Genomic DNA, 67,887 nt, shown 5'->3' with positions numbered 1-67,887 from the left:
CGAGAGGTGTAAGTGAAACTGAAACTCAATGTTTGTACTAAAGGCCCGGTAGTTCTGGTTTTATTCTCTTCAGTTGTTAGTTTCTCTGGTAGTCTTTTAGAGTTGCCAGTAGAGGATACCTCACCGCTTTGTATGCCAGAGACAATGGGCAGGGAGGAACGTGGGCATGGCACCTGAGCTTTTCTGCTTAGTTTATTTCCAACCTGTGTTTATGTTGATGTACTCTTGAGTTGTTGATGTGAACATCTTAGTAATTGAGGATTTTCTTTCTGTTCCTTTCAGAGACCACACCCACATACCTAAACCTGTACACTATGCTAACTAGAAGTTTTTCATTATTAAGTGGACTGAATATTTAAAAGAACACAAAGCAAACAAGAGAGAAGAGAAAACCAAAGAGGAGCCGATTCCCTGTTTGATTCAGCTGGCTGTATCAAACTAGTATTAAAATGTAACCGATTCCTCTGCTGATGAAATAACATTGATGATTTTTGTCAGGAAGCACTCACAGCAGGTTATTAGCTTACAAACAGAACCTCTCCCCCACAGTTATTTCATAAAGAACAATGAGCACATGCAGTATAAAAACAGGCGAACTCCATCTGAAGTCATTTTCTGGTCCCACTTTCAGGCCTCTTTTTGACATCAAACCCTGAGGCGATGCTTGAACATGAATATCTAAAAAAAAGATAAAAGCCTGAAATTTTCACAGGTCTTTTTTTTTTTTAACCATCAAATGAATTTGTAATTTGGAAAAGCTGCATCTAAAAACGTCTGAGTAATGGCAACAACAAAAAAATTGTTGCTGTCCTGTAAAGTCGCATATTTGAGCACACACTAATAAAAAACTTTGCAAAACAAATCGTGACAATTGCTGAATGATTTATAATATTTAAAATAAAACAGAAAAATGTTTTCTCAGTTTTCATGCTGGATTGAACAAATATGACAGTTTTGACATATTTTGTCAAATATGTGCACAGGTATCATTTTTGAGACCTACTATACCTAATGTTTTGACAACTATTGGCCAATGTGATAATTCAGGTGAAGTGTAAAATCTCTGATGCATCCATTGGAGTTTAGAGGTTTAGAAGCACCGAGAGCTCAAAAAAGTCTGTAGCATGATAGAAGAAGACTTTAGGGAAGTGAAGCAGTTTCAAACATATGAAGGATTTTCTCTGATGCTCTGTTTTCAGCTTTTTTTCTGTTTTCTAAATGTGAATCTTGAAGTGTTCAGAGTCAGCAGGTGAAGTCAGGTTTCTCTAATCCTAATGTGGATCATGTCACCTGGTTCCTAGGTTTCATGACAGGTCAGAGGTCAGCGACTGTAACTCAGTTCTGTTAATGTGAACTCACTGAGTGTTTGTGCTTCACCTCTCAGACTGACTGAGGGTGATGATGGAGGACAGAGCAGAGTTTGCAGCATCCAGCTGTGTGCCTATGAGGAGCGAGCTGTCGAAAGGAAAAATCTAGACTTCAGTAATGAACCTGGACCCACAGGCACAAAGTAACAGTTTCTGCTGTAAGACTGACGATGATGATGATCTGGTTTACTATGGAGCAGGTTCATTGGCTAATAACTTGAGACTGACAGGTGGTTATCCAATCAGCGTGCGGCCTCACGGACATAAAACTCTTAAAGTTTGTTTTTGAAGGGATTTTCAGATCAGACCTGATGTTTCTGCCTACAGCCTGTTTACCGATATAATCAATATCAGACATCAGAGCAACAGAAACCTCGGTGATCAGGACGCCGGGACTGAGAACAGGAAGTGGCTCAAACGTCGCACTTTCATAAAGTCAGCCTGAACTCCACTCACAGAGTTTCTGTCGCCATTTTAGTTTTAAAAGACGTCGTGATAAGGGCGGGTCTTACTGTGAACCTGCGCTCATTGGCTAATAACTTGAGATGGACAAGTCGTTATCCAATCAGCGCGCGGCCTCTTCCGACATAAAGTAGTTTCCTTTGAAAAACCAAAGTCTGATTATTTTTGCCTCCACTGACGGAGCCTGTTGTTCCCGCCACAGAGACACAGTAATGTCAGAGCGGTGTTAACACTCAGCTGCCTCAGCACAGCTCTCACTCTCCTCCTGCTCTCTCAGCTAAACTCACTTCCTCTCTACTTACAGGAAACCAGCGCTCAGAGGAGCCGACCGGCCTCACGTTTCACCCACAGACACGAATTATTTTATGTCATAAGAAGAAACATATTCATGTTAAAACTCACCCGCCTCAGCTCCACCTTCCTCCTCCTGCTGCTCTGAACGGAGGATCAACACTTTCACTTTCACTGCTCCTCCCTAAACACAGAGGATGCTGGGACTTGTAGTTTTTAAACTTCGTTCAGCCGTCTTTAGTCCATCCAGGACTGCATTTTGGGACAGTTACTGACCCCACATCTGGGGCTCTTCTCAGCTCTTTCCGGGGGTGAGGTGCCCTTGTACCTCGGGCCTCTGGGACTGGGGCTTGGTCTGCTCTGGTGCGACTGGCTGCCGGCAGGGCCTGCGGGCTTGTCGTTGCAGCCCCCTGCGCCCTCTGTACCTTGGCTACTGGGTGGCACCAAATGACTCCTTCAAATTACAAACATATATATTGTTTATTAATAAGCAAATATTATGCAAAAAAAAACTACAAGAGAGGAACAGGCAGACCAGAAAATAACAGACATGAAACATAACTGAGACAAGGAGACAAGGACACAGGGAAAGCGTCGTAACAAAAATTTTAACACTTTTGCATGTCTTCATTTTTCTGACTTCAGTTGGCTTCAGTCTGACTTTAACTGACTGAAAACTTTATTTGAACAAAGTTAACTGACTTGCATTCTCTGTATGTTGATAAATGTATGAAAACATATAACATTTAATCAGCGTCAGTTTTTAATTTGGATAGAGGATCATCCAGTGTCTTAACAGACAGCCAGTTGGATCTTGACTTTTTTGATCAATAACCCTCATTTTAGAAATTCCAAATGACTGTCTTACTGGGTCCCACCTCAGCAGCGATGGCGCGCTGCGAGAGACCCTGCTTATGCAGTTCAACAACCCGACCGCGTTCAAGAAAGGAAAGTTGTTTTGCCTTTGCCATCAGAACGTAATGACAGTGTGACTACCTGACAGTAAATGACAATGAATCCACATTTTTGCACAGATTTGGCCTTTTAAAGGCATGTGGTCCTAAACTTTTGAGCAGCTGTAAAACCGCCTGTTTCAGTTTAAGCACTGTTTTCAATAAATTGACCAGCTCATAAAAAAGTTTTGTCTCACTCCCATTTCTTCTTGTTGCATGTTGAAGCTCTACTTGGAACCTTGTTAAGATCCAACTATGCAAAATATGATGTTTTGTTTTTACAATTTTTCAAGTGGTCTTAAATTTTTGATTGGGACTGTATAAATATTTGCTTTCAGTTATTCACAGTGAGATAATGTCAAAATAAATGGAATAAGTGAAATATTACTTGATTGCTCCACATATTTCTGTTGAATGGTGTTCTAAAACATCCGTTCTTCAGTATTTTTAACTTGCATATATTTAAATTTATATTTCAATAATGCTGACATATCTCCTTTTTCAGTGTAATGGTTTAAGCTCAGAAACATCTGCAGTATCTATACATGAAGTTTATGTGAGTAATTGTCAAATCCAGAAATATGGATATTTATTTCAGAACTTTATTGCATAACTTACATATTTTCACACACACACACACACACACACACACACACACACACACACACACACACACACACACACACACACAGGGATCTCTTTATTAAGTTGTGGGCTCATGTGTCCAGCATCACGTTGTTGAGTGCACAGTTCTGTAGCTCAAAGTTCATTGCTCTAAACATGTGAAGACCACAAAACCCAAAGAGTCACTTTTAGCATTATGACTCATTCTATATGAATCTTGCCAGCCATACAAATGAACCGTTTGAAACCTGTGTGAATGCTTTATGCTACAGTGATACACTGAATATGCCACTAAAGCTTCTCTTCTTTCTGAAACTACTTGAAATGTGTCTTTATCACAAACAGTAAAAAGTTACGGTCATATAAAGAGCATTCATGAAACTGCCAGGCCGGTGGTAAAGAAAAGCTTGATACAAGTAAAGCACAGTTTGGTCTTACCGGCTGACACATAAAGTGTGGCACTGTTTTTCATTTCATTTTTCTTTACCTTTTATTATTACACTCACTGACATGAAAATGAGCAAATGAGTATGTTTTATGTTTGTATGTGAGTCTGCTCAGCGTTTCACTGTAAGAGTGTTTTAATACAAAGGAACAGGCAGTCATGTACATGCACTTCCTTTACAGAAATACCCTCACCAGCATGTACCTCTGTGAGTGATGCTACTTTAAGGTCTATATAACTCTTTTCAGTACATCATCTGTACTGTCAGCAGCAGTTACACTGTTACTCTGACACCTGGACAAATGTGGATGCACTGAAGTTGTACTTAATTCTTCTTCTACCACTAACTGCAAGCTCAGAAGATTAAGGGGGAGGTAATGTATATATCTGATTAATAAAGTAACATTGATTTTTTCAATGATACTCCAGCCTCTGTTTTTTTTTATTGTAGAAACTGTTGTGAAAACAATTGGGAAACAACCAGATGTCACTCAAATATGCACCAATGAAACACAGAGAATCATCACACTGATAGTTTGTACGATCAGAACTCAGAGAAGTGGAGGCGAAAATTGTAGACTGCTGTATTATTATGGACGGTGTGATTTGCACTTCAGGGCCACCGTACAAATGTGACTCCAGGTTCACACTGATGAAGGAAAATCAGACTGAGTTTCTCCACCTGATCAATTTAACATCAGAGGACAGTGGGAGCTACACCTGTCAGTGTTCAGCTCCTGAAAAAACAAATATTCTCCATCTTACAGTTCTTTACAGACGCTAGGACACATTTCTCAATACTTAGGTCACTTTTGCAAAACTCCTCACACAGTGAGCACAACAGAAGTCTATGTGGGCTAAACTGAGGATCATTTATCATTGTTTTGGCACAAAATGCATTCAATGACTACATCTCTCAAATTTCATGAATTATTTTCTAACTCAGACGCAACAACTGCCAAAAATCTTTGTACGTACAGGACATTTTGCATGTGCTTACATACTGTTTTCAAAACTGTTAAACTTATGGTCAAAACAATAACATAATGCAAAACTGAATAAGACAGCAAAATTCAACAGCAATATTTTACTGAAACATATTTTAAATCTAAAAATGCAGTTTAACCAGCCACAGCTGATTCTCATTGTAGATGAACATCTACACAGGTGTTACTCCTTCAATTTCATTACAAAAGGAGACGACTGCTGAATAGGTTTGTTTTGTGATGTAAACATGGACCCAGCCAGAAATGGAGAAGTGGCTGAAAGAGGAAGAAGAGTGGCTGGGAGGGGGCGAGGAATACGTATGCGTGGTGGAAGAAGAATAAGAGGAAGATCAGCGCTACTGTAATTGATCATGTAGTAAATCATGGTCACTGTTGTGTCTTCACTGCTTATGAAGAAATCGCCTCGGAGCCGTCATACTGGTTCTTTATTATTCCGTAGATAAAGGAAACGTATCCACACACTGTAAACTGCTAAGCTAGCACATGAACACACAACTAGCTACTTCCGGCGATTTTCACAATAAAAGTTCGAACATTACAGTCACTCAATGAGAGAGGCTGGTCAGTAGTGATGGCCAAATGAAGCTTTCTGAAGCACTGAAGCTTGTATTGAAAAACGGTTCATTACTCGAAGCTTTTCAACACAGTCCTCTCTGGTGACATCTGGTGGCCAGAAATATGAAGAGCAGCTTGAATCCACAAAATAAAACCAACTGCTTCATTATGATTGCCCACTCTACAGAGTGGAATCCTGTCTGATATTGGGCCGCTGTTGTGTTGCTTTGAACGTGTATTTTTTTGGTGGTTAAGAAAATGTGTTTTATTTGTTTAATAAATAGTTTTGACCAGTAAACTCCCCTTGCTTAAACATGCGCCATGGTGTGGTCTTTCTTTGCTTGTGACTTCTTGATGTTGGTAAATACAATAATTGAAAAATACCACGTTACATATATATACATATAATAATGTACAGCACATTATGGAGTAGGCTTCTGCTGTGAGGTCTTGCCTCCATGCAGGTATGCAATTAATCGCCGGAGGGTATATTTATAAATAATATTATATTAAGGAAATTTTCCCAGACATATTTTTGACCTGGGGGTAGAATTGATTGTGAAATGGAAAAGGAAAATGCTTATGAACTTGCAAATTAAAAACATGATGCATTGACGGTAACCCTTTTTCATTTTTATTTAAAAAGAGAATTTGTTCTAGTGTGCGATGGCCGAACCTGTTCTTTTTCGTGGAGATAATTTATCGTGCCTTAAGGAAAATCCCTTCACATGGCACAGAGGAGGCTGGAGTGCAGAGAAACTGGTAGAGATGCAGTTATACAGTCTAACTGGGCCCCACAAACTATCAGATAAAGAGAATAAAGAAATTCAATTGCTGCACATTTGGCAGACTAACATTTTCAGATTAATTAAACAATAAAATATATATTTTTACAACATTACAAGTAAAGAGTCAAGTGGAAGTTTTTCTAAAGTTATTTAATGATATTTATATTATGGAAGCAGATTTTTGACATTTTACCTTTTTCCCGTTTTCAGATATAATAAACACGCACAAAACAAAAGCAAACGGCCAGAACACAAAGCTGGAAAACTCACCCGATTGACAAAAATCAACTCAAAATTCTCCCACACAACAGAACCTCCTCTATTCCTCGCTGGCTCCAAATCTCTCAGTAGAATGATCAGTGGTTCGCTATCTGTCACCATCAAAACACTCCAAAAATCCCGCAAATGATTCGCTTCCTTATAAACCATTGAATCAGACACCGAAGCAGTTAGGTTCTAAATGAAGCTTCGGACGTCACTGATCACGTGACTCTGGCCAAACGAATCAAGCTTCGACACAGTGCTTCTGAAGCAGTGTGTTGATTTTTTTGACACACGCACCGGAGCTTCAGCTTCAAGCGGACCATCACTAACTGGTCAGAGAGTGTAGCCAAATCTGCAACGCTCTACAGTGGCATCTATTGTTAGAGTTTTCCGGCAAACCAACAGGTAACTTGTATTCTGCAGGGCATTTGCACATTTCAGAAGTAAATAAGCTTTTGTGTAATTGTTGTTGCATTTCTGCTTAGGACTCAACGGTTACCTCACACAGGAGGGAGAGGACGGATGTTCACTGATGTGCAGGAAACTGCCATTGTTGATATGGTCACCAGAAACAATGGGATAAAACTCACTGAAATTAGACACAGTCTTGGCAGACAACGTTACTTTGGCAAATATTCACAGTGTAAGCATAACAACAATTTCTAGAGTCCTGAAAAAACATCAGGTCAGGATGAAGCAGTTGTACACTGTGCCTTTTGAGATGAACTCTGAACATGTCAAGCAACTCAGGAACCAGTATGTCCAGGTAAGATCACAATAAAATACAGATCTGTTTTTGAACAAAACCAAACACACACAAAGACATTTTTTACAAATTTACTACTGTAACAGCTTATGTTGCACTGTGGATTTATGTTAGAGAGTCATGGAGATCGAAGGCAGGCAAACACACCACATTTTCATCTTTGTGGATGAGGCAGGTTTCAACTTGGCCAAAGCACGGCGACGAGGGAGGAATGTGATTGGGAAGAGAGCCACAGTGAATGTCCCGGGGCAGAGGGGTGCCAACATCACAATGTGCGCAGCAATATCCACTGATGGACTGCTGTTACACAGACCACTAATTGGGCCATACAACACTGAACGGCTCCTTGTGTTCCTGCATGATCTCTATGGAAGGGTTGTGCTAGGTGAGGAAAGGGATGCGGAGAGAAGGAATCAGCCAACATTTATAACTGTATGGGACAATGTGGCATTTCATCACTCCCGTGCAGTCACCGAGTGGTTTGCAGCCCATCCCAGAATGGAGTCTCTTTTCCTCCCACCTTACTCTCCATTCCTCAACCCCATAGAGGAATTCTTTTCCTCATGGTGGTGGAAGGTTTACAACTGAATGCTGGATGCCTGGAGATATCAGCAGAAGATTGCCAGGGATGGATCAGGCATGCCAGAAGATTCTTTCCTAGGTGTATTGCCCTAGATTACATTAGATGTGATGTGGATGAGAACCTGTGGCCAAATGGAGAAGACCGAGTAGATTAGCATTACTATTGTATGTATCAGTGGATGGTGTGAATACAAATTCTTGTATTTTGGGATTACTTAGTGCAAAAAAATAAAAATACATAAACAAATATTAACGAATTCTGCATGATGTCTGATTCATTCCAGTAACATATATTGAAATTATAAACAGAGATGTGTCCTTGTTTTACACAAGAAAACACTGTGTAATGCTACATGTTGTTAGTGTTTTTTAGGTCATTGTTTTGTGGGTGACAAAGTGAGTTTATCAGCTGTCAACCTTTGCTAGTGTTCTGGAAGAATGAGTTTATTTGAGACCTGAATAAAGTGTTTTGGTAGTTGTAGTGCATTTTAAATGTGAAATAAACTGCTTTGCCAAGCTGAAGGTCAGTTAGGAGAATTGTGTGAATAGTTTTGCAAAAGTGACCTAAGTATTGAGAAATGTGTCCTAGCGGCTGTAAAAAAAACTGTAATGTCACTGTGGAAGGTAAACAAGGTAAACAACCTATTTTCTTATTTTAACCATTAATTATTTAGCAATATAAAGTCTGTACTGATATTAGAAGGTGACCTTCAGGATTTGTTAACTTCACAAGGCAATAGTCATACATCACACTTAAAACCTTTGTTCACTAGTAATGCCAATACTCCTTTCATGTTTCTGACAACTGCTTTTCTCCTCATACAGAATTAAGCAGCAGGTCTGGAACAGAAACACTTCCTCTTACACTGATTTGTGTAACCGTGTTCATCATTGTGAGTTCAGTTATCTTTGGATTTATTTACGCACGACTGCGCTGCAGGTGAGAAACTACTGTCAGAGCTGTGTTTCACATGTTTCATGATTTACCTTTCAACACGCTTCATAACTTTAAAATGTGATTCTCTTTGCTGTTTTCATTTGGTTAATCCACTTTAGCTGAAGGTCATTTTGATGTAACGTCCTCTTCAGCAAGACTCTGCACTACTGTTCTTATGTTTAGGTGAATTAAAGTCAATTAGCTGCCTGATAATAATTTATCAGATATATTGATCATAAAAAAGTAAAAAGTAATGCTAACATAATTTGTTATCCAAAGTCGCTGTTCAAGGTCAGAAACATCTGGACTGTCAATGAAGGAGACTCACGGCTCTTTGGTGAGTAATTTCCTTGTAAAGACAAAGCAGCAGGTTTAAAGTTTGTTTTATATCCAGTTCTATTTCAAAATGTTGGCTGAGGCTGTTTTTGTGAAGTTACTTTGAATCAACATACCTTTGGTCACCTTGAGTTTTTTTTATCAGACTTTTAATTTTAGCTTACAGGATGAAAATGTGCAAAATGACCTTTACACAAACCTTCAGTATCCAACAAACGATCTCTACCAAACTGTCACCTCAGATCACCCAAAACACAATGCAACTACAAATTACGCACAATAGGTGTTGTTGTGATTAGTGTTGGCCTTTATAATCAAACTCTTTAATCTATGTAAATTTTAACAGTTATATATAATATATTTATATATAATATGTGAAATAAATAACTGTAAGTGGCACATGAGCATTAGTGGTCTAAAAGAAATTGTTTTGGATGATCATTACATGCCTTTACTTTCACTGTTTTGTAGTACTGAGACCATTCAGTCACGCCACTCCAGCTCTTTGAAACAGGTTCACAGATTTATACGTGTATACTCTGCATAAGCGTGTTAACAGAATACAAATGCAATAAACTGTGTCAAATATGACTCCTCCTGTAGCATTTTTAATGCACATTCCTTTTACTGTCATTGTGTTTAGTCACTAACAGATGTTCTTGATTGTGATGTGTCATTACTTCAGACTTTTCAGATTCCAACAATAATTGTAATCACCATCCAGATACACAGAGACATCAGTCTGGATGTCTTAGTCGTGGCTTAAAAAGTGTTGGTGATGAATGAAAAATTACATCAAAATTTAAAATGTTTTTCTTTTGTATTTAAGTGTTTGTGCTGTTTGACTTTGAGACTAACAAGAAACAACAGCTTACACTTGCATTTCTATTACAGATATTTAAGTTTAAGCATTTCTGCTTTCAAAATGCTCTACCACACACTGCCAGCCGCAGTTACTTCCTCACCCATATGACTGTGTGGAAACTCTGCTCTTTGTCCTAAAAAGTTTATTCTGGTATCTTGGTTTCAGTAGGAGAAAGGTGAGGATTTCCTTACCTGGATAATTGAGCATACACCAAGACATCTTCTCTTTGTCCTGCTTCTGCTTTATTATAATAATAATAATAATAATAATAATGGATTGGATTTATATAGCGCTTTTCAAGGCACCCAAAGCGCTTTACAATGCCACTATTCATTCACTCTCACATTAACACACTGGTGGAGGCAAGCTACGGTTGTAGCCACAGCTGCCCTGGGGCAGACTGACAGAAGCGAGGCTGCCATATCGCGCCATCGGCCCCTCTGGCCAACACCAGTAGGCAAGTAGGGTAAAGTGTCTGGCCCAAGGACACAACGACCAGGACAGAGAGCCCAGGGATCGAACTGGCGACCTTCCGGTTACAGATGCGATTCCCAAACCCCTGAGCCACGGTCGCCCCATAATATAATACATGTTTATAATCATAATTACTTAAAAAAGCAACCTATCCCTGTGTTTTAAAGATGAATGCTAAGCATTTTATTCCAGTGATATTAAATTTAAATATATATGTGATTAATATATTGTTATGGCCCGTCTAGGCGCGGCCAGACCACAACATAAAGTGATCCATCCCCGTCCAACCCCAAGCAGCACGTCACACGCTTAATATTTTGTGACAGTGATTTATTTACAATAAGTGCAGTTAAACAAAGGAAGGGAGCATACCATAACTTCAGGGTGAACCCAAGGCCAAAACAACAAATAAAAAGTAACCTATCTCAGGAAATAAACACGACAATCACTTTCCTCCCTGCCTAACAAAAACAGGAGAAAACTGATCAAACAAAAAGGCGGTCCACCCCTACATGCTCTTACATTAACATAATATTTTGACACAGTGAATGGTCTGCCGGTTGGGTTGGGCCGAGGATGAATCCCTTGACAGTCCCTGGTGGTCTCTTCTTATCCGCTGCCTCCCAGTCCTCAGCCAATCGGTGTGAGCCATCCACCCTGGGTGCACCAACCCCGGAGGAGCACCTGGACACTCAAATTCACACACATGATTACGGTCACAGTCGTAACACCCCCTTTCCCAAGAATCAACATTACCCCCAAAATGTTTAATTCAAGGAGAAAGTGCTCTAGACAGGGTATCAGCCAACACGTTATCTTTCCCTTTCTTGTAACTGATCTCCAAGTTAAAATCTTGCAATAACAAGGACCAGCGCATAAGTCTTTGATTGGAGTTGCGCATTTGGGAAAGAAACACCAGTGGGTTGTGATCGGTAAACACCTGCACAGGCAGCACACTTGACCCAACATAGACCTCAAAATGTTGTAACGCAAGGAGTAAGGCAAAAGCCTCTTTCTCAATGGTGCTATAATGGGTCTGGTGTCTGTTAAACTTTTTTGAAAAGTAGCAGACGGGATGATCCACGCCGTGACCATCTTCCTGCAACAGAACAGCGCCTGCGCCACACGAGCTGGCATGAACCTCTAGTTTAAAAGGGCGCTCAAAATTCGGCGCAGCTAGCACTGGTGCACTGCACAACAATGCTTTGGCAGATTCAAGTGCCACCTGACATGTTGGAGACCAAATAAAAGGCTTTAAGGGGCTAACAAGATCAGTTAGGGGACTAACCACATCAGAAAAATTTCTGCAAAAACCTCGATAAAAACCGGCCATTCCCAAAAAACGACGCAGAGCTCTTTTTGTCTGCGGGACAGGAAAATCAACAATGGCCTGTACTTTCGCAGCAACAGGGCGCACCTGCCCCTGTCCGACCTGTTTCCCTAAATAAGTAATGGTGGCTTTGCCAAACTCACACTTAGAGAGGTTTAATGTGAGGGAAGATTCACAAAAACGTCTGAACACCCCAGAGAGCGTTTCCAGATGTTCTGACCATGTTGGAGAATAAATGACAATGTCATCCAAGTATGCCTCACAGTTTCTCACTCCAAACAATACTTTCTGCATCAGACGTTGAAATATGCACACATATATCTGCCTAGATATATGTGTGCATATATTGGTGGCATATATATGTGCCACCTCAGTGTCGCTGTCTGTCAAAGTACACCAAGAATGTCAACTCGAGGGGCAGGACTCAGTGACAAAGTTAAACAAGGTTGATTTTCAAAGTTTAAGACAGAATGAAGCCTTAAAAATATTTTTGTTTTTTTCCTTTCATGACCTTTTATTTTCTCTCATGTTTTCTCTCGTATGTCCTGCAATAGCCTTAAGAAATCTTTCAGTTTCAATATGAACATCGTTTTTTCCTCTCTCATTTCTTCCTCTTCGGCACATTATGTGAGTCTCTGTGTCACACAGTGGAAATTTGTATTTATCTTTTATATTGGTTTTATTCTGATTTTTATTGTTTACTTGTGAGTGCAGTTTTTATTGGCATGATTTTATTCTGTTTGTATTGCATGTTTTTAATGTGTTGTTTGATATTGTTTTAATCCACTGTGGATTAGGTGAGCATGGGACAAATTAAATTATAGTGATCACCTCCTGAGGCGTGGGTGTGTCCAGAGGTGGCCTATCAGCTGTTTAAAGGACCTATTAAAAGGAAGCTAGCGGAGCACTGGAGGGAGCGAGGCTCCATATATGAAGAGAAATGCATGAAGGCCAGGTGCAAAAGAGGGACCTGCTGCCTGATCGTGGGGGAGCAACGGCTCATCTAGAGACAGACCGGTCAGCGTGACGTGCCGACCCAGTCAGTAGGAGACAGCGTGTGTGATTGAGAGCAGGGCACCTCTGCCTGGATTTGTGAGTAGTGTCTCCTCTGTTGTTCACGGGGTGAAGCCGTGTTGGGAGAGGGTCACCATGGCTGTAAGCCAGGGCGGCTTCTGGGACGGTGGTTATGGCCCCTATCTGTTTATTTACACGGTGATGATGCAACGGGATCCGCGATGGCATCGAGCGACGGACTCTAGTGAAGAATGAAAGCTGGGCTGGGATGTGATGTGATGGGCCCAGTGAAGGAACGAGAGGGGGATAGGTGCTCCTCCTCGTCTGCCTGGGACGAGGCTGGCATGAACCCCGCTCTGGAGAAGGAATTTCTGGACTGCTTGTAAACCCATAACAAACATTCATCCTGGGTTGGGGGATAGTTACATCGTGGGACTGGGTGGGATTTTAGTGCATGCAGAAAATTGTATTTTTACAAGTTTTGGAATAACTTTTTCTAGTCTTGGTGGAACTTTATCATGTTGAGAACTTTTTATTGTATACTTCTCTTTTCTTAGTATTTGGTTTGTTTTATCCCTGCTGTGCATCTCGGGGAATAAACTGTTTCTGATCAGCCCTGCTTCATCTTTGTGTCCTGGGTTTCTGGCTCGCTCGCTCCTTGTATCTAAAGAACAATCCTCTAGTATGACATTCTGGCACAACAGCTTTAGTGTCTACAGCTGCAATCAACTCCATCCTTAAACACACTATGGAAACACTTTACTACCCTATTTGTCTCAAACACCAACCAGCATCACAAAGTGTTTTAATGTGAACTCTTTCCTTTTCAGTGAGTTCTCAGTGTCTTACCATTTTGAACAGGGGTGAGGAATTCAAACTGAAATAATACTTTTATACATAAATTTGAGCCGACACACTGGACTTTTCTGATTCTTTTGCTAAAAAAATCAAATTGTTTCTTCAACTTGAGTTTTAACTTTAAGTTGGAATTCATTAATGGGTAGAAATTTTAACTTCAATAGTAACTTCCAAAAAAGAACTTGAATTCAGCTTCCTTTGCAGTGGACGGGCTTACTAACTCCTGCTTTCAACGTCAAGCAAAGGGCAGAGTGAGGCAGAAAGGATTTAACTCAAAATTGCGAAAGGAATATCAGAGCTAGAGCTGTAATGAGATAAGGTAGAGGAAGGCAAAAGCCTACACCAGCTTGAGAGATGGCATGTTATTATGCATTACAATTTATAGAAAAGAAAATAAGAGCCTTTTCAGATGAAGTCATGCACACACCGACACACGCACGTCAGCTAAAGGTTTGATTTGTTCAACTGTTTACCCTGTTGATTTTTATAATTAATATAACGTACTAAAAGTGCATTAAACTGTAGCAAAGGGTAAAAGAGTTTTTACATTTCTGTAACCCTACAATTTTATCGAAAGTGCACAAGTTATTATTAAAAATTGATAATTCAATCTCCCTCCCAACCACAAACGGTGAACGAGTCCTTTCCATGGATCCAGATGAAATCCTCTGGACACAAATATGTATAAGTACCTTCAAAATGAATGAATGAGTTTCATAGGCCGCAGCTTTTCACACAAACTAGACTATAAACCCCTTTGGAATGTAAGAAATCTCTTAAACAGAATGGAGCAAAACTGCCTAGATCTGAGGAAAACAGTGGAAATATTACAAAGTGGTGAGCAGAGATGGGCAGTAATGTGTAATCCGATTACTTTTTTCAAGTAACGAGTAAAGTAAGGATTACTATTGCACAAAAGGTAATTAGATTACTTTTACTTTCCCGTAAGCACGCTGCGTTACTGTGTTACTAAACCGTGATTTTGTTTGCGAGAGTGTCTCATGACAATGATGTAAGCGAGTGCGACATTAGTGGCAACAGCTGTGTGCAGATCAACAATGGATAATATATTGAGTGGGGGAGAGAGTACGACCGTGCAGCGGAAGTACTGACCTCACTTTGAGTTTGATTCCGTAAAACGTGACAAAAACATTAGCGTCCGGTGTTCACTGCGTGGGAAGAAAACTTCTTTTTGTTATGTGACGGCTGTGTGCAGGCAGGAAAAGGACCCAAAGTGCAGACTCCAGAGACAAACGTAAACTCAAACAGCTTTAATGCTGAACTCAAACAGAACAAAAGTAAGAATCCAAATAACTTACACGGGCAGACAAAACACACAGCTAGATAAGAGTAGATCACGACAATGACAAACTGAAACACAGGGCTTAAATACATAGAGGGAGCAATCAGGGAATGGACAACAGGAGGGAAACACAGCTGGGGCAAATCAGAACTGACGAGACAAGGAAGCGTAAACTGAACACACTGTGTTCTGTCCTCACTAAGCGTTGTCCTCGTGAACGTAGACTCAGCTATACAGACAGCTAAACACTCTCCTAATCAAAATCCAGGGAACAGGCCAATGTGTTGAGTTGGATGATTTAATAAGGAAAAAGTGTGAAACTGTTGACAAAACCAGAAATAAATCAATAAAAATGTTGCATCAATATACAGTATAACAAACACATATTCAAAAATATGAGCACAATATTTATCTGCTTAGTGAGTGCCCGAATAAAACATCAAATGAAATCACACTCATGATCAAAACGTTAAAGAAAGCACATGGCATATGAGCTAGCTTAACCTTACTAGCTTAGGTTATACATGCATTCAAATTAAATTCTAACTACAAACTATATCACGCCTTCACAACAAATAATAATGCACACAAGTTGTCTCAGTGATAACAAACAATATTACTCACAGATGATGCCGTTTATCAACTTGTGAAGGCATGGATGGCAGCAGATTAACAGAGGTGAAACTGCCTCTGGCTAGATCTTACAGAGTAGAAAAAATACACAAAAACAACCACTAGAGGGCAAACTGCTGCAGAACAGAAAATACCTAATGCCAGCATACACTAGACCTTCAAAGTAAAACAGGAAACACATAACACAGACTAAACAAAGACATAGACTCAAATGCAGGCACTACAACAGAGGGAACAGAGACGTGGGACCAGGGCAGACACAGACACTGACTGGACACGGGGATATAGCGGACAGGGGAGACAGCAACTAAGGATTACACAGAGACAAACCATAAGACATGACTCTAACAAAACCCAAAGACTAGAAATTATAAATAATATAATAAACTCAAAAACCCTGGGTCAACGACCCAGGCATCCTAACACTTTTTACAGCAAAAACCTCCCCAAACTTCTGAGCAAGCACCGAGTGCGCTGCCACGGGAATGTGAAATTCACAGAGAAACTCCAGGATCCTTCCACCGACATGACCGTTGCAACATACCTGCACCAGGGCAAACATCCGCCTGCCCCACTCCTGCTAAACAGGTGAAAATAGAGCAACAGGACCGCTGAGTCTTTGATTTTATTCATTTTCTGTTGTGTTTTACTTGCATCTATTTGAAAGATTCAGTGTAAACACAAAAGGCTATTTTATTTTATATGCTGGAATATGCAGAAAAATGTTTAAAATGTTAAAAAGGTTTAAATGTTAAACAAATTTCTTCCAGTAATTAGTTACTGATTACTTTTTTCAAGTAACTTGACCAACACTGATGGTGAGGATGTTCTCTTTACTGCAGTTCTGGTTTGCAGTGATCTGGACAAAGTGTTCTGTACCCCCAGGAGCTTGGTGTTACTAACAAGATGAGGATTATCTCCTTTCTTCTTCTTTTCAAGATGAATTAAGTAAACTGTATTTTTAAATTATGTTGTTCCACTCTCTGTGTAAGTGTCACAGAAATGGCTTATGTATAAAGAAGTTTAATAGATGGTTCCAGCAGTTAAAATGTTCTTGCTTGTACATTTCTGTGGTCAATATTGTAAGGGTGTGTTTATCTTGTCACAAAGAACAAGTTTTGTTACACCACTATTATCGCGAGGTTTGGGCATGATAGTATAGGCTGTGAGTCCACGTTTAATAATCACGCTAAGGAGTTCAGCGAGCTATCTGCAAAGGCCTGGTTAGTCTACCAGCTGTACAAGGTATTTGTCATTTGCCATAACTGTATTGTAATATTGTGAATATTTGTAATGTATGGTGTTCTAATTATTTTAATGTTTTAATTTAGAATGAACAAGACTGTAAAGGTATTCTTATAGGACCTCCGAAGTGGCAGGCGGCCACGAGGTAATTTTTGCTGTTAAAGCACAAGTGTTACTTTTGATAGACTGAAGCGCTTAAAGCCTTTGTGTTTTATGTTTGTAGTTTTCACGGCGTTCAATAAATGCAGCGAAGCGCCCGTCTTGAAGAAGCCGTGCCTGTGTTGTCATTTCGGAGTTACACTCTGGCTTAAATTATTCAGGCTTACAGAGTCTTTTATGAACCAAGATGGCGGCACGCACAGACGCAGCGGCTTACAGCAGCTCTCCCTATTTGTGCCTTCTTGTATGTTTATTGTGCTTATCGTACATTGTACATGCGTCTACCTGCACAACTGGACGTTACTGTCGTCTGGAGACATTGGACATCGGTTTCCAAACAAAGATGACCATCTCCATCGCACACGCAACATTCCACTGCTGGGTGCTTATCATTACCGAGACTTGGCTATGTACACAAATCCCGGATGCCACAGTGCAGCTACAGGCCGCATGCTACACAGATGGGTCAAGAACAGTGACTCCGGGAAGAACAGAGGAGGGGGACTCTGCATCTAAATGCACAAAGGTTGGTGTAACAACAGCACTGTTGTGGACAGACACTGCTCTCCAGACCTTTTTTTGCCCAGAGAGCTAAGTACTGTAATAATCATGGCAGTCTATATAGCACCGGCCGCTAATGTAAACACAGCTCTCTCTCTGCTGCTAAATGCCATCGCTTCTCATCAGCGCGCCCACCCTAATGGTATCCACATCATAGCAGGGGACTTTAATAAGGCAAATCTCAAGACTGTTTCACCAAAATTTTACCAGCATGTAAAATGCCAAACAAGACGGGAAAACACTCTGGATCATGTGTGTTGGAGTCAAATTGTTAAATGTTGTCACTGTGCTACTTAAATTTGTAAGTCTTAGTTGAAAATGTAAGATCAAGTACATTCCTTTGTTGCTATTGCCCTCCCCAGCCTGTTGACTGGTGGCAGAGGCTGTAGTGTTTTATTATAGGGACGTCCAATGTGAAGATTACTTCTTGTTTAGTAAGCTTCCTGCCTTTTGGTGAGCAGGAGGTCACACAAACGCACCCACAAACACACACACTCGCATGCATACACACACACATTCTCGCACATACATACACACGTGCTTACATGTGCACTCACATACACACATAGTACCTTATCTTTTAGAACCATAGGTTGTTGTTTTTTTTACAATGGGTGGTGCTTGTGTGTGCTGTAACGGTTTTCAATAAAAGGCAGCAAGCGGAGGCCTAAGTCGGGGTCATTCTGCGGTTGGAGTCAGAGTGCTTTTCTGAGACACCGACCGGGTCTCCCTTGCGCAAGTAAAATCGATTGATCGCTGATTGTCTTGCTTCCTTGTCGTTAACGGGAATAAGTGTCTAAACCAGCGGGGCCTGTGGAAGTGCAGACCCAACAATGTGTGTTGCAACATCAAGCACGCTTACAGAGCCACACCCTTCCCCCACCTGGGCCAGTCAGACCACCTTTCTCTGCTCCTCATACCAGCATACACCCCCCTTAGCCGGCAAAAAAAGCCCATAAAGAGGACCATCACCACCTGCAATGCATTGTGGGAGCGCAGCACCATATTGGCAGCCCACGAATCAAAACAAACACACTGTGTTGGAAGGAAGATTGCTACAAACCATACTTAAAAGCAGCTCAAAAAAAAAAAAAGAAGGACTGTATAGAGACAGATTGCATCCGGATGCAAAGAGACGGTACTTGCAAAAAATGGCGTGCACTGGAAATGTGGAATGTGAAATACAGCTGTGGAGTAGAAACCTTATTAACTTATCATGATATATTCTCGTACCTTGTCTGTGGAGTCAGCGCATACACAGCAAACCAATTTTGCAATTATAAATCTCTGGAGGCTCACATCCAATTCACCAAGGATTGGGTACAAGATTTGGCTATTTTTGAGCCTCCACGTTGTGAGTACGCCGTCATTCAAACAAAGGTAAGTCAGCTTGAGTACTGCGAGTAAAATCCGTTTGATTTCCCCCCCGAACATTCAGATTAGTGCAGCATAAATTCATTCATGAGGGGGAAATGACCGTGAGAACATGTGAAGGCTGTTAGAGGGATAACATTGTGAGTTCAGTGCACTGATGTGACATTGTCCTGAAGGATTTAGTTATTTATGGTTAAAGAAATTACACTAAACAACAACAACAACTTCTACTGTTATAACTTGCACATTACTTTTCTCAGTTTGTATATACACTAACTTATTGGAAGTTACATGTATACTTTTTAATGCACAGGTAAAATACACAATCTGCACTTTTCTAATTATTCTAAATATTCTTAACTATTTAAACATCTTTCAGTATCCTGCTCTGTTTGCAAAGTACAGCCTGTGTTTGCCACTTATCTGTACTCTAATTTTAATAACTGTACAGTACTCTGCTTTGGTAACTATTGTCCATCATGTAAATATGTAAAAATTGTGTTTCTGTTCTGTGTCCTATTCTGTTTGTATGTGTGTTTTTGCTGCTGATACAACCAAATTTCAAAGTGTGGGACAATTAAAGGATTATTCTATTCTATTCTACTTTCTAAACACTTTATTTGTTACATTTATGATAAATGGATTTGAAAGTAGATAAAACACATGTGTGTCAGCCTTGGCTCATTAAAGTCCTTGTCTTTAAATTAACTTTGTCTTTGTATGTTTCAGGTACTGCACTCTCAAAGACTGAATGAACCAGCATTGCAGCCATGGGTCATTGTGAGCATCACAGGGAATGTTGAAGCTGCCCACTGCAGCTGTAATCAGACGCGGAGACCTGCACCCATGTCACCGCTTTTCTGTTTAAATTAAACAGTGAGGATCTGTGGCACAAGGACTGTTACAGATGAACCTGCATACTGGGTTTTGCTGGGTAATATGACCAAGATACAGCCAGAGGTTGGCCATAAGATAGACTTCTCCTTTCCAGCTGAATAAAAAAAGGCTCTCAATCAAACATAAACAGACCATCTGTAGTGACAGGTAAAAGAAGCCGTCCTCAAAAAAGAAAAATTCCACCTGCTACTGTGGAGGAGTCGTCTCAGCTGATGGGACAATATTTCTCCAAGCATCGTTCTGTTCTGAATAACCCATAATGTTTTATTTAGAGGGGGGGGTCTACATTTGTGGCTGAAGTGCATTGCCATGTAAATAATTTGCATTTACTGTGTATGTACTTACTAAGTAACACTGTTCAAAAGTTGAATAAAGAAACACATTTTTTGCCTTTTAAAAAAAAAAAAAATTAAAACCCCTTTGTAGAACATCACATCAGTTACAATGTAGAATCAATGTCATGTATAGTTTATAAATGACAAAATGTTCACATAAAATCACAACAGCATTTAAATAATATCACCCACTACTAGCATTCTGTAATTTACTGTCTCTTTTGAAAACCTATTGCTACATATACAGCACAACACTTTTAAGACTATTTAACAAGAGTATTTTCCCCTGGTTTTACTACCACACTGGGGCACATGTTCACCAAAACGCAAACCTTCACCATCTTATCCAGAAGGGTCACCTCTTCACCCTCACATGGAAGAAGTAATCTGATTGGCATGGTGGTTTGTTTGAAGCAGGGATTTCGTAGTGCCCCATGTGTAGCGTTGGAACCCAGTCAGGATTTGTCTCATTCATTTCATAGGCTGGTTTGCCTGCAATAATGAAAATATTAGCAATTAGAAACTCTATAAATAGAACGTATATCTACAAAATCACTCATTAGGATGTTTGTTCTAATTTTCTATGTCCTCAGAGCGCATTGAAAATAAAACTAACAGGCTATAAAGAGTGATATGAACTTATTTAGAACTTGCCTGAATGAGAATGTCTGGACCACACCAACAGATATCTGTGGCTGGTAGAGAACTCGATATCAGCTCGTCTCACAGCTGCTATCCAGGCTAGACGCCTTCTTTTAGTAACATCCGGTCCTCACCTCTCTTTCCCTCGCACCTGCCAGACAGAAGGAAAACGTCATGGATGGGGTAAAGGAAGACATGCGGTGGGTTGTAGTGATTTTTTCTTTCTCTCACCCTCTCTCTCTCATTTTTTTTTGCTTCACTCTGCATGTGAGCCTTGTGCTTGGGCTGAGCAGAGGGGGCAAGGGAGGTAGTTACACTCGCAGTAGCACAGGAACAGAGCAGGAGGGAGAGAGAGAGAGAGAGAGAGCCAGGGGCAACAACAAGAAACAACATCATCAGATTAGAAAGGTATAGTAATCATCCACAACTATTTTCAGTTGCGGATGATAAAGGATTCAGAAAGTTTTTTCATGCAGTGAATCATATGTATGTGATTCCAAGCAGGAAAACACTCCCAAAAAATCATCCCAGTTTATTCATGCAGTGCTTCGGAGTTTGTACGTGCTTTTGTCTCTAGGGGCCACCATATGTCTTTGTATATATACATATACATGTTTGTTTTTTTGGTTGTTTTTTACATTAGTAATTCATTTTGTGCATAATTTTATATTGTTGTTGAAAATAAATAAATTAAAGCAACAAAACAACCTGAAGAGCCGGTTGGATGCCCAAATTGCCGGCTCTTCTTAGTGAGCCGAGCCAAAAGAGCCGGTTCTCTAAAAAGAGCCAGAATTCCCATCACTAGTGGGTTGATGTGACAGAGGAGGATGTCCAGTATAATGGAAGCAGATATGTCTAGGTCCTGAGTCTCTGACCCAACATTTTGAGTTTGGTGTGGGTTCATGATTCTTTCCTTTGCTTCCAGAGATTATTTAAGTTTAAGCTTTGTGCAGTTTAGTCTTGAGTTCACTTCTTTTTAGTGTCTCTGTATTTGTTTTTCTGATTCATGGTTCCTTTTGTATTTGTCCTCAGCGACTCATGTGAAAGTCAGTCTTATCTCTTACCCCAGTCATGTCTCTGTTTATTCTCCACTTGTCTTGGTCAAGTTTGTGTGTCTCTGTCTCCATGTTAGAGACATGTATAAAAGAGTGCAAGTAGCGTGGATTGGGTGGAGATGTATGGAGAGAAATTGTCTTCAGAAGGGTTGCAAATGTGTACAATATTATCCACCAACCAAAACTAAGCTTTACAAATGTGTCCGATGATTTGTGTGTAACTTTTGAGGATTCACACCCGTGTGCTTCAATCCACATAAAAATACAAAGTAATTTGACCACACGTGAAACTATTTTACAAATGCCTCCCCCCAAACAAATAAATACTAATCGTTTACACACAATGATTAAGTTCGACTCACAATTCTGATAATTTTCTCTTTGTCTTTCTGTGTGTACAAATATCTTAAACGTGACATCTTTCTCTCTGGTTGAAGTAGCCACAACAGGTTTCTTACAAGGACGGTTGCAAGGCTTTCTGCTTTTAAAACATTCTAGCGCACACTGTCAGCCAAATGACTTCCTCACCAGTATGACGATGTGGAAACTCTGCTTTGCTCTGCTTCTACTTGTGGTTGTTGCACTTGTTTCTCTTTCTGTCTGTCACATTCTGCCTCTCCCTCTCTCGCTCACTATTCCCTGGCTCTGTCATGTCTCTCTGTTTCTTCACCCTTTTCATGTGTCTAGTTGTATTTTAGTCTACATCTCTGTGGTTGTGTTTGTGTGTCATTTTCTGCTTTGCCCTCCTTGGTTCATTAGTAGATTTTGTTCAGCTGTGCTCCCCAGGTGTTTCCGCTCTACTCTTACCTCATGTGTTTATTTAAGTCTTCAGTTTTTCTTTTCCCCCTGGATCTGTGTGCTCTCCTTGAGTGATATTGGTCCCTAGTGTTTCGTGGTCTCCAAGTTTTGTATTGTGAGTTCTGGGGTTTCAGCAATAAATCTGCTGTTAAAGTTTATCCTCGTATGTGAGTCCTCACTCTGCAAGCATACAGCAGGCTATGACAAGATAATCCATCTTTGTGAAACCTTAAAGGGAGCAGTCAAAAGAAGAACAAGACACTATGACATGATTAAAGGTTATTTGCTGCTCTATTAAATGAACATTTAAGTGTTTATTTGGTTGTATGATGCATGTATTGTATGCTATAATGTCTTCCCTTTTCTTTATATGTAGTTTAAATAGCAGCACATCCTCACTTATACAAGAAACTGCACCTGTTTAAGGAGGACATCGGTTCAGCTTATTTGTGCATTAAAATCTGTCTGTGTGTAATTGTTATATTTGTGGCTACATTAAGAGTTTAATTTCAATAGAAACTGTAAACTGTATGATGTAATTTATGATTTGAGTTAACTGCAGATGATGTGATATGAGATTAAACTATTATCACAATGTTTCCTTATATACTGTATAGATTCAAGTTTATTTTTCTGAGGGGAAAAACGATCTTTTAAATATTTTAGATGCTTGGGGTTCAACAGAAATATGTTTTCATTTATCTGGTTGGAATCAGTAACTGGAGTTATTCTAGGATTTATGTACACAATGAAAAGTCACAGGTTATCCCAAGTGGATGTTCTAGGTCAGAAACATCTGGATTATCTGTCCATGAGACAGCACTCTGAGAGTAACTTACTTACAAAAAAAAAGAAAAGAAAGAAAACAGATCTATTTCCATCTTTTATATCCATTTCTATTTCAGGGTGTTAGCTGAGTTTTTTTGTTTTGTTTTTGTTGTTTTTTTTAAATGGCAAATAAACAAACAGTGGATACAGGAAGATCAAAATATTCAAAGACTGCTTTTATCCAGCTGGGAATATAATTATAATATAAAAATGTATTAACGTAATTATGCAGTGTGACTCTTTATTGTGAGAGATAACCTTTACACAATCCTTCAGCAGCCAACATATATTCACTACAAAACTGTCAGTTCAACATCAACACGGCACTAAGACCGATTCAGCGAGCAGAACAGAAACTCTCTGCCTGCATAATCAGGAAATGAGTCAGAATTCTAAAACCTATGAAAACAACTCCCAGGACAACATCGCTGTGAAAAGGCTTTGAAACTTCCATATGGGTTTTAGAAATTTTCAAATTCAATAGAATTTTACATGTTTTGTGCAGTTTGATGGTGGTGTGTAGATTGTGCATCATATTATGTTGCTATTCTGACTGGAACTCATTGTTGCACATGATCATGGCTTCATGCATAGTTTTGTTACATGTCTCAAATTGACATGATTACTCATCATTTTTAAAGAAAGTTTGTCTTTTCTTAAACCATCAAACTCTTTAAATGTGGACTGACAGTTTGAATGAAACTGTTTTGTGTGTCTACACGTCTTTCCAGAGGGCTCTTCCTGTAAGGCCGTGCATAATGTTGCTTACTAACTAATAACCTTTTAAAACACACTACATTTCTCTCCTCTCTTCTGTGCTTACTCACTGTTTTACTTCGAGGCTTCCCTACAAAAATCTTGCAGATCCACACACTTCATTCTTTAGACAAAGTGAGAATTTGTGGTTTAGTCACAGGATGTGGTGTCTGAGAGGGCGCAAGTCTTCTGACCAATATGACACTGTGTGCTTTACTTGTGATGGTAATGTCCATATTTTTAGTGCAGTAGTTTGCACATATTTCTTCTAAGTGAAAGATTATAGGTTTGATTCCAGGAGGAGACAGAAATCCCTTCGGTGCCATGTCGAAAAAGGACCAATATGACAGTTTGGCAGTAAAAAGTCTGCCAAATCAAACATGCAAAGCTTAAATAAGAGAAAAGCAGCAACAGCTTTTATTTATAAAGTTGAGGAATCAATATTTTCTGTTTTTCTAGGAAAATGAAAGACGTGCTTCATTTTCAAACAATTAACTAAAATAAAATGCTTATTTACATTGTATTTCATATTAAAAGTTCCTGACTTATGACAGACACTCTTGTTAGTTCAGCAAATGTCAGTCGAACATGAAACACCGAGTATCACACTGATAATCTGAACGTCACCACAGAAGAGCAGAGGAGGAATGTAACCCGTGTAACATTATGTGACCTGCTTCTTTACGAACACAACTCCAGGCAGGAGCCAAACAAACATGGGAAGCAGGTCAGTTAACATAAATATGAAATATGCAGCATGAATGTGTGCTGCATTATATAAATAGTACAATAGCTTGTGTTAATTTAAATGAGTTGTAGGTTTGAATCACTGATAAAAACAGTCATCAGCCTCATTGATTTTCTGCTCTTCAGTCCTGCTTTTGTAAAGGAAATTATATGTTGGACTAAAAGCAAAAAACAACTTTGTTTTAAAAGTTGTTGTGTTTTCTTTTTTTGGACATGAGACCACTCAGTGTTTTACTTTTAGAGTGTCTTAATACGGAAGCAGAAGCAGTGTTGTAGGTGCACTTCCTTTTGAGAAGTGTTTGCACAAGACGTACGCAAGACACATGAGAGCCAATACTTTGAGGTTTATGAAGCACATTGTTTGTCCTCCTTTCTTCAGCGGATCATCTTCTGCACTATCAGCAGCACTTACACTGCAAATCGGACATATTGGCGAGCATGGATGCACTAAACCTGTGCTTAATTCTGCTTCTACCACTGACTGCATGCTCACAAGATTTGGGAGGAGGTAATGTAAAAACTGTTTTCATAATGTAACATTTATTTTTTTAATGCTACTCCAGCCTCTGGTTTAAATCATTGATACTGTTTCTATTATTGGTACTGATTTCAGAGATTGTTGTGAAAACAATTGGGAAACAACCAGATGTCACTCAAATATGTCCCAGTGAAACACAGAACATCACGCTGATAGTTTGTAAGATCAGAACTCAGAGAAGTGGAGGAGAAAATTGTGCTCTGCTGTATTTTTATGGACGAGGCTTTGAGAACAAATGTGACTCCAGGTTCACGCTGATGAAGGAAAATCAGACTGTGTTTCTCCACCTGATTAATTTAACATCAGAGGACAGTGGGAGCTACACCTGTGAGTGTTCAGCTCCTGAAAGAACAAATATTCTCCATCTTAATGTCACTGTGGAAGGTAAACAAGGTAAAAACAACAACGTTCTTCTTCTTTTAACCATTAATTATTTAGCAATATAAAGTCTGTACTGATTTTAGAAGGTGACCTTCAGGATTTGTTAACTTTGAGGCCAATAGTCATACATCGCACTTAACCTTTGTTCAGTTGTAATGCAAATACTGCATCCATGTTTCTAACAACTGCTTCTCTCCTCATACAGAATTAAGCAGCAGGTCTGGAACAGAAACACTTCCTCTTACACGGATTTGTGTAACCGTGTTCATCATTGTGAGTTTAGTTATCTTTGGATTTATTTACGCACGACTGTGCGACAGGTGAGAAACTACTGTCAGAGCTGTGTTTCACATGTTTCATGATTTACCTTTTAACACGCTTCATAACTTTAAAACATGTGATTCTCTTTGCTCTTTTCATTTTGGTTAATCCACTTTAGCTGAAGGTCATTTTGATGTAACGTATTGCCCTGCTGTTCTCATGTTTAAGTGAATTAAAGTCAATTAGGATCCTGCTAATAATTTATCAGATATATTTATCGTATTAATGGAAGTGCACCACTGCTATAAATAATTTCTTGTCTTCAAGTTTCATATGAGCCGTTGAAGGAACACAGTGACTTTCATTTCCTGTTGCCCCCATTAAAACGAGCTACACGATGCAGCGACTGATGATCAAGATCATGTTTGTTTTTGTGTTTCTCTTACAGAAAACCAGAACCATCGCGTAGTCCTCAAAACACGGTACTGAGCAAAAGATGTAACTTTTGATTCATTTATATTGTTTACTTAACCTTAATGTTTTTAAACATATTTGTTTCTGCAGAGGTCAGAGGACATTGAGCCGTACAGCACCTACATACGGACAGATACTGGACCATATTCGACTGTTCAAATGCACGACTCTAAACAGAATACTAACAGTTCACATGTGTCAGCAGACAAAACTGAGACAGTCTACGCAGAAGTACAATAATATTATATCACATTTTTCAACACTGACAAGTGTAGTTTGGCAAATTCACCACAGGGTGGCATCATTTGACTGACAAATAAAGAACTGACCAGAATCAGCTTCATCATCTCAGCATTTTAACATTGTGTTGTTATGTAAATATTTTGTTACAAACTGCAGTAAAACTTTATCCATCATTTGTCGTGTTTTTCTTTTTTTTAATGCAGAAGAGAGAACTTTGTAAATTATGAGTTTTCATATGAGTAAAATCATATAGTCAACAAAAATTCAACAATTTCAGATCCCTTTTGCTTTATTCACTCTGACCACTTTCATGTAAGTTTGAGGAACTAGCAAGTGGGACATCTAAATAATTCATCTTGTTTTGAGAACTAAGATGAATAAATGTAATTACAGATAAATATCCTTCAGGATATTTCATGTTCTGGTCTTTCTCATTAGACTGAACAAACCAGATCCACATCATGGTTTCATTGCTTGAGCCATCTGCAGTGCTGATATGATGTACTTGTAAAGGATGTGAGTCTCTGAGGGCAAAAATAACAGGCTCCTAAACAGGTCAACAGTCCATATTTGCAGTGCAAACTGTTTGGCCAAACTAGAGAAAACTCAAACTAAGAAAAATAATTTAGCTAGAGAATAAAAGAAAAATTACTTCATGATAACTACAAAATAAATCAAACTAATAAACAATCACTTCTGCATCAGGATGCACACAATTTCAGACCAGGGCTCAACACGATGTGCTCACTGAAAAATGCTTCAATACGAGCTCAAACTCTTGTAAAAAAAAAAAAAAGAAAAGTCATCAGCTCCTCCAAATCCAGAAAAAAAGAATTAAACACCAAATAAATATTGAATATGTTAGCGCTCAATCTGTTGTTAAAAAGATAATAGGAATGAGCTCACAGTGAGAAAATAAATGCTCTCCAACTGCATAAAATCCTTCAAACATCAGATAAAACTTCCCCTCTTTAATATGACACGTGGCACATTCTTTACCATAAAAGGTCTCAAACAGGGTCTGGACTGGATTGTCAGTTCCTCAGTCCACATTATGAGGAAGCCAAGTGCAGTCTGAGGAGATGTGAGAAACACAGAAATTAGTCAAATGCAAATCTTAGCACTTGGATTTTTAATCAGATTCTCTTTTTTGTGGCAGAATTACACACACAGCAAATATAAAAGCTTCATTTTTAGAGGTCAGAGCCATGCATGTAACTGTCATTTAAAAAGAAAAAGGTTGTCACTGAGATGTGAGACATTTCAAAAGAGAAAACAATCTGAAAAAAAAAATGCAGTAACAATTTATTAAATTAAGAGCCAACAAACTGGCTGAAGTGGTGCATAACCGGACAATCCTTTTTTAACACTAGACCAGGTGTAGTCTGGTCTGTTGTCCACAAGGTGGCACTGTTTGACTTCAATTCCTTAAATGCACCATTTTCTTCTTTAAGTTGTAAAGGACTTGGTAAGAACAATAAGCAAGGCAAATGTAACTCTGGAAAGAACCACATGATGTAAAAGTGATTACATTCTTTGGATGTCAGCACCATAGTCTATGAATAAACTTAAACATTATAATGTTTCACTTAAAATTGTGCTTATAAAATGAGTCTAGCTGCTGTACTTTATTTTCTTACACCTGAAATTAGGATGATGTTTTAGATTGTTGGGTTTCCCCTGCTTACTTTGGCATTTCCTGCTATCTAAAGTTGAAGTGCGAGGTCGTGGGATCTGAAACTCCTTCCTCTTTGGTGAGTGTTACATAAACAATGGATATTAGTGATAATTATAAGTGATACTCTCAGCCCAGTAAAGGGAAATGTGTCAGCTATCATGATTGTGGCTCAAGAGTTGGCCGTTCATCTTGTAATTGGAAGGTTGCCAGATTGAGCCCCGCCTCCGACAGTCTCGGTCGTTGTGTCCTTGGGCAAGACACTTCACCCGTTGCCTACTGGTGGTGGTCAGAGGGCCCAGTGGCACCAATGTCCGGCAGCCTCGCCTCTGTCAGTGCGCCCCAGGGTGGCTGTGGTTACAATGTAGCTGCCATCACCAGTGTGTGTGAATGGGTGGATGACTGAATGTAGTGTAAAGCTCTTTGGGGTCCTTAGGGACTAAGTAAAGCGCTGTACAAATACAGATACATATTAGAGGATCAAACTCAGCATCTTACTCCATATGACATGGTCTACATTTTCTCATGCTTAGGGAAATTGCACATAATTTAAAAATTATTAAGTCAATCCAAAGAGATTCTTTCAAACTCACTTTTCCACAAATGAATGCAGGGCTGGGTGCTTGATCTTACACATCTGTGGCAATGGAGCTGAAAACAACTCAGTTCAGCTATCAAGAGATGCGTACCAGTATGCATCTGTTGTTCATATAGTGTGTAATCTATGGTTTCTTAATGATTCATTAGTCAGAGCATATGCATTCATCATGTTAAAAATGAAGCTGATTATTAGGCTGAGTTCACTCTACAGTACAAAAATAGTTGTCACTTTTTTTTCAGTCACATACTTGCACAATCATGTTTTGATATTTTAATCCCTTGAACATGTTTTTATTCCCATAAACTGGAATAACCCTTGTACAGATCAGTCAGGGTCTTTCCTGTTCTATGAAAGCACTTGAAGCACTTAAGAGGAATTAAAAATTTTCCCTCTTCACATTATTGTGTAAACAACATGTCACGAGAAACATTTCATAAATTTTTTTTATTGGACAACAAGCCTCCAGAGAAAGATGGGAACTTGTAATCACATGAAAGCCAAACCAATCTGGCCTTCGTGTTGGATCCTGGTAGATTTTCACATGCTACACAATAATGTGAAGAGAGAGAGTGAGTTCATGCTCATTCAAACCAGATTTTTAACATTTCCAGGAAATATATTTATAAACCCACATAGTAGGTCTGGCCCAGATCTGGTATCAAGCCGGCACTGCTGGCTGACTTCTGGCATGATAAGATGTATGTCATCCAGATTTGGGCCTGGCATAGATGGCACTGTTTATGTGATGGCATGCCATATCTGGCCCAATTGTGGTTTGGTTTATGTGGCCCAGTCTCATAGAAAACAGGTCTAGCCTGGATCTGGCATCAAGCTGGCACTTCTGATTAACTGGTGTCATGGCAGAGTGTATGTCAACCAGATGTGGGCCAGGTCTGGCAATGATGGCACTGTTTATGTTCCTATTTTCCTATTTTAGTTAGAAGACCCAAATGCCATGTTGCAATACTATACTGCTATGGTAGCCAACGTTTCAAATGCAGGTTTGACAGGTTTGTGAGTGCACACTTTATCCAAAACCTAGTGACGGTTCACTCGTCGTTTCCAGTGGGTGGCTGTAGCTCAGGAGAAAGAGCAGATCATCTACTGATCGGAAGGTTAGTGGTTTGATCCCTGGTTCTTCCAGGCTGCATGGCAAGAGTGCGAATATGTGTGTGAGGAAGCATGCAGTTTAGAGGAAGTGTGTGATTGGGTAAATATGGCGTGTCGTATAGAGCACTTTGAGTAATCTAGGAGAGTAGCAAAGCATTATATAAGAATCAGTCCATTCACTGTCTGAACAGAGTTTCGTCATGTTACTTTTGCACTATTATATTCCGGCACATGTCGTTATTACATGGCTTGATTAAGGTACACATTAGGCTGACATCTGGGGCCAGAGCTGAAACTGTTCTGGGCCAGCAGTGTGTCTGCAACTGGCCTTGTGCTGGCCCATGTGTGGACCACATCTGGCAAACCAGATCTGGGCCACCAATGGGCCGTCATTCTCTGCGGTATGTGGGCCATGTTAAGCACATTGTGTGGGCCAGATCCGGGCCATACCAATTTTGCTATGTGGGAATACACATTAGAAGATAATTTCTTTCGAAATGCAAAAACAAATTAATTATTAAGGTACACCATCCAGTTGTCTGAAAACCTGTGAAGTTTTAATGTTAGGTTCATTCAGCCGTTTTATGGAACGTTTGCACATTTGGATCACTCAAAAAGATTAAAAAAAAAAAGACAGAGAATCTTTAAAATCTGTAAATTTCATTAAAAGTATTGCATTTTCTCTGAGCTGTGATCTTACATTTTCTAATACAATGTATTGATGTCACTACTCCCTCCATTTGCTGATGGGTACTCCTCCTGTTCCTCATCAAAATCTGTCTTCAGTAGTCTGTGGTATTCTTGGACTAGCTCATCTCGGAGGACCATCTTTCTGATGTTTTTGTGGATGATTGTCTTCATTCTGGAGACTTGTTGTTGGATGTCTGTCTTTGTGATGTTGTCTGGTTCTTGTTCTGATAGGTTGCTGTGGACTTGTTCTTAGGTCCACCAGCCAAGTGGGACTGGTGTCATGTGATGCGTCTTTCTCCCAAATGCTCTTCCACTATTGCTCAGTCTCAGCTCTGGGTGGGCCTGTCTTATAGCTGTTGCGCTCTTGCAGCTGAAAGCAAACCCTCGATGGGCCTTCGGGGAAGAGGCCATTTAATCTCTTGGCCTTTGCTACTCTGGTGTATTTTTTCAGTTCAGTGGCCAGAGCCGTCAACCACTGTTTAGCAGTTTCTAGACCCTCAGTAACAGACATCTTTTTTGTGTCTGTTATTCATCTAGGACCCCTCTCTCATGACACACGTTCTGTATGTTAGTTAACTGATTAACATCAGTCCAAAACTTCCCTAACTTTGTCTTCCAGCCTTCTTCTCAATCTATCCCTTTCTCTACATTTATTCTTGATTTCATACCTAAGAGCTTCTAATGATTAGTGTGGCAGCAAATGCAGAATCCAATAGCTCATATATGAGCTTACTTGTTTAGTGGTAGTGAGGATGATCTGTGGTGCTGTTCTCTTTAAACTTCAAGCATCTCCTCAGATGGTCCTTTGTGAGTGAGCTGGGGGACTTGGGACTAGCATAGTAGCGTTGCAGGAATTCTACTGTATGATCTCAGTCCTTGTACATGTATGTCTCATTCCAGTACCTTGTCAAACTGGGCATTCTCTAAACCTCTATGGCTTTTACTTTTCAAATCTAAAACTCTAAATTCATCAGGTGGACTTGCTTTTAGGTAGTGGCATTCCATCAGGAGATATCTTACAGGTAATAAGAATGTGAAAAAATGTAAAAATTATGAGCTGCACTAAAACACTGGCTGGGACTCACAAAGACAGAAAGATATCAGATGATAGCTTATGGCTTTACAGATTACCTGAATGATAATTTGGTCTCACTTAATGCAAAGGTTAAACCATATAGTGCTAATTAAAACTATAGTTAAAGAGCTTGAATTGACATTTGAATGTTACTGTAAATGCTAAGAATGTCACGGGCTGCGATGGCAGACTGTGGAGTTGCAGTGAAAGTAGGGCCCAAACGCGAGACTCTTACTGAAGGACAGTGGATTTATTGATAGGGGGTGGAAAACACACAACTACATACAAAATCCCGGCACTGTGTTCCCGTGGCGATTCTCCCTGAATCCCACACAGTGCAGATGTTCGTGAAAGGTGGAACAGTGGCGACTCCAAAAACTCCCACACCGTGACTTCCAAAACACACTCCGCTCCAGATTCCTAGTAACACAAATACATTCAGGTTAGCAGGGAATCTATGTTCTCAAAAGTTTATACCAAGTCCACGGCTGTACTGACGAGTTCTGACTCAAGGATCTAGCGTTGGCCTCAGCTCAGCTACAGTCTTAAATGCCGCTCCCTTGACGAGCGTAATCTGCTGCAGCTGGCAGAGGACGACGAGCGGCAGGTGTGGCTGTCTCTAGAGCATAAACACTTCCGGGTTCGCAGTCTCCTCAGCACACCAAAACCTCCGGAAGCTCACACGGAGAAACATGGAGAAAAAGGAGAGAAAACCAAAACACCACACGGAAAATATAAACATAAACATACACTAAAATACATGAGCCCTGGGTCCCTAGACCCAGGCCATGACAAAGAATGCATTGACTGCGTTACAGTTAACTCTGTTCCTTTTTGTTGTCATGCATTGCTGATTAACATAAAAGGCTTAATATTTCACTTGAAGTCTGTGGTTACATTCAGCTGTTTCTTTTTTTTTTTGACCTGAACTTCACACATCAGTGGTTATGAAAATATGTCAGCTGACAGGTGGTGACGTTCATTGTGGGAGCTTTATGTCAGCCTCCACAGATGTGTTTTTTCCCCTCTTATCTGGCTTTGAACAGCAATAGTGTTATCCAGAATATTACATAAAAGTTAAACAACTTTGTCTTTAAATGTCTATGAAGGCTACCTGCTACATCACCTTTTGCCTTTAAGCCAGGTTTGCCTTGTGGCAGAGGTGTTTCAACCTTCAGTGAGCTCAGTGGGCAAAAGGTAACAATACCTCACCGTGGAAAACTTTTCTTCGCAGAAAGATTCGACCTCAAGTGCAAGGTATATACATAAATGGCATATAAACGGACAGGAAAATTAAACTTTTAAATAGTGAGAGCCATGATTTAATGGAAAAAATAGAAACTGCTAAGAAAAAAGTTTTTTCTGACCTTTATTATTATGTTACATGTGATATTCAGCTGGCTGCAGTTCTCAAACTGATAAGTTTCATTTGTGCATAAAGGTGAACACAATGAACCACACAAAGGAAGAAAAACCAGCTCCAACTATAGCATAGAACATTTTAGATGGAGTAACCCTGTCCAACCAACAACAGACTGTGACCGTAAAGAACAGTGATCACAAATTCAACACGAGCAGCAACATAACTCTGAAAGTATCTCCTGATTGGAGTGGACACAGCGATTGTGTGCTGAACTTTTGAACGATGGGAGAGAGGAAGGAGATGATGCGTTTACCAGATGAGAAGGAGAAGAAAGGAGGAGGAAGAAGAGAGAGGTATGCATGAGTCATTTTATGGTATTGTGTTTATGTGTGACACTGCATCCTAGCATGTCAAACTGTTTCTGGTAAGTGAACATGCACAGATAGTTCCTCCTGCTCATGAAGTTTGCAGCTGAAATTCCAGGAGACTGTTTCCAAATTATGTTTACCGACAGAAAGTTAAAGAGTAAAATAATGGGACAGAGTTTCGAATGACAGCCAGCCGATGGTTCTTTAGTCACTGATACAAATAGGAAGTTCCTCTGGGTATCCGGTTCTATAGCGAGGTGTCAGCTTCCTTGAAAGTTCCTAGCAGTGCATGAGGTTCAAATGCTCACTGACTCAAAGTGATGTCATTCATTCACCACAGTCTTACCAAAGGGTTACTTAGGTATAAGCTATAAATTGATGTCCAATTTAACCCACAAAAGCACACTGCTGTCTTTTCGTTGTGTTAATGACTTTCTTTTTCTGATTTTCCTTTCCCCCACCCCCGACAAAACCCACTGCACAGTGCAGCACATAAAGTTTTATGACTACTGCATTTTAATTTTGTGTTCATCTTCCACAAAACAACCAGAGTCATTGAGCAGTCTTCAAAACACAGTCCAAGAAAAGTAACATCTTTTCAAAGTTTATATTGTTTACCCAATTGTACATATTTTTTTAACAAATGTCCTTCTGCACAGGTCCGGAGACATTGAGCCGTACAGCAACTTCATAAAGAAAGAAATTTAACTTTATTTAACTGAACGAAATAAAAAGACTCTGAACTGAATATTAATAATACAAATATGTTAACAGAAAAAAACTTTTCAGACGGATATTGTAGGACTGCAATAGTGTCATCACCCTTTTTATAACCTTGAGAAGATTAGTTTGGCATATTGTCCACAAGGTGGCGTTATTTCTCGGGATTCTTTTTACATGCACTATTATCAGTCTAGAAGTAATGTGTGTGACAAACATAGCGCTGATCAGAATCAGCTGATTTAAAATTCGTTAATATGTTTTAAGTAAACTCATGCAGTCTATAAATCAGCTGAAATAGTTGAAAAAATATATTTTTTTGATCATCATTCATTTATCATTTTGTAGTTTTGATGTGAATATTTTCTCATAAACTGCAGTGATCATGTGTGTTTGCATTGTTTCCAATACAGAAGCAATAACTGTGAGTTCAGATTCTACATGTAAGTAAAATAAAACAGTCAACAATAATTCGCCAATTTCACTTCCCTTTTCTTTATGCACTGCAAGTCTTTCGTGTTATTTTGTTGTTATCGCATAAGTGCCAGTAAAAACAGAGAAACTGAGCTGAGTCATTTCTGGATAAGCGTCACAGACTGGTACATAGTTCAACAGTGTCAGCAGCTTTCTTTAAATCAACATAAGTATATTTTTACTCTGACTTCGATGCTCAGTTATTTAAAGCGGTGCTTTTCCGTCATGTTCTGCAGAGCTAGTGCATGCGGTGCAAAGATCAGGCTTTCAGTCACTCAAGTAAATCATTCAGGAAGCTAAGATGTCTTTACAGAAACATGAGTGGCAGCAAATAGAACAGAGATGGATATGTGTAATGACCATATTTGTCTTGGCTCAGTCGTGAAGGTTTTCCTCAAGCAGGAAGTTGTTTTTTTATTCCCTCAGGATGTTAATTCATCAGTCTGGAAAAACCTGACCCCGCACAGCCATGAACAATGTTCCTCTAATTTTTCATGTGTCTGAGCAAACACACAAACTCCCTGAGCGTCACTTGGACCACTGTGAGCAACAGCAGACGTGTGCACTGTGGTCACGCCAGCATCGAATCCATCCAAGTTACATGGTTTATTAAAATAATCAAATTACAGCATTTACATTTATGTTGAACTACTTTTACTTAAGTGCTTTAGCCCACTTACAATGAAAATTTAAAAAATCTTGTTCATGACCTGTGTAGTATGTTAACACTATTGGAAGTAAAAATTACTTGAACTCCAATTTTGAAAACACAACTTTTTTTTTTTTTTTCATAAAAAAAATTAAGACGGACTTTTGCGAGATCTCGCAAAAGTCCGTCTTAATTTTTTTTTCTCCCATGTCCCCTGCAGGGCTCCGTAACTATGAGATGAAGGAGAACAACAGCCTGATACCTGCAGGCCTGACAGCAGCAGATGTATCACTGCTGTAACACCTGTAACATTCAGCAGTCGCCTCATTGTTCTGACACACACAACAAAATTATTGACTACACTACACACTAACTACACAAGATTTGCGCTAAACGTCGCAAATCTCTCCTAAAACTTCCCCCTTCCTAAACAACTAAATTCCATGTTGCCATATAATTTTTTGATTGGTCCACATGATGCATTTTTCCACCAATAGGAAAGGCTGCGAGGGTTGGGAGAGCGTTTTCCTTATAAAATGCTGTTTTTACCATTTCTTCCTGCAGTAAATGTAAACAACAATAGGGAAAAAAAACCAAACATTGCATATATGTATATATATATTTTTTATCATAACTCTGGTTTTACGTGGCCGATCAACACAATTTAAAAACTGGTATAAAGTCCACACTGTTCCCGTCAATTGTTCCGTCTGTCCTGCTCACATCTCCAGTGGTTGTACACGTTGTCATTAACATGGCTTCACTCCACATCAGCCACGCCGCTTTGCTAGCTAAAACACCGGTGTCGGCACATAAGGACGCTGTCATAGCCTGTCAACCACGTTGATTAGCTGCGTATACGAATGTGAATCGCATCATTTGGTGGATTATGGGATAAGGTGGCATCGTTCTAATCCCATTTTAGGAGCAGCCAGTCACTCACTGACTATGGCAATGCAGATTTTCTGTGCGCAGAGACCGTGCCAGCAGTGCGCAATTGCACACGCGCGCAGCTTAGAGGGAACATTGGCCATGACCCCTTGAGTGCAGGGTCCTCTGCAGACGCTGATATGAGATACTTGTAACGGAGTAGCATCATTTAAAAAAGGAAAGGTCGCTTTTGATTTTTGAGACATTTGAAAATTGAAAACAGTTTATAAAGAATGTGATAATATTGAGATTTCCTTGATGTCCTCAGGATGTACTTGAAATCACTTGCCTGTGTGAATGCATGCATGGGTGTTACAGTGGTGGGTGTGGTTTCAGGAAGCCCCGTGTTACCTGTTCTCCATCTTCAGTCAGTGCTGCCCTTAAACCTAGCTCCCAACCACCACTCCTTGTTGTTGTTTTTCTATGCATGCAGAGACTTGTTGGAAAGCCTGCTAAATAGTTACCTTTATACAAGCTTGACCCACCCTCACTCTGCTTGCTTTTGCTTTACTATTTACTCAGTCTGAAGCTTCCAGTACTGCAGCTCAGCCCTGGTAAAAGAGTTGTTCTCATGACTGTTTAGTACTCTACCCAAGTGCCACTCAGCCTGTGTACCTGCTTCGATAAACACCTGAAAACACTGAAAACACTTTTCCCTGCAACAGTCATCTTGAGGTTTCATTTTGTTAAATGTGTTCCACTTTTCAACTTTCACCCACATTTGAGTCTTCAGGGTAACTTTGACACATCTGACCTTTTCAGACTCGGTCAGTGTGACGCTGAGGATCAGTTTATTGTTCAGGATCAGAAGAAGCGCTAGCCTGCTTTTTCAGTTATATGCATCTTGCATTAATATGTCAGAGGGGGTTAAAAATATTGTAAATTAGGGAAGTGGTCATAATTTGTCTTTTTTTTTATAATGTGGTAAGCTGTGTTTCTCCAAAGGAGGACCCAGCTAAAGTCAATCATGTGTGTTTGTGTTGCAGGATCGTTTTAGCTGACGGGCAGGCAGACTTTGAAATAAAATGCTATTTTCCCCTCATATTGTTAGTAACAGGGGATGAGGTAAGTTAATCTATGGTTGACATTATTTCATGAGGTCTGCAGCTGTTTGTGTGCATGTGTGATTTTTTTTTTAATCGCCTTGTCTAGTCAAATATAGTTCCCTCTTCAGAAAAGGGCACATGCTAAAATTGAACTTCTCTCTCTTTTTTTGTTTTTACGTAGATCCTGTCACACGTTCTCACTGACAGTGCACAGATGTTCATGATGGCATTTCCTGTATATTACTCTGAGCTGGACTGATGCACCTAAATATAGGCTTGCTCTTGGTCAGACCCTCAGGCTGGGATTAGTTGTTTCCTGATGCACACTTTTCTTTACTGTTAAGTGAAACACATTTTTAAAAAATTGACTTTTTAGATATTTTACATGCATATGCAACTTGTGATAGATCAGTCATTTATAGCTGCACTTTTAAATGTGGCTTACTTAGAATTTTGATGAAAAGTGGAAGTAGATCAGACTTGTCTGCACAATAACAGTAATTTCTTTTCTTACACCTGAAGTGAGGAGGATGTTAGAAATCCTTTGTTTTTCCCCTTGTCTGGCTTTCCCCTGCTGCTTTGGTTTAATATTCCCTTTCTAACCAACATAGAGGAACTGTGAGGTCAGGAAGCTGAAAGCCCTTCCTTCTGTGCGGTGAGAGTTGCAAAAACAGAAGACATTAACAATCATTAAAAGTGATTGTCTCAGCATAATTAACGGAAACGTGTCAGCTATCCTGATTGGAGGAACAAACTCAGCATCTTACTGCACGTGACAACCTCTACGTTCTCTCATGTTCATGCAAATTACCTGTAACTTTAAAATTACTCAGTTGTCAAAAGGTCATTTATCAAACCTGTGAGGCTGGAAAGGTCATTTAGTAAGAAGCTGGGCTTCTGCTTTCTACACAGATGAAAGTGAAAGTTAAAGGAAGCTTAAAGATGTCTACATAACCAAGAGAAACTGCTGCAACATGAAATGCGTCAGTAGATTTATCTCTACTGAAGGCTCTTTGCAGTCATTATTTAACATAAACACTGGACGTCTTTACTGCTTCAAAGTGGGCGAAATCAAATAAAGCTGTTGCTTTGCAGCTGAGAGCCAGTGTGTGACTATCTGTAGCTGGTGTGACGAGATAAGTCAGAAAACCAGAGAAGTATCCTCTGCAAGTAAGATTCCTAAGTAATACTGCTTCTAATGATAATCACACAGTTCCTGCCTGTGCTCCCACTGCCGTATTGCAGAAGTTTGGTATCATAGGTTCTTCCCTGTTTTCCTCCTACAGTAAGTCCCTGATTTCAAAATCTCTGCACTCTATTCTGTCTCATAAATCAGAAGTATGAGTGCAATCTCATCTGTATAATTCTAATGACTCATAAAGCAGTCATGGAATAGTTTCCTGGAATCTTCAGAATGAAACTGATAATTTATCTCAAGCTCACTCTGCAGTACCAAGACATTTTTTAAATATGTTTGTTATCTGTATGAGGATCTTTTGTGGTTTCAATCCCTGCCGTACCTGGTATTCACCTATACTGGAGGAACCCCTGCCCTGTGAGTAGCAGCCAGGTTCTTTCCTGTCATGTGACAATGTTTAAGAAACTTCCCTCTATCCTCGGTTGTTTTGCAAACAAGATATCAGAAGGAGACATTGATAGTTTGTTTTATGGGTAATGTGCCGGAGGCTCATTAGGAAGATGGAAACAATCTGAAGTGCGTTCCTGCCGATGTATCACTGAAAACTTCTGCAAAGATCAATGTACAAGAAAAATATAAGAGTCATTGTTTCAATTTGCAGTAAGAAGGAACTCTGTTTAACATTTCCTTAAGATAAAACCACATCACAATAGTTTCAGGATTACACAAGTGCATTGTACTCAGGGTGTGACTTACTGCACTGTGGTAAATTGGGTAATACCAGGTAACACCGAACGTCATAAAAGACCTCATAAAAGTGTTGAAGTGTCACGTGATTTATAAAGAAATACAACCTTTGCAACACAAACATGTTTGGCATAATGCTGAGGCTGAAGTGGAGCTCATTAAGACTTAACACAAGGCTGGCGTGAAGCATCATTTGACAGAGTGATTTTGGTTCTGACATTTAAGGCTCTTCAAGAACAAGCACCAGCCTACATCATTGAACTTTTACAGCCCTATGTTCCTAGTAGGTCCCTGAGGTCTTGTGATCAGGGCCTACTTGTTATTCAGTATACAAGACTGAAAACCAGGGGTGATCGAGCTTTTGCCACTGTGGCCGCCAGACTGTGGAATTCTCTTCCTCAGAACTTAAGATCTGCAGACTAAGTGATTACTTTTAAAAAACAGCTAAAAACACATCTTTTTAAAATTGCATTTTTTAAACTTTTGACTGTTTTTGTTTTATGCCTTGTAAAGCACTTTGTGATCTTTTATCTAGAAATGTGCTATATAAATAAAATTTTACTTACTTACTTACTTAGAGTGCAAAAACTGTTTTTGTTGATTATTTTCTGTTTAGCAAAAAGCCAGAAATAAAATATGCTCCTAAAATCCTGTTTTATGCTTTTTCTTTTGTTCCACGGTACCTTACTTACCTACTGCCCCCTCATCTGGACAAACTTCCCCAGCACAGGTTTGGACGTCAATTGAAGGCATATTTGTCAAAAACCACACGAATACTTACCATCAGCCTTCAGTAACACATAACAACAAAACTACAAATGGTCTGGGGACTTCTGCTTTTGGGGTTTTCTTTTTTTCTTTTGACCATTTGAGATTACTGGAGATGTTGTAAACAGAGAAGAAAAAAGTGGTAAGCCGACAAATACATGACTACCTTACAGTAGTCTTGTAAGTGTGAGTCACTGCCTTTTTAAGTGACGTTAAAATAGCTGAGGCTTGATTCAGCAAGAATTCGGCGCTAAACAGCCATCCCACTAGAAACTCTTTTTTTTAACAATTATGTCTTTGCCAGTATGTTACTGACATCATTTCTGAGTGTGTCAGAGGAACTGGAATCCAAATGTGTGATGACGGCTTTATCTGTGGTACTCAAAACCTCAAGTACTGTTTTGCTTTCTTACACACACGACTTCATGTTGAGTTTGCTCTTTGGTTTCATATCTTAGTGAGGATATCTAACTGACACAATGCTTTCCCTAGCTGCTTACCCTAACCCTACTTGTGTTAATTTGTTTTATGTTAAGCACTTTGGCATGCCGTTGGTTTTTAAATGTGCTCTATAAATAAAGATTGTTGTTGTTGTTGTTGTAAACATCAAAAATGAATGTCTAATCCTAACCCTTAGCCTAAACCTAACCACAACCGAATTGCCAACCTGTCAGTAAAACCACATTTTGAGTCTCGAAAATGCCTTCAAACTCACGGGGACAGGTGTTTTGTCCCCATAAGGGCTGGTGGTCCTCACAGGTACAGTAACATTCAAATCTTTGGTCCACACAAACATATATGAATAGGGATGGGTATCGTTTAGGTTTTATCCGATATCGGTGCCAAACCGGTACTTTTGAGACGGTGCCGGTGCTTAAACGGTGCTCAAACCGGTGCTTAAAGAATGGAGAACACAAAATTGGTCCATAAACCTCTCATGTTCAGCTGGTTTTTGTAAAAAGATAACAATGTTAGCCTTTTCTGCAGCTATGGGGCATATATGGTATCACTCTTGGCTGGAAGCAGTGCTTAAACAATGGAAAAAACACAAACTTTATCCAAAAACCTCTCATGTTTACCTGTTTTCCACTTTTTCTTTGGTCATTTTAGCCTTTTTGGCCAGGGTGAAGGGAGTATCTGCCATCAAACAAGAAGACAGCTGCATGTAGCTATGATGGTGTTTGCTAGTTCACCTTACTGCATTAATGTAATAACGTGGTTAGCCTACTCAACGTAAATTACACACGAGCAACATTAAGCTACTCACGCAGAGAAGAACGGCTGCTGCTGCCGTCATCATCCGTCATCATTTCTGCTACACTGGCAGGGCTAGGGGCCAGGACTCTCCTTTTCAGGTTCTCGGAGGATGTTGCTAACTCCGGGTCATAACAGGCACCACACCCGCAGTAGATGTGCTCGGTGTGAGGTCTCGCAGCAAGCTATCAAATGCGGTGCATTTCTCGGCTTTAAAAAACCCCGCTATGCGTCGCCAGGTGTTTCATCGGATTCGAGGTGTTACCTCCTTTGACAGTATCACAGTATCAGCTTAAAGCACTTGTTGCTGCTGAGTTTGCATATTTTGCTGTGAAGTACAGCCAGACTTTGACCGCTTCGCCTTGGGCATTTTTAATCTGTAGCTCTGCTCTAAAAGAACGTACGTACCTGGACCCGCCTACTATCCTCGGAAACGTAAAATGATTGGCTAGAAGTGTATCACAGCTCAGGAAAAAAAAGCACCGAAATAAAGCACCAAAATGTGCGCTGCTTTTCGGTCTGGTTACTACCGTTTATGTCAGATGGCACCGGATACCGGTACCCATCCCTATATATGAACATTGTACACACACACACACAAATATACATACATATAGGACATTGTTCTTTTTTTGTATCTGTTGATCTGTTGAGCTGGACCAGTGTCTGTTATAAAACTATTGACAGCCTTTGACAATCAAGCAGTTCTGGCAAAGTTCTGGCAAAGATTGTTCAAATAATTAAATAATAGAATACATATTAAATGAGGTAAAATATTAACTCAGTTGAGGATTTCACTCGGATAGTCCAGGCTTATTGTGGCTTTAAAAGGACGAGCTATCAGGCTGGGCTGGCTTACACTTTTACAAGACACCTGAGGTGAACCTTTGTAGAGCCTGTGATGTGTCAAAGGACAGCTAACAGAGAGATAATGTGGACAAAACAAAATCAATTCATATTACTGAAGTTATTAGCCAAGTTTATTTTGTGGAGTCCAGTACATACACAGTGAATCACTGATATCCTGCCACTTTAAGAGTAAAAGAAAAAGAATTTAATGGTTCCAGTATGATCTGTGTAACACTGATAGAACTCTTTTTAATGGGATGTTTTGGAAACATCAGATAAGCCCAACCATCCCGAAGAGGGTATGACTGAGGGGACAGAGAATAGTCTTAACAGGGTTAACAGCGCTCCATACTGTACATAAATGCCACTTGTTTTTCAAAGTATCCAACTGCTGACCTCTGTATATTTTATTTGATTTATATATATATACACACACACACACACACACACACACACACACACACACACACACACACACACACACACACACACACACGTATATATACATATTTAGTATGCATATTATATTTATTCTTATAATTTTCAAATTCCCATCCTTATATTTTGCTTGTTCTTATGTTGTTGCATTTTGCACACCTCTGTTACTTGTGAAGCTCGCACACAAGAATTTCACTGGCATGTGCTGTACCAGTGTACCTGAACATGTGATGTGACAATAGAAGTGATTTGATTTGATTTAAATTACATTATTTATGTCGAGTGTAAAAATATAACATGCAGGCAATTGACATTTAGAATATATCTGCATAATTTAGCCTGTCAAGACACATAGCCTATATTTTGCATCCGAGATCTGAATTGTAGACTGTTATGGATGATGATGATGATGATGATGATGATGATGATGATGATGAAATTTGTACATGAAATCCTTGGATCCTTGTTTTGTCCTGCTTGTTCTTGCTGTAGATGACTGTCCCTCTCTATGTCACGGACACTAGGTTTTGTTTTAAGGTTTGTGTTTCTTTTTGTGATTCTTCTGTTATTGTGCTTTGAGTTGCTATTTTTTTTCTTGCAGATATTCATGGTTGGTTTCTTTGCGTATATCCTCAGGCTATCCCTAGTTTTAGTTTTGCTGTCTATTTTAGTTCTCGGTTATAGTTTGCTTATATTCCCTGATTCTGTTTGTTCTGGTTCCCCCATGTTTCCTGTATCTTGCTATCTTTGTAAAATGTTATTTGTTTCCTGTTTTACTTTGGTAGTGTTTGTCTCACATGTTTAGTAATCAGTTGTATTTCCCCTAGTCTTTTTTCCATGATTGTTGATACCTGTGTGTTCTCCATAGTTGTATTCATTTCCCTTAAGTGGCTCTTGCTTAAAAGACGCCCTCTAATCTGTTTTATTGGTGGATTAGTCATCTGTCATGGTGTGTTGCCAGTAAGTTTTTTGATCACATGACTCTTCTGGATTCCACGGCTTTAGCGTCCTGTTGGACTATGTTATCTTCAAAACCTTCACTTAAGTTTTCCTTTAAATCTGTCTGTTGAAGACAGCATTTGGGGGTCCTCCTCCTCATTTCATGACACCCTGAATCTGGTTGTTCTTCCTGTTAAATAGGAGCCCTTCCTTCCTACTCTCGCCAGATACTTGCTCATCGAGGATCATCAGATTATTGAATTAAATTAAATTACATTTTATTTATATAGTGCCAAATCACAACAGTCACCTCAAGGCGCTTAAGGAGTTCTCTTTCTAATATTTCTGTATATCTTCTCTCTAATCTTGAGAGCTTAAAAAATGCAACTGGATGTCTTTAGGTTTTTGAAGATGTGTTATCTCTTTTTCAAGAAGCTTCTTCAGTTCTACAACAGCTGGTGGAGAGTCACAGTTTATTAAACCCCCGGTGTGGGCTGTCTTGAGGGTCATCAACCCACTAGTCATCATATGATTCTTCAGATGAGCCAAGATGTAAAAAAGGTGTGGGTCATTCCTGTCATTGGGGCAGATAGTCTTATGTTGGAGAAAGCCTTAAAAAAATGGGGTTTTCAGTATCAGGATACACGTTTTTGCTTTTCTGTGATTTCTTTTGCCAACATGATGACTCATACCTGCTTAGTCCTGCAGAAACAAGTACAAAATTTTCAGAGGCCCAAGATAAGGAAGAGTGGATGAAAAATAATGTGCCAAAAAGATCTCCAAAAATTTCCAAGGCGAGATTTATCAAAGGTCACACGTTGTTCTCTAGAGTCCTTTATGCTGATCATAGACATAGTCCCTTTATTGCACAATGATTTACAGTTTGCCCATAGTCTAGAACAGGGGTGGGCAACTCCAGCCCTCAAGTGCCGGAGTCCTGCAGGTTTTAGATATCACCCTGGGTCAACACACCTGAATCAAATGATTAGTTCATTACCAGGCCTCTGGAGAACTTCAAGACATGTTGAGGAGGTCATTTAGCAATATGGATCAGCTGTGTTGGATCAAGGACACAACTAAAACCTGCAGGACACCAGCACTCGAGGCCTGGAGTTGCCCACCCCCGGTCTACAAGGTCTTCCAAAGGGATTTCCAGCTTAGTTTAATAATGACTTTTGGAAACCCCTCTTTGACGTGAGAACAAAGACGAGCAAACTGGTCATGGAGCCTATCACAGCTGTCTTAGGGCAACAGGTAACCAGTCTGTTGTATGGCTAACACATAGAGACAGACAACCATTTATACCTATGGGCAATTTAGAATCGACAATGAACCTAACAGCACTAACTGCATGTCTTTGGGAGGAAGCCAGAGTACCCAGAGAGAAACATGGGAAGAACATGAAAACTCCACACAGAGAGAGCCTGGCTTGATTGTGGACTTGAACTCAACCGTGCTAATCAATGTGCCAAAATACTGCCTGAAAAAAATATGATTATATTGGCAAATTAATGGGAAGAAATGGAATATCAAACAGAATGAATGCAATGAAAATGTATCAATTAATGTACATTTATTTGCATTAATCAAGTATTTCTTCAAAAAAGTTTTAGGCACACCGTGTATTTGACTTAATTTTTTTTTTCATATCTTGCAAAAATATATCAAACCACCAATCAGTGCCTCATTTATGAGAAGCTTATGAGCTGAAATACAACCAGAAATCATGCGTTTGTCTTACCTCAAAGGGTTTCATATGGGTCCGCACTCAGTCAGGGAGTTCCCTGTTAAAGTTTCATTTTGAGCAGCATAAATAGCCGGTACAGGGACAAAACGAAAGTGTTGACTACACAGCAGTGAAGCAAAGATGATGTCCCTCCTCCTGATTGGTTTTTGTTTATTCAAAGGTAAGTCTCTCTAAACGCAGCTCCTTTATATTATTTGCTATTATTATATTAATCATAATAATATGATACAGAATTTTACAACCCTGCCTTTTTATGGTTTTATGATCCAGATCATCCAGATCCAGACTTTTAATATGCAGAGGGAAATGTATTATTATGTATTATACCATTTAAAGAGTTGTACCAGGATTTTAAAGTAAAAATGCAAAAAAAAAAAAAAAAAAATTGTGCGAGTTGTATTTTGGTGAAATTTACAGTTTATATAGGAGATTAACTGTCAGGTCTGTTCCTTTTTACTGTGCTGCATTACTGAGTAGCATAAAAGCTTTTTTTCCTATCGAATCTGCACTTACTTTCATTCAGCTTCCAGTATTTCAGCCTCGGCTTCAGTCAGTGTACACGGAAACACAACAGCTGAGTACGGCAGCGATGAGCACTACAGGTGCGCGCTGTCAAACTCCACAGGTACGCTTGTTTGTTTTTTAAATTATTATTATTATGAATTCTATTATTTAGTTGTTGTCCTTGCCCAGATCCTAATCTCTGAGCTGCTGATGTTATCCAGAACATTAGTTAAATATTAACACACTCTATGCAGGGTGCTTACTGGATTACCTTTTGGCTTTTACCGGCAGGTGTGCTGCAGGTTACTTGGCAAAGGTTCGTCAAGGGGACAGTGGAGGACATGGCAACATACAGCGAGCGCTTTGGAATAGAAGTAAAAACGCCCTACCGTGGAAAAGTGCTCGTTACGAAAGAGTCTTTCAGCCCTTCGGCGATCAAACTGACGAATCTCACATGGGAGGATGAGAGTTGTTTATTCTGCGCCTTTAACACCTTTCCTGGCGGCTCAAAAGGCAGACAGATTTGCCTCAAAGTGCAAGGTAGATTGCTGCAAACCCATTCATATGAACGGACATTATAAGTAACCTCTGAAATTGAGAGAGCCGTTATGTTAAGAAAAAAATAGAGCAAGCTTTTTTTTTCTTTTTCTTTTTTGTTAAAGAGAGGAAAAAATCCTGACCTTTATTATTACTGTTGCTTGTGACATTAAGCTGGCTGCAGTTCTCAAACTGATCAATATTTAATTTGTCCGTAAAGGGATATCAAAGGTGAACACAATGCACCACGCAAAGCAAGATGGAGAAGTTGTGTTTAGCTGCTCCGCCACAGGCAAACCAGCTCCCACCATAGAGTGGAACCTTTCAGATGGAGCCACAATCGCAGAAGAACCACAGACAGTGACAGTAAAAAACAGCGACCACACGTTCAACACCAGCAGCAACATAACTGTGAAAGTACCTCCCGGTTGGAGTGGACACGCGGCGTGTGTTCTGAACCGTGGAAAAATTGGAGAGAGGGAAGAGAGGATCGCTTTCTCCTCCTCTGCATCGGCGGACGGGGACGAGCAGAGAGGTATGCACGAGTCATTTTATGTAACCGCATTTATGTATAACACTGGCGTAATGCTTGGAAACAAATATTCCTAATAAATGAACAAGCGCTGGGAGTTCATTCTAATCATCTAATTCAAGCGTAGGTGGAGTTTACAGGGAAAAAGACTTCCATGAAACTATTACTAAATATCTAACTATCGGGAAGTGAAGAGTGAAATTATGAGACAGAGTTTTGAGTGACACCTTAGCTGCGGTTGTTTAGAAAATGATGCAGGTAGGAAGTCCCTGTGGTGATCTGGTCCCAGCTTCCTGGAACGTTCCCAGCAGAGTGCGCACTGACTGAAAGTGATGTCACTCCTGCACCACAGCCTGCCCAGAGTGTGATATTTGGATGCAAATCTTGCTTAAACAGGTTTTGTGTTCTATTTGGTGCTAATCAAACTAAAACATAGACTACTGTTTGTGATTAAGAGCTAACAGGAAAATTCAGGCTCACTAAACTGCGTCGTTTTTGTTTGTTTGTTTGTTCCTTTTTTCACTTATCAGGAACGCAGGAATTCCCTGAAATTCCAAGTCATGTTAAATCCATTTCCTGATGACTTGGGACAAACTGTGTGACAATGAAGCAGTCAAGGAGTGTCGCACTAGAAAGATAACAAACAAAAGTGACTAAGAGCAGACTGAGTGAATGCTATGCTGTGAGTCAGCTGATGCTTTCAGTACGGCGATGACGCCAGTTTCGCTTCTGGCGAGTTAAAAAAAAAAACCCACGTCACGATACAGTGAGCGGTGCTGATGAGCTGTAGCTCTCTGGGGAGGTCATCTGACGGATGATGGACATTAGTTGTTTGGCTTTAACAGTAAATGTGTGACCATGTAAATCCCCCCTCCCCCCTTTCCTCTTTCAGAGAAGCGTCAGTCATTTTGTTTCTGGAACAAACTAACCAGGTGCTCTTTCTCTCCCGGGACAGGACCGTCTCCGTCAGCGATCGCACTGATCTGCATCACTATAATTGTTTGCTGTATAGCTGTTGCAGTGTATGTGATTAAAAGGTGAGTTTTTAGTGCTGTTTTATAGCATCTTAGGCAGTTACTTAACAGATGAGCCAGCTGATAAACTGTTTTCTTTTTATTTTCTCTTTCTTTCTAGGAGTTCTAGGAAGCACAACCAGAGAGAAGGATCATGTTCCATGCATGCATAACCAATGTTAGACTTTCTAGCTGCCTTTTGCGATGCAAGCATTACAAACCCCTTTCCTTTGTGAATTAAGGTCAAGCATTGGCAGGTAGCTTCAAACTTTCACATGCGTGGACCTGTCCATTGACATTTCTTATGAACGGCGCTACTCAGCACTTTAATGTCATGGAGCTTTGAGCAAAACATGTTTCATCCGACTCTGAATGTAAAAAAATTAAAATACACAAATATCATGGAGAAGAAGCGGTGCAAAGCCACAAGGATGTGATAGGAATATAGCTTTCGTTTTTTCTGAATTGCATGCAGAACATTTAAGCAGTAAACCGGAGTGTGTGTGTGTGTGTGTGTGTGTGTGTGTGTGTGTGTGTGTGTGTGTGTGTGTGTGTGTGTGTGGAAGTAAGGAAATACCCCGTAGGCGGTATTACACTGGGGCTGTGCTGCCATCTAGTGGTCCTATCAGGGAATACAGTGAAGCACAGACGGATGCAGGGTCCACATGGCTCACATGAGGCAACTCAAGGAAACGTTCCTAGCAAATCTGAACAAATACCTCAACAAAATAATTTCTATGTTTAAATGTTATGTAGTAAATGTGTACTTTCAGTTTGGCACTTTTCTGGCAGTTTGCACTCCAGTGTTTGTACTATTATTAAATATTATTTTAAGTAATACAGTGCAGTCAGTATGCAAATGTGCTGGCATTTAGCTTAAATGCATTTAATTTACATTTAAGCTAGATGCCAGCTTTAGCTGTGGTGAAATGAATGTGAGTTAGTCCCAGTCTTTATTATGTGTTATTAACCTGTGGTGTGGTTATCCTAAATGTTTGCACTGATGTATCTTTAATAATTTATTTTCAAATATTATTTATTGTTGAACTAATTAAATGTGTCTAAACCGTGTGTCTGATTTCATTTGTACAATATTTCTTTCATTTTTCTTTTTTTTTTTTTTTTTTTTTTTTGCTTGAAAGGGCTCTGGTTGGGCTGAAAATATACTGTAATTTATGACATACAGCTTCTTTGGGATCCTTGTGATAAACCTACAATTTGCAAACCAAAACAAGGATTTTTCTTTTTCTTTACTTACCTGTCATAAAGACTTTCAGTCCAGGTTAAACATAATTTGTTGAAACACATACAGATCTAGAAAGGAAACATGTTTGTGTTAACACCATTAACACAAAAACTGATCCTTATGATTAGAAGTAACTGTAGTAGCCGTAGTAATAATGGTAGTAGTGGCAGAATCCTCCCTTAGTTACGCTGCAATGGCTCTAGGCTGCTGGGGGCTTCCCATGATGCACTGAGTGTTTCTTCTTTTCCCCTATTTATGTGTTTATACACCTCTCTGCATTTAATTAGTTATTATTAATCCCTGGCTCTCTTGCACAGTGTGTCTTTTGTCTTGTCTCCCTCATCTCACTCCCAACCGGTCACAGCAGGTGGCTGTCCCTCCCTGAGCCTGGTTCTGCCAGCAGTTCCTGTTAAAAGGGAGTTTTTATTGCTCACTGTTGACAAGTACTTGGTCAAAGCGGTCATATGAATGTTGGGTTTTTTCTTTAAACTGAGTTGAGTAATAGTAGAAGTATTTAGTCAATCATATAGTACTTTGGGTGAACTATACCACTAAAATGGAAGGGGAAAACCAGACTGACACATATTTTAAACTGGGAATAAGACTGTGCTTGTTAAATATAGCCTTTGTTTATTGTATAATAATATTCACATATTATCTTTTTGTCTTAGGGTTTTTACTCAGTTGTTAGTTTATGTGTTTCCATGGTGACCTGATGAACAATTTACCTGAAACTGAGTTCAGTACAATTTGAATTTTTGGCGGCACAGTATGAAACTATGTTAATTCCGTTTTTATATTTTGGAGTCCTTGACAAATATGAGAAGTTGTATCTTAATAAAACAAATGTATATATGACGATATGGGAGTTAGGTATTTTAGTTATAGATGGGAAAGTTTACATTTTTTAGTGATGATCATCATGGTGAGCTGGCATGTTAGAGAGTTTAATGGTGCAACCTTGTACAGTATAAACATATATTTTCTCACTTCGTGTGGTGTAATTTGTTTAAATAGGCCTCACTCAAGGAATAGCCTGCATTAGCAGGTTAATTTTTAATTGTTAATTTCTAATGCGATTTGACCATAGTAGTAAACTTGAATGTATTACTCCGATTGGTGGTGATATATCAATAATGCGCGAATGTAGCAACAGCAAGTTCATTGTGGGAATAAACGCATTCTACCAAGAGTAGCAAAGATTAGCAGATCAAAAACAAGCAAAGCTAAAGGTAGAAGAACAGAAGAGAAGGACAGAAATACTATAGTGAAGGTGCAACTTTTACACATGCGTTTCCTCTCCAGAAATGAGACATGTCAATGAGAGGAAGCAGTTTTGTTGAGCACCAGAAATATGTGGGGTACATATTGAGATGACAGGAGTGACTACAACAACGCTACCACCTGATATAAGTCGTGTGTCTGTCTCAAGGCAGGATCTAACCTCTGTATAAGCTCTTTCCCTCATGCGCACCATCACTGTGTTGTTTTACTATTTCACTGTTTAGAGATTCCCAAATGATCCTTCAAAGATCTGCAGGTTTTTGTCTCTATGGAAGCAAATTCTTTCAACAGTGTCAAGGTCCTTGCTAAAAAGTCCTCCTGCCAGGGCATGCGTTACCTGCATGGGAGGAGCATGACTCCCCCAGGGGCCAATAGCCAATCAGAGTGCACACCCGTTCTCTCCTTGCTGTGTCTCCCTGCAGGCAAGTTATGGACTTGGATTGAATCAGACTAAGGCGGGTGTTGTGCCAAAACGTGATTGTCTTCCAAAAACTGATTTCCGGTATTTGCCAATTTTTAAGTGGACAAAAGGGAGCTGACTGATTATAATGTAAGTACAATAACACAGTTACAAAGATACTTGAGAAACAGGTAAATCTTTAATTTTGTATATAACCCCTTTGTAATACCTGTTCACCAAAGTCTATTTAGCAACATATGTAACGATATTACACATAAAAAACACACAGAAACATTGAAAATCAGTTTTTTGCACAACACGTGCAAGTGTGCCTTCATAGACGCAGTAAGTCACATTGGGAAAGTATTTTATTTCTGTTGCTGTTATGTATCAATGTAAACAGCTGTTATTATTGCCTTGTGTGTTAGCAGCTGTAGGTAAGTAAGTTGTCGCCTGGCTCCACAGGATGTTCCTTATTTATAAGTTGTTTCAGTTGTTGCCGAGAGTTAATGTTCACAAAGATTTTACCTGATGGAGTTACTAAGTTAGCATACGAGTTTGTTCTTGTTTATAAAGCCTGCGTAAACCTGGCGGCCTTTGAGTGAGTAATTGTGTCCACTAGAGGGTGGTGTTGACTCATAAATGAGGGAATTGGCTTAACCCTGGAGGACCCTGTTTCCCTAGAAAACAAATGGAGTCGGCTCTGACCCCATGGCTTCTCCAGGGTTAAATTGATTATGATTCTGTGTTTATGCCATCCTGTTATGTTGTTATGATAAGCTCTTTTTCTGGTTCTGTTCATTTGTAATCTGGTATGGTGTTCTCTGTAATACTGAAGTGTGAGAAATGCTAAACATTATATTATTTCTTATTTGTATTAATTTCAGACACACATCCTTACTTGCCAACGAGAGTGTGTTTGATGTGGGCTCGTGGTAAATAAAGTTCTTCCACTCTGACGTCATTCCCCGTCTCTGACCGGACGTTATTACCAGCGAAGGGTACAGAATCACGTTTCAGAGATAGTGGTCCAGGGCGTCCGCTATAACAGTCTTCCTTGAGCTCTGTCACCACTGCCTGGTTAAAAAATTCAATGACTCAATCAATCTGTTGCTGCTTCATAGGTTTTCAGGTTAATATTTCCTTCTCGACTGTCTTTTTCTTTAAGGAATCAGCATTTCAGTCATCATACCCTGTCTGTGTTGTTGATCATCAGCTGCTCTCATCTCTGTCGAGCTTAGAAAGAAATCTCAGGATAAGTACTTCTCTTAAAATTGCTTATGTACCTTTTATTTATCAGCTAATTCAGATGATAAAAGTTTGCGATGATCACTCTTTATCATCCTTTGATTTACACCTATAAAGTGAAATCATTCCTTTTGAGTCTCTGATAAGTTGTGACATTGTGAAATTTTTTAAACTTATTTCTGGAGTTTCTTTTATGCTTCTATTTCCTTTCTAATCTGGTGTGAATTGCAAATATCAGGCAAACTCTTGATTGTGCAATATCAACAGTGTACCGCTACATTATTTTATTTTATTTTATTTTATTTTATTTTAACAATTCAGGACACTTTCTGTCAGTTGAAAATCAGCTCTAAAAGCAGACAGCTTTTAGATATTAGCTTGTTACTGTTGTTACTTGAAAATGTTTTTTCAGTTTTTACATCATGGGTGAGGGAACTTGACTGCTAAAAAAGCGGAAGTTCCTTTTACTTTAATTAATATAATGAAGAAGTTGAGTTCAGTAGTTGAATTATATTCAAGGCTTCATTCAACAAGCCTGTGTAACACACGTGTGTTAGGCAGGTTGTATAGAAAAACGTGGTCAGATTCATGCTTGATTGGCAGGTGACCCTGGTTGCACTTTCTGTTAGCATTCAGCTTTGTGTTCTGTAACTACAGGGGTTCAACAAACAATTGCCACGCATCACACTGATGTCTTCGGAAGTTTATTTTTCTCTCTCTCTTATTTTCTTCAGGCATTGTGAAAACTGAAGAAAACACAACGTTCACAACGCAAATATCTCTGACCGTATCAAAGTCTCTCATCTTAGTGTCCATAAACAGTCTTGAGCTAAATAAAAATGCAATATAATGGATATCACTGAAAATGTCCTCTTACTGCCAGTGTAAGACATACATACAATATTATATACACAATATATATGAAAACCATTACTGTGTGCGCCTCTTAGACAACATGCAGAATAACATTACTGTTGTGACTTTAGCCACATATGTAGCTCTGTGTCCATGCTCTGACCCTCAATGACTGTGCTCTCAGCTAAACTCTGGTCATGTGACCATTACAAACTCTACCTCAAACAAACCTTACACACTTTACACATTTGACAAACTCTTATTTTGTAATCACATATTTTAGACAAGTTTTTAATCATTGCTACCCTTTTTATCATCTTATCCAATAATTTTTTAACCCTTTCCTACAAATAAATGAACTAATTTAAACAGGAATGTATCACACAAACATATAAAGCAAACACTTATATTTAAGTGTTTCGGGGACGGTTACATCCTCTTTACATTATTCAGCATTCCTTAAGCATTATTACAGCAGAATGAAAAACCTTGATTCATCAAGATAAACCTTTATGTTTATTTGTAGCAGACAGTGCACTTGACTGACAAATGGAAGATCCATGCTTTGTAGCCAATAATGGTAAATAGACTGATTCTACTCTCTCGGAGTACTCAAAGCGCTCTATACAGCATGCCACATTCGCCCAATCACACCCATTCTCACAAGCACTTTATCTATACTTAGTGCTCTCTAACTACATTCATACTCCGATGGACGCATCGCAGAGCAACTTGGGGTTCATATCTTGCCCAAGGATACTTGACATGCAGACTGGAGGAGCCAAGAATCGAACCACCAACCTTCCGATCAGTAGGTGATCAGTAGTGAAAGTAAATGTTTTATGTGTTTTTCCACTTTTAGGAATAGGGACAATCAGGAGTTGGGTACTGTAAAATTGCTTTCATCAATGTAAAAAATCTATATTACACTATCAGATTATTTGCTTGTTAAACATCCGAGTGGATCCCAGGCTTTGTCGTGTGTTAATAATAAGCGGGATCTCTGCTTACATTATGGCTTTTACATATACACCCCTTAAAATCCCAGACGGAGGCTGAGTGAGACTCAAACTGCAATCAGAGCTAAATTTCGGCTCAAATGACAGTTCTCTTTGTTATATTATTTTTTACAGGAAAATCTGTGATTTTTAGATCAGGGACATTTTATAAATTGTACAACATGACACCAAAGGAAACTGAAAATCATTTTTGTACATTTATTATAGGTGGGATGTGCAGCATGAGTGCTCTCTGTGTAAGTGTCAATAAACCTTTCAGGCTCTCACAAATGGACCTTGAGATGAGTAAGACACCTAAAAGCAGAGACACTCACAAGTAAGTCACTCTTTATCCTTTTCTGTACTTGCAAAGTTATTTATTGCACGTGTCCAGCATTCCACTGTTTAAAGCTATTGATTTGTTCATAAAACATACCATCCAATATTAATGTATTGATGAAAATTATGAGTGAAAACATATTTTATCTTTGTTTTAAGGGGTAGAGGACATTTATTTAATAGCGATCTCAGACAACAAACGTCTCTTCAGAAAAAGAATGTTGACCAATGTTGAACCTGAAAAAACTGCATCGAAGCTTGAGACACAAGTACTGTCACAATGGGATGCACTCGACAATCCTTCCTGCCCAGATCAGAATACCGCTCACTGACGAGTCACAATTGGAAATATATCTTGAGTAGGTTTCTCTTTGTAGAGTTAATTATTTATTTTTTTGCATTTTTTTGTAATGCAGAGTATAATTAAAGTGCACAGCATCTGTGCAAAAAACACAACATATGAAGTCATAGTTCTCAGGTATTTAATGAAGGAATATTTGTCCATCTGGTAATGTCAAATAAAGCAAAAATTTGAAAAAAGAATTCACAATTTGAGTGTTTAGGAGGAGCGTGTGAAGATTTTATAGAAAACCAGTAACAGACTGATTTAGACAGGAGGATCAACCAACTTGGACAATTTTTTTTAACTAACTGATGAAAGTTAGCTAACTATGAAGCCATGATTGTTAAGTTCCTGAGTTTTTTTGTTTTTCTCTTGGTGCCACATTATTTATAACACAATGGTGATTGACACTGTTTGAAGAACCCAGCTGTGAATTTTTCCTTAAGGAAAGAACCGGCTGTGGAACTGCCACTGATCTCCTGCAGAAAACTCCAGTCTCATTTAGATTTGTGTGGCTGCGGAACAGTGCAATAAAGAAATACAAGTTTTCTTAAATCACAATGACCTGATGTTATATAGTGATAGAAGCCAACTAAAAACCAAAATAGCCAGTGGGAGATAATGTCATCAGTGTAACACACACGTATAATTAATGTAAACATGTTGTATGCCAGGCAGTATGTAATGAACTTGTTGACTTGTTAAGAACCATGTGATGTTTCATGGAGTAAACTATCTATTTATTCAGCATTACATGAGTTTATGGAAACATAAATGTCCCTGATCTTTAAAGGCAAAGTTTTATTTGCTGCCATCATGCATAGCATATTTGCATAATGCATAAAAGGTTCCTGGTTTGTAAATGAAAAGAAACACAAACCCAGCTTCAGGGGAGATAGAAAATACATGACACTGTTAACCTCACAGGAATATTGTAATTTGATAAAGGAGGTTGCCAGAAGAATTGTCTAAATGTATAAATCTTTGTAAAGTCAACAACAACTGTGCAAAATGGAGAAAATGCAAACACACATGTGATATTTTGTTTCTCCACAATATCTCATTAAATGCTTCTTCTTCTGTGTCTTTACTGATATATTGTGTCACTTTTTGCATACTGGTTGTTTATTTGTATGTGATGATAAAAAAAAGTTTCAGCTCTATTTTTTCACTCTAAGGTCTTCAGTGGTGCTGAGAATATTATGTAATTTACACAAAAGGGTAGCCTACAGCCTCTCTGGGATTCTCAAGATAAACCCACAATTTATATACCTGAAATGTTATTATCTTTGTTTTGCTGTGATTTCCTGTCAGGAAGTTTCAGAACAAGCTGGGAAAAAAACTTGGACAATGTAACAGAAAAGTTGACTTCGATATTTGGTGCGCTGGTATGTGGTTACATAAAAAGAGGACTGTACCACTGCAGCACAAGAGGGGAGACTCGCTCTTCATATCGCATGTTGAAGTGATAACTGAACATTGCCTGTTGAATAATTTATTTGTTATTACATTATAATACCACTCAGGTGTGATTTTATCTTATTTTTTTAGCTACTTTATTAGTTTATATGTGATTATATAAGTGCTGTGATGAACAATTAACCCGGAACTGCTTTGACTTGCCCAGCCTACACGTCAAATCAGTTTGAATGTTTTGGCGGTAAAGTACGGAGGCATGATGCCGCGCTTTGGAGTTACATGTTATTATGTTACTACTCTTCTTATTTTCGGAGTCTTTCACAAAGGTGAGCTGAAACTGGGTGTCAATGTTACACACGTGCATGGGCCAATAAGCGATTCTTCCCGAAAATACTGACTTCTTCCTCTTCTTTGTTAAACGTGAGGATGTTCATTAAGGTGAACTGGTACTTTGGACTGTTTGGGTTTAACTGAGTATTTAAGTGGGAGGCAGATTTACACGCAGTTGGTTTTTAGGTCTCTATAGTGTACACGCAGAGGCGCGCTTACGTATCTATGATGGCGCTGTAAAAATGTTCGAGCAAATTTAAGAAGAGACAAAAAGTCCTCTCTGTCCAGCGTTTCATCGGGAGAGAAAGCGTAATCACGACAAAGTATTTTCACGGGTGCAGGTATGCAGCTCTCGCGTTCAAATTCCTCGCGCGTAGTCTGAGCTCTCAGTGCTCCCTCTGGCTTCTCCGCTTTCCCCAAACTGAACGGTGAGCCCGCCATTCACCGACTTTTCAAAGTTTGGAGGGCGGAGCCAAAAGGGAACATGGGCGACATTCAAAGCAGTACGAAACAACCTCGAGTTGCACCGTGCGGCAACGTGACCGCTGTTTTATACCGTGTTTGTTCTTGAAAATAAATTAAAAATACCGTCATTTTCTGGAGTTTATGAGTGCAAGTACTAATAACTACCATTAGAATACTTTAATGCAAGGGCAATCTCATAATCCAGGAGATTCTCAGGCAGGTCCTGAAGCATTTCCGTCCACTCACAGTATGTGCAGTTACATGTGTTTGCTGCAGATTGGCCATTAAATTATGTTTTATCTCGCGGAGGACTTTTGACATAATTCAATACAGTCTGATGACTGAGCAGAACTGAACTGGAGTTAATGTGTTTAAGCATAGTAATGACATATGTGTAAATGGCAGCCTATGACAAAATTTACAAAGTTATTCCTATTGAAAATATTCACATTTAATATATGTTGGAAGCACTTAACCTATATTTAGCAACCATATTTATAGTAAAACTTTAATGACGGTACATAGACTAATGACTACTGCAAATACTGACGTTGAATTTAAACAGAAAACTGAAAAAAATGGACTAATTGAAAACTGAATGTGCCTCACATCTTAAACTATATCTCCTACAGCTCTAACAGCAGTGATCCAAACACAGCAGACTGTGCTGGCAGCAGTGGGAGAAGATGCTGAAGTCAGCTGTCAGCTCTTGGAGCCTAAAGACGTCGTTCAGGTCACATGGCAGACAACTTCAAATAATGTGGAGACAAATGTTGCCACCTACAGCAAGCAGTTTGGTCAGAGAGTGAATGATGGCTTTAAAGATAAATTTGAGTTTAAACACACTGGACTACAGAACTGCTCCATAGTCATCAAGAATTTGACGGAGCAGGATGAAGGCTGCTATCGCTGTCTGTTTAACACTTATCCTGAAGGAGCCTTTATCGGTAGACCCTGCCTCCAACTCTATGGTGAGAACTTAAACCTTCCTTTTCCAACAATAAGTGACTCTGATGACAGATTAGAACTGAAGTTGTAAAACAGCTAACTAATCATATGCAGAGGAATGGCTTATTTCAAGAATACTGTACCCTCATCGCAGTACAGAAACAGGTTTAGGGCATGCAGTTTCACTGTTATGCAGTTGACACTTAGTTAAACTGCCGGGATGTCTTAAGTAAGTAATGACCTGTGTGCCCTCTAACTTCCTGCTTCTAAATTCAGATAAAATGTGCTTTACTTGGCACTAAAATTTCTTAGAAATATGGTATCTAACCAGATTCTTACTCTGGATGGCATTCCCTTGGCCTCCAGTAACACTGTGAGGAACCTTGGAGTCATTTTTGACCAGGCTATGTCCTTCATTGCACGTATTAAACAAATATGTAAGACTGCTTTCTTCCATTTGCACAATATCTCTAAAATTAGACATGTTCTCTCTCATAATGGCGCTGAAAAACTAGTTCATACTTTTATTACTTCTAGGCTGAATTACTGTAATTCATTATTATCAGGATGTCCTAAAATTCCCTGAAAAGCCTTCAAATCCAAAATGCCGCAGTAAGAGTCCTGACAGAGACTAGAAAGAGAGAGCAGATTTATCCTATATTGACTTTTCTACACTGGATCCCTGTTAAATCTAGATTTGAATTTAAAATCTTGATATCCTGACAACTCACATGCAAGGTCTTGAATAATTAGGCCTAATTTGAATCGAATTGAACTCAAACAAACATAGTTGATATAAATGTGTGAGCAGCTGGTGTGTTTGTAAGAACATGTTGATGATATCTCCTGATCCTTCACAGAGCTGCATGAACCTGCTGTTGATGTCAGAGAGTCAAACTCTACTGAAGAGTGGGTTGTTTCCTGTTCAGCCACTGGTCGACCTGCTCCCACTGTAACACTCAGTGTCTCACAACAAGACCTCAGCTTCTCACAGTACAACACTGTCAGTGTGTCCAACACCAACGCTACATTCACTGTCACCACTACAGCTGTGCTCTCAGGTTCACGTAACAACAGCACACAGGTGGGATGTGCAGCACGAGTGCTCTCTGCTCCTCACAGAGAGGTGATGGTGACGATTCCTGATGATGATGATGATGGTGAGAAACTCTCTTGAAGTCATTTATTTATAAATTAATGATTACTTTGTGATTGTAATGTTTGTGTTTCTTCTACCAGATCTTGATAAGAAATCAGGATCTAATCAAAGGAATTTAGGTGTGTTAACATTTGTATGTTTTAAAGTCAGCTTTCCTGATCCTATTTTGTTTTGATAGATGTTCAAATTTTTATCACTTTCTTTCTCCTGTTTGTCGTAAAGGAATCACGATTTCAGTGACTTCATCCTCTGTGGTGTTGGTGCTCGGTGTTCTCATCTGTGTCTGGCTTAGAAAGAAATCTCAGAACAGGTACTCCTCTTAAACCGTGTCTATGTTGCATGTTGTCCTGATAGATTTTTGTGCAGCAAATATCTTCAACCTGTTCTTACAAACACACCAGCTGCTGACACATTTATGTCCACTATGTTTGTTTCAAGAACTTACCATAGACTTGGAGGCAGGTTCTACTAATGAAGGAGCCTTCAGGATAAGTGTTAAACAGACAATAGCATCCTTCATCCTGCTCTGTTACATTCCTGATGACTATGGAGCAGTTCTGCAGTCCAGTGTATTTAAACTCAATCTTATCTGCAAAGTCAGTACACACTTTTTGGCAAAAGTACTTATTGTACGCGGCAACGTTTGTCTCCACATCATGTGAGATTTTCTGCCATGTGACCTGAACGACGTCTTTAGTCTCCAAGAGCTGACGGCTCAATTCAGCATCTTCTCCCACTGCTGCCAGCACAGTCTGCTGTGTTTGGATCACTGCTGTTAGAGCTGTAGGAGATACAGTTTGCGAAGTCAAGAACTTTCAGAACTATTGTGAACTGTCCATTTTTCTTAGAGGTCAAGGGTCCAAACTATGGTTTTTATTATTTATTTCAAGTATATCATAATGCATTTGTGTGAGTGTATTAGCAATAATAAATCTAATAAATTTCTTACATTTTTCAGTCTTTCACACATGGCGATTCAGTTGAATGAAACACCTGAAACTGCAAACAGAGACACTGATGAGTAAGTGATTCTTCATCCTGTGAATGTACAACTGGAAATTTCAGCCTCTGTTGTTACATTTCACTTTCAATCTTTTAAATGTTCTCACACTTTGCTGTAACTTTATTCTCAATCATACAGTAATATTTAAAAAATGTAACTTTTTTGTTTGCTCTCATTTTAAGGACTGATACACAAGAGTGCAGGGAAGTCAGACAAGAGACTCCTGAGCGAACTCAACAAAATCATAACCAAGTGTTGTCATCAGCACCCGCAAGAAGACTCATTTTTGATGAAAACTGAAACAAAGATTTGAATGACAGAAAGTATCCCACAAGATGGTGTATAAGAACTTCTTTTATTTATGTATTAGTCACATTAATTAATCCTATACTGCCTTAGTGCCACTGGAACTTAGCATGTTTCACATTCATGCAGTTCGACAGATGGTGGGGGCCTGGTAAGGATGTTGGGGGAAGCAGACCACTCCACAGGAAGAGTCTTTTGTCTCTTAGGCTTAGTCCACACTAATGCGTTTTGGTTTGAAAATGCATCGTATTTCTCCGTTTTGGCCTCGTGTCCACACTGAGACTTGAAAACTCTCCTGAAAACGCAGACTTTCTAACACGAAAGACGCATTTTAGTCATGTGATGCAGTCATGTGACCAATTAAACAAAGATAGTGGAGTGCATTATACAGCAGTTGTTTTGATGGCTCTCAATTTTGACATGCGCAGTGCTGGAACATAAGCGTTTTCGGCTGTTTCAATGTGGACGCACAACTCTGTGAAACGACTGAAAACGCTAGTGTGATGAAAACGCCTTTTTCAAATCTATCCAGGCTAGTGTGGACGTAGCCTGAGAGACTCTGCTGACCGTCTCTCCACCAAGCTTAGTTTTCTGTTCTTTGTTTTGATTAAAGAATGTTAGCTACCGCTCACCACTTGTCTGCAGGCTTTATTTAATGGAAAACTTCCACAACAACGGTAACAACAAAGAAGTTCAATCCTGAAGAAAAACAAAGGACTACACCAAAAGAAATCATTGTACTGGGGCTTAATTAACTTTCTGTTTACCATAATGAATTTTTTACACAACTGTACCGTGTCTGTAATTATGTAACATACTGTAAATATGAAAAATATGTCTGTTTGTTTTCACTGTGCATATTTTCATGTTGTTGTTCTTTTTAGTGTTCTAGGTTAGAGAAGTAATCAAATATGTAAAAAATACACATACTGCATATAATTGTTTTGTTTTGGCCCATCATGTTACTTTAAATTGTAAAAAATGGGCGACAGTGTTGATTTATTTAAGTGTGTGATTTATTGATTTATTTTGTAATCATTAAATATATCCATCCATCCGCTTCTGCTTATCCTTTTCAGGGTAGTGGGAGGGGGGGGGGCTGGAGCCTATCCCAGCTGTCATAGGTCAAGAGGCGGGGCACACCCTGGACAGGTTGCCAGTCTGTCGTAGGGCCAAGACACGGAGACAGACAACCATTTGCACATTCACACCTAGTGGCAATTTGGATTATCCAATTAACCTATCCCCACAAGTTGCATGTCTTTGAACGGTGGGAGGAAGCCGGAGGGAACCCACGCAAACACAGGGATAACAAAGACCCCGGCCTGATGGTGGAATTGCACTCAGGACCTTCTTGCTGTGCGGCAACAGTGCTAACCACCGTGCTGCTCAGTGTTGATTTATTTAAGTGTGTGATTTATTGATTTATTTTGGAATCATTAAATATATATGTATATTTATTCATTATGAATGTTTGGCACCTCTCTCTAAAGGGGAATGCCATATTTTAAAAGGAATTATGCGTGTAACTGTAGAAAGATAACAAAACAAAGGATTTGTGAAACAGTAGAATAAATATATATTTATAGTATGTTTCATTTGAATATTATTCTTGACTCACATGAGAATATCGTGTATTCAATATTAATTTCTTTTCAAAGAGTTTCAGTTTATCTGGTAACTTTACACTACGATGTGCAGCTGGTTTTGATGAACATCTGTGTTCAGCAGCTGAAAGACTTTGGGATCTATACAAACAACCTGCAATTTAGTTGTAAATAGATGAGAATATAACAGCTTTCCACAGAGAGACCTCTCACAACAAATGTCCTATAGCTTAATATCCCATCTGAAAACATGACTTTAGAGAAAATTCTAACATTTCTTTTCTCTTAGTGACAGAAATGCTTTTTTTTTAAACCACATGAAATGTAGTAAAAGATAATATAATTCTGGACTGTACTATTATCATACGGGGATCATAAAGGCAACTGCGATGTATGTTATTGCACTTTTAAGTAATAAGTAACCATCAGTTACTGACAAATTCTGTTACTATGTCCTTATAATCATGAAATATGTGTTTTATCATCAGGCATTATTGCTTCTTTACATACATTACAGAAATTATTACAACAATTTACCCGGAAGTAGTAGCGGTTTCTTTCGCAACCATACTGTCCAGCTTTGGCGGTACTTCTGGCGGTGCAGCATGGAGCAACAATGCCACAGCTTAGAATTACACATTATGTCACTGCCGTTTTTATTTTTGGAGTCTTTGACAAAGGTAAGAAGAAACTTTTATTCCAGAATACCTACGTCTATGTATGTGACCATAGGGTGATCTTATTTTATTTCCAAAAAAAGAGGACACTTGGCTCAGTCATGAAGAACTTGCTTAGAAACATATTTATAACATATTTAAACGATGCCTTCTCTGTGCGGTTAATGAATTATGGAATAAAATATGTCATAAAGGCTTTTACAAGTCAACAATTGCAAAAAATAACTTAAAAGCCTCTGGAATTAAATAATGGTACAGAAATAATGCCTCATCTACATAAGAAAAAATACCAGTACTGGGTCGGTACGAGGGAAATTCTTTTGCAGTTCGTCTGAAAAGATGCACTTGCGCTTTGGGATCTTTTAAACATCATTAGGCGTGGGGACGGTTGGTCACCCTAGACCACACGGACGTGTTACACTCTTTTTTTCGTATAATTTGAATTGTGGAACCGCTTTTCAGTGGGTAAGCGTTGAGTGTGATATTACACGAGTTCGTCAAATTTCAAATAAACGCCTTGTTAAGAAACGAAGTGTTTCTTTTACAGCGTTTTAAATTTGAAAGGGGCTACAGGAAAAGTTGATTTTGCATGACGTGACTTCAACGGCGCAGAGTGTAAATAACCTAATTTATTTTTCACTCATTATTGTATCAAACAAAAGAAAAGAGAAAGGTTACGTTCAGCAAGATGAAGGTTGTCTAAATGAAGTAACGCTGTTCCTGATTTTGCTCAGCCTACAGTTTGAGATTCTTCAAATACTTCTGCTGCTTGTCATTTTAAAAGCAGACGCAGCTACCAGCAGCTTTTAAGGTACAAAGCTATCACGTCACGTTACGATGTGATACCTTTGTCCATAGACGTTATTATGGACATCGCCCACAGAACTTTCTTTGTTTCTTTTTATTGCTTTATATTTCTGTTATCATCATAAAAGTTACTGCCTTTGAAAAATATTTTTATTGCTAATAAACTCACACAAATGTATTATGATATACTTGAAATAAATAATAAAAATCACAGTTTGGACCTTTGACCTCTAAGAAAGATGGACATTTCACAATAGTTAAACATTTATGCACACAATAGTGGTAGAAAAAAAACGAATGTGAATTTGAAATTTGAATTTAAAAAAAGGTATGAAAAATTCCTTTAGGACAATGACAGGCCTTAATAAGAGTAACATGATAATGACAGTTTACTTTTCTGAAAGTTCTTGACTTCTCAAACTGTATCTCCTACAGCTCTAACAGCAGTGGTCCAAACACAGCAGACTGTGCTGGCAGCAGTGGGAGAAGATGCTGAAGTCAGCTGTCAGCTCTTGGAGACTAAAGACGTCCTTCAGGTCACATGGCAGAAAATCTCACATGATGTGGAGACAAATGTTGCCACCTACAGCAAGTACTATGGTCAGAGAGTGAATGATGGCTTTACAAATAAAGTTGAGTTTAAATACACTGGACTACAGAACTGCTCCATAGTCATCAGGAATGTGACGGAGCAGGATGAAGGCTGCTATCACTGTCTGTTTAACACTTATCCTGAAGGCTCCCTGACAGGGAAACCCTGCCTCCATGTCTTTGGTAAGAACTTTATCTTCTTTAACCAACAACAAATGCTTCAGGCATTTATGTCAACATTTACTGGAAATAAATGTGTTTGCAGCTGGTGTGTTTGTAATTACATGTTGATGATATTTCCTGATCCTTCACAGAGCTGCATGAACCTGTTGTTGATGTCAGAGAGTCAAACTCTGCTGAAGAGTGGGTTGTTTCCTGTTCAGCCACTGGTCGACCTGCTCCCACTGTAACACTCAGTGTCTCACAACAAGACCTCAGCTTCTCACAGTACAACACTGTCAGTGTGTCCAACACCAACGCTACATTCACTGTCACCACCACAGCTGTGCTCTCAGGTTCACGTAAACACAGCACACAGGTGGGATGTGCAGCACGAGTGCTCTCTGCTCCTCACAGAGAGGTGATGGTGACGATTTCTGATGATGATGATGATGATGATGATGATGATGATGGTGAGAACTCTTTCAAAGTCATTTATTTATGAATGAATCATTACTCTAATCTAATGTTTGTGTTTCTTTTTCCAGGGTTAAATGAGACATCAGGATCTAATCAAAGAAATTTAGGTATGTTAATGTTTGTACTTCTTACAGATTCAGTGTATTGTTACTTTCTAGGTGTTCAGATTAATTTTTTTTTCTCCTTTCCCGTTTGTCTCAAAGTTCTCAGGATTTCAGTCATGGTTGCCTCTGTGTTGTTGGTTGCCTGTGGCTTTTTAGCTCCACTCATCTTTCTCCAGCTCAGAAAGAAAACTCAGAGCAGGTACTCGTCTTAAACATCATCTGTGTTGCACTTTCTCTCTTTCATTCATCTGATCAAAGTTTGTGCAGCTTTAACTGTTCTTGAATCTTTCAGTCTGTCACACAGGGAGACGATTAAAACACTTGAAACCACAATCAGAAGTAATTCCATCTTTATCATCCGGTCATCTCACATTTGGAAAGTTACTTCATTCTTTTTCACTCTCTGATATGCTGAGACATTTGACCTCTAAGTTACCTCTAGAGCTTCTTTTTTCTCTCATTTATTCGTAATCTGATGTTTACTGCACATCAAACAATCTCTGATACATATTCCGTTGTGCTGTCTAAGCTGTTAATCTGTCCAGAATACTTTGCTTTGCAGTATTAACAGAGTCATGATTCACTGTTTTTGTTGTATGTTAAGGCATGAAACACCTTCAGTCAACCAAAGTGAAAACAGGCTTAAAAAGCGGAGACCTGAGAGAAACCAACCAAACCACGATCCAAGCCTTTCACCTTCACTTGCACAAAGACTTACGTTTTAAGAGCATTGACTTGTTTTTTGGAGCAGGGTTTGCAGCTAGATGTCCGGCTTTTCTGGACGGCACACATGTTTAAATGGACAGCTAGCATGTTCTGAACTCTTTTTTTAACTGGTCTTAATCAGTTAAAACTGAATTTACAGTAACTAAAGTGTCTGTTTTCACTTCCATTTCCTTCAGTAATCAGTGTCCTCGCCCTCTTTGTCTTTGAAAACAAATTAGTGCCAGTATTAATTTGTACAACACTAATGATTCACTTGATCTTTGAAAACGTGCTCAAATGATTTCAAACACTAGATGTTAGCGGTGTAGCAATTCTGTAAAACCTTTAATACCTCGATTGTTTGAACACAACTTTTGCCGATACCTCAAAATTTCTTTAGGGTGAAGGTATAAAAAAACAACAAAACAGTATAACTGTTTTGTTACCAGAGGTCTGATCACTTGATCAGGACTGTATCATGTGAATAATTTCTATGTATCTTCAGTTTACTTTCTGGATGTACTTAATTTACAGAGACCAAGTTTTGTGTGCATCTGTAGTGTAGTGGGTTATGCGCTTGATTGAAGAGAAGAAGGCCTCTGATTGGCAGCTCACATGTTTTTTTTACTCAGGAAGAATTTTTGTGTTTTTCAAAAGTGAACTGAATGTGATTGAAGTGAGAGTTTAAAGTTGACTTGTTTTGAAATTTCTCTGCTTTTTCACTTTTACAGTGTGATGTTAAGATTTGAAACACAAACCCAGAATCATATTGATGTGTTGTGATTTGCTTTTTTAATGTAAATTCTTTGTACTATTTTTTTATAACTTTTTTTAAACATTAAACCTTTTTATACAATAATTTTGAATGACTGGTTAAACTGTTTTTGCAGCCGAATACTCTTCAAATACGAATAACCACAATTAAAATCCCATATTGTGTTCACTTAGACGACAACAGATTTTCATGTGAAACTACACAAAAAGACCACATGAGGTCTCTGTTTATTCATGATGAAGGTATGGAGGCTTTTCAAAATTTGAAAAAATGACACACAAATACATATGTTTATATTTACATTCATGAAGTTTTCAGTTCTCAGCCCAGTAATAATTGTCATGTAAGACCATGCTGGTGTTTCTTGTCAGGTATTGTTGGTATAGTGTTTTAGTGGTTTTATTTAGTACTTTTGTTTATCTAGAAAAGTACTTTTAGTCTGATAATACAGCAAATCAGAGACGAAGCCTCGACGAAGTGAATTATAAAGATGCCAATTAGGTTACCTGTCTGTTATTTGGTGTGTAAGTAATCCTGAGCCTGTTTAGCATCAGTAGCTCACAGCTGAAAGAATAGTTTTAGGATTTTCATCATCAACCTGCAAATTATTTGCAGTTATATTGAGGCAAAAAATGAGATATATTTAATACTAACGATTGTATTTTATTTTTCAATTTTTAATTGTCTGTTTAATGTTATGTCCACACTCAGAAACTGTTTCCTCCCTTCCTCCTCTTGGTGTCTCTGTGGGTTAAACAAAAGGAAGGAAATCTGTATGATCAGTGGCCTTTACACATTGTCCAACGTGAGCATTACAAACACTTCTGTTAGGTCCATATGGACTGTGAATTAAGTTGGCAGGTAGCTTTTTTCTTTATAAAAAGTGGACCTGCATGTTGTTACTCATATTTCAACTGAGTGTAAAAATACAGAATGTCTAATTAGTGATGTGAAGACACACAGAGCAGAAAAAATATACACTTGAAGATAACATGTAAACTTTCATGCAGTAAATTTTAGTCTCATGCAGAGTTACAGTCACCGCAACAGCACACGTTTTCACGAAGCACGGTAACGTGTGGGAAGTGATCTCAAGGACATACGCCTTACAGAGTAGCTCTGTGTAGAAGGTCATCATTAAAAAAAAAAGGGATAAAGACTCACCGTTAGAGACAGAGGAGGACAGAATTATTAGCAAATGAGAAAATTTCACTTTTTAAAAGCTATTTCCCAGGTGCTGTTTAACAGAGCAAAGAATTTGATGCCACAGTTTGATCTTTGGATGTTTGCATTATTTTATTTTTCTCACACAAAGAAAGTCATT

The 67,887-nt window shown here is 39.1% G+C and overlaps 4 protein-coding genes across 8 annotated transcripts; all 4 read left to right on the top strand.

Annotated features, from left to right (window-relative positions):
* The first annotated feature begins 17,222 nt into the window (after positions 1-17,222).
* On the top strand, positions 17,223-27,321 carry LOC113017009 (carcinoembryonic antigen-related cell adhesion molecule 2-like). Of its 3 annotated transcripts, none has more exons than XM_026160260.1 (6): positions 17,223-17,784; positions 25,631-25,759; positions 25,865-26,182; positions 26,376-26,490; positions 26,880-26,913; positions 26,996-27,321. In XM_026160260.1, the coding sequence occupies exons 1-6, from the start codon at positions 17,775-17,777 to the stop codon at positions 27,143-27,145; spliced, it is 756 nt and encodes a 251-aa protein (XP_026016045.1). In that variant the 5' UTR covers positions 17,223-17,774; the 3' UTR covers positions 27,146-27,321. The 3 variants fall into 3 exon arrangements, with proteins under 3 accessions (XP_026016045.1, XP_026016046.1, XP_026016047.1); XM_026160261.1 differs by lacking the exon at positions 17,223-17,784 and adding an exon at positions 21,903-23,198; XM_026160262.1 differs by lacking the exon at positions 17,223-17,784 and adding an exon at positions 25,010-25,231.
* Positions 27,322-45,067: 17,746 nt separating this feature from the next.
* Positions 45,068-49,393, top strand: LOC113016989 (OX-2 membrane glycoprotein-like). Its single transcript, XM_026160239.1, has 7 exons — positions 45,068-45,236; positions 45,731-45,889; positions 46,253-46,354; positions 46,525-46,773; positions 46,991-47,305; positions 48,258-48,339; positions 48,437-49,393. Exons 2-7 carry the CDS (start codon positions 45,850-45,852, stop codon positions 48,486-48,488), a joined length of 840 nt encoding a protein of 279 aa, XP_026016024.1. The 5' UTR covers positions 45,068-45,236; positions 45,731-45,849; the 3' UTR covers positions 48,489-49,393.
* Positions 49,394-54,142: 4,749 nt separating this feature from the next.
* On the top strand, positions 54,143-61,033 carry LOC113016337 (OX-2 membrane glycoprotein-like). 2 transcript variants are annotated; one of them, XM_026159101.1, is made up of 9 exons: positions 54,143-54,159; positions 54,575-54,683; positions 54,845-55,044; positions 57,875-58,213; positions 59,051-59,350; positions 59,430-59,468; positions 59,572-59,659; positions 60,308-60,370; positions 60,535-61,033. In XM_026159101.1, the coding sequence occupies exons 3-9, from the start codon at positions 54,966-54,968 to the stop codon at positions 60,650-60,652; spliced, it is 1,026 nt and encodes a 341-aa protein (XP_026014886.1). In that variant the 5' UTR covers positions 54,143-54,159; positions 54,575-54,683; positions 54,845-54,965; the 3' UTR covers positions 60,653-61,033. The 2 variants fall into 2 exon arrangements, with proteins under 2 accessions (XP_026014886.1, XP_026014887.1); XM_026159102.1 differs by lacking the exons at positions 54,143-54,159; positions 54,575-54,683; positions 54,845-55,044 and adding an exon at positions 56,692-56,773.
* A 1,822-nt stretch (positions 61,034-62,855) lies between these two features.
* Positions 62,856-66,556, top strand: LOC113016988 (OX-2 membrane glycoprotein-like). Of its 2 annotated transcripts, XM_026160237.1 has the most exons (7): positions 62,856-62,945; positions 64,185-64,523; positions 64,655-64,972; positions 65,048-65,086; positions 65,183-65,282; positions 65,376-65,422; positions 65,688-66,556. In XM_026160237.1, exons 1-7 carry the CDS (start codon positions 62,882-62,884, stop codon positions 65,879-65,881), a joined length of 1,101 nt encoding a protein of 366 aa, XP_026016022.1. In that variant the 5' UTR covers positions 62,856-62,881; the 3' UTR covers positions 65,882-66,556. The 2 variants fall into 2 exon arrangements, with proteins under 2 accessions (XP_026016022.1, XP_026016023.1); XM_026160238.1 differs by lacking the exon at positions 65,376-65,422 and having other exon boundaries at positions 65,688-65,869.
* The last annotated feature ends 1,331 nt before the right edge of the window (positions 66,557-67,887 follow it).

Source organism: Astatotilapia calliptera, chromosome 23, assembly GCF_900246225.1.
Source record: "Astatotilapia calliptera chromosome 23, fAstCal1.2, whole genome shotgun sequence".
Taxonomy (NCBI): domain Eukaryota; kingdom Metazoa; phylum Chordata; class Actinopteri; order Cichliformes; family Cichlidae; genus Astatotilapia; species Astatotilapia calliptera.
Note: the sequence above shows the minus strand (reverse complement) of the source record. Positions and strands in the feature narration are given on the sequence as shown.

Bases quoted from the DNA above. Each gene is read 5' to 3' on its own strand.
- LOC113017009 (XM_026160260.1), top strand. The intron at 26,183-26,375 runs GTAAAAACAACA...CTCCTCATACAG, and splicing joins CACTGTGGAAGGTAAACAAG to AATTAAGCAGCAGGTCTGGA. The intron at 26,914-26,995 runs GTACTGAGCAAA...TTGTTTCTGCAG, and splicing joins CGCGTAGTCCTCAAAACACG to AGGTCAGAGGACATTGAGCC.
- LOC113016989 (XM_026160239.1), top strand. From the start codon at position 45,850: ATGATGTCCCTCCTCCTGATTGGTTTTTGTTTATTCAAAG. The intron at 46,774-46,990 runs GTAGATTGCTGC...TTGTCCGTAAAG, and splicing joins GATTTGCCTCAAAGTGCAAG to GGATATCAAAGGTGAACACA. The intron at 48,340-48,436 runs GTGAGTTTTTAG...CTTTCTTTCTAG, and splicing joins GCAGTGTATGTGATTAAAAG to GAGTTCTAGGAAGCACAACC.
- LOC113016988 (XM_026160237.1), top strand. From the start codon at position 62,882: ATGCCACAGCTTAGAATTACACATTATGTCACTGCCGTTTTTATTTTT. The intron at 62,946-64,184 runs GTAAGAAGAAAC...TATCTCCTACAG, and splicing joins TTTTGGAGTCTTTGACAAAG to CTCTAACAGCAGTGGTCCAA. The intron at 65,423-65,687 runs GTAATTCCATCT...TTGTATGTTAAG, and splicing joins ACTTGAAACCACAATCAGAA to GCATGAAACACCTTCAGTCA.
- LOC113016337 (XM_026159101.1), top strand. From the start codon at position 54,966: ATGGGATGCACTCGACAATCCTTCCTGCCCAGATCAGAATACCGCTCA. The intron at 59,660-60,307 runs GTACTCCTCTTA...TACATTTTTCAG, and splicing joins AGAAAGAAATCTCAGAACAG to TCTTTCACACATGGCGATTC. The intron at 60,371-60,534 runs GTAAGTGATTCT...TCTCATTTTAAG, and splicing joins GCAAACAGAGACACTGATGA to GACTGATACACAAGAGTGCA.